We start from the raw sequence: 72,089 nt of genomic DNA on the forward strand, positions 1-72,089 counted from the left end.
GCAAAGAAAAAGATTTACCCAGACAACCCAGGTACTTAAAATTGCTTTGAGCCCTTCCTGAAATTGGAGCTGATCTGCCATCGCTGCTTCCGGACCACTCAACTGCGAAGGTCCTGCGCGTGTTTGTTCTCTATCTGCTCACACCCCTTCTAGCTCCCCAAATGGCACTTTAACAGGGAAAATTATGTGTGTAATATATTTGTTCTCTTGTGACCAAAAACATCTGCTCAGTGGGGAGAATAAGAGACACCTAGACTCATAGGCAAAAGGCAGACACTAACTCCTGTTTCTATTATGAATGATGAGCTTTCCTAAACCCTTCTCCCTTTCCCCCTGCCCTCCTACTATAACTATATTGGAACATTTGGTCAAAATCATTTTTTACTGTTTTCAGTATTATTCCAAAACTTTGCATAATTTCCCATTCTTTATCAGCTTATTTTTGAAAATGTAATTTTATCTTCCAATACCTTCTGAGTGTTGTACACATTGCCCGTCAACCCTCTTTTTCCCATTGCTAACCCTGGAGAATGAGGTAGCACATATTTTTCCTGGATCACCTGTCTGCCCTTGTTCCAGTCTGAACTGGTTGCCTCTAAGCATGCCACACTGTTGTTGTAGGACTTCCCATTACCCTGTCTTATATTGGATTCTCTATTTCCCTGATCCCATTTTTTTCTCTTGCTTCGTGTACTCTTGCACATTGGAAATGTTAACCAGAAAAATAAAATGGCCAGTTATTTTCCCAGCAAAATGAGTTCATTCACTAATAGCAGAAGAATCGTAATTTGGGACAAGCAAAGTATGGCAAACTGTAGGTGAGTCCGAAAAACAAGGGGAGGTCAGCTTTTACTAGGTTTTAGAAGGAAACTGGGAAGGGTTGTTTTGAACAAAAGTTCATCGGAGAAGAACAAAGATTTGAGGTTGTGGCGATTTTTCACTGGCTGCAAGCTGTGGTTAGTGCGTTGTTGCTGGGGCTGGGAGAGATCTTTATTCTTTTTCTTAAAAGCAGGAGATAAAATTCTTACGTGAAAATATCCTCCCTTGCTAAACTAATCATCTTCCTTCTTCCCGCGGGCAATGCAGGCAGCGGGGAACGGTATGTGTGCAAGAGCGCCCCCTTCCGGGCTCCCTAGCTCCATTTCTATTTTCTCGTGGTCCCAGTAGAACACAATCTCCAGTTACATGCTGAGAAAGGGTATCTGGGAGATAAGAGTTTTTGAGGTTTTGCTGGCCTGAACATTTCCTTGTTTACAACCCCGTACTTGATTGAAGTCTAGAGAAGTATAGCGTTTGAAATGGAAAATATTCTTTCACTCAGACTCATTCCCTCCATTTTCTTCTAGCATCTAGAGTTCATTTTGGCAATTCCAATGTAATTTTACAATTATTTACAAAATTACAAATATTTGTATGTGTCATGCAGTTTTTCTCTGGAAAGTTTTATAATTTCTCTTAATCCATAAAGGGAAAAATACATGATTTTTAGATTTAATGTAAATTTTATGCATTAATTCTACTGGGTTGTCAGTAGCATTTTCAAACTAGAGACCCACCCATGTACTCTGTTCCAAAAAAATGCTACCATTCAAAGTTTCTTTCAGCTGGCCCAAGAATTAAATTGACATGAGACAGATTAACAGGAGAAAATCAAATTTAATTTCATATGTACGAGAGTTCCACATATATGAGAGGTACAAAGACAAAAAGGTAAAACGAGGTGTATAAGCCATCCTGAGCTAAGGAATGGGATAGGGATCTGGGGCTTCAAAGAGGGGGAAGGAAAATTACAGGGCAATAAGAAGGGTAGATGTTTGGTAATTAGATGTTTGCCCTGCCATACAGATGGGTCACTCACATAAAATTTATCTTCGGTGGAGTGCCTGGGTGGCTCAGTCAGTTGAACGTCTGACTCTTGATTTCAGCTCCGGTCATGATCTCAGGGTCATGAGATAGAGCCCTGTGTTGGGCTTCACACTCAGTGGGGAGTCGGCTTGAGATTCTCTCTCTAGGGGCGCCTGGGTGGCTCAGACGGTTAAGCGGCTGCCTTCGGCTCAGGTCATGATCCCAGAGTCCTGGGATCGAGCCCCATGTTGGGCTCCTTCCTCAGCGGGGAGCCTGCTTCTCCCTCTCCCTCTGCTTGCCACTCCACCTGCTTGTGCTCTCCCTCTCTCTATCTCTATCAAATAAATAAATAAAATCTTTTAAAAAAAAGATATTCTCTCTCTCCATCTCTTTCTGCCCCTCCCCCTGCTCGTGCATGCTCTCTCTCTTTCAAATAAATAGATAAATCTTTAAAAAATAATTTTATCTCTGGCAATAACTCTTATTCTGGGAAAGATCTCCAATTTAGATCCCTCTAGGTAGTTAAGGGAGAGACAAAAGTTTCTCTTGAGCCCACAGGGTCTTGATTGCCTTCAACTCAAAACAGTCTACAAGCTAAAGAGGCACATCTTGGGGAGACTTTGTTCTGAACCCCTTCACAGACACCACCTTAACTCAGTAATCATGGTTAATTACACTAATGATGCCATGTTGATATGAATATACTGGGTGTCCTTACATGATGTGATGAGAAGCGTACTTCAACTGTATGAAAGTCTTCCCCCAAAACCATAAATCTAGTCAAATCAGGGCATAATATCAGACTGACCCACACTGAGAAGACGTTCTACAAAATACCAGAATGGTGCTTTCCAAAATATCAAAGTCATGAAAAACAAGGGTAGTCTGAGAAAGTGTCTCAGATGAGAAGAGACTAAGGATATATATTGATCTTTAAAAAAGAAAGAAATCTGCCCCATTTGTAGGTGTAAATATAATAAAAGATGAGCAAGATCCTAAAAGGAAAAATCCCATAATTAAAGAGAATAACTGAAAACCGTAAGATATTAATGTAAGAAATTGAAGATGACACAAATAAATAGAAATATATTCCATGCTCATGGATTGGAAAAATTGATACTGTTAAATGTCCATACTACCAAAAAATAATTATGTTGTACAACTAAAACAATGTGGTATTTTCACAACAACAAAGTCTCTGAAATAGGAGGCTCTGGGCAGATGCATGCATGTATGTCAACTTCAGTATGGCAAATAAGGAGATATTCAACCGAAAATTTCTAGAATTATTAGCTTTCCAAAAGGAGGATGATGGTGATGATGATGATGATGTTACTCTCTATAGAAAAAGTAAATTACAGATATATTAAAGATCATAATATAAAAAGAAAATCTCCATGGACTTGAGGTAAGGAAGGGTTTCTTGCACAAAACACAAAATGCATAAATCATGATGAAAAGTGGGTAAATATAACTACAACAACAATTTGGGGTGGAAGCAAAACAAGAGGTAACAAAAAACACCAAAATAAAACAAAACACAATCAGAATGGGAGAATATTTTTGCAACAAATGTTTAACAATAAAAACAAAATGTGTTCATGAAACTTCTAATTCCAGATATAGGTTAAATTTCAGGTGTGGTTAGGTTAGGGTTTGATTTCTATTTTCTGAAATTCTCTTACATTGCCTTCAGGTTAGTTTTTGCCATGGCCACTAATAGCTACTAGTTCTAGCTGAAGCTTAATTCACAAATATGATGAAAGGGATGTATTTTACATTGTAAAAAAGCCTCCAACTTAATGTTGATGGTTCCACAACTGAATCAAGCCCTGGTCCAGGGACATTTCATGGGCTGATACAATCAAGAAGAATGGAAGTGTTCTGATGGGTTCAGATTTACCGTGGTGAGCCCTGCAGCCCAGGGTGAGGTTAACCCTACCAAAATCTCGAGGTTACCATCAAGCTGGGGATAGCTAGAATGGCTGCCAGATAGACAATCACAGTGTCCACTACAGGATGTCAATATGTTTTGATCAAAATTTGTTAGCAGATTATCTTTGGGAAAATACAAAGAAATTATTTAATTATAACATATTAGAGGAGAAAGTAGAAATCATTAAAAATGATAATACAAATGTTAGTCTAAATAACTTTTTTCTTCTGCTGAAGTCTATATGCACCCATCATTTGCTTTGTGTACTCTGACTCCTAATCAACCTCTTCTCCACTAACTCCTTCCCTTACACTCTACATTGCAACTAAAAGGCTATCTCTAAATTTCAAATAAGTGCATGCCCTGTCCATATTTATCCAGTGGTGTGCTGTAAATATTCAACAACTGGCCTTCCAGATTTGGAGGATGGGGGTGGGAATGTGACTTGTGGCTTACCAATCTCTGAGGTATAAATCCTACCACTACAGCCAATTTCAAGTCACCAAAAATATATGAACTTGTGATCCCTGAAAATTTAAAATCAGCTCTCACAAGTCTACATAAGCCAGCTCAACACCACTACAGACAATTTTCAATTGCTTCTAAAGACTCAAAGAGTTGCTCTGTCTTATGGTATCCTGTGATGTGTATACTTTTTCCCTCTCCCAAGTTTTATCTTGCCATCTGCCCCTCACACAGCATAGATACACTAAACTCTCTTGTTAGTTCCCTGAATATCCCCAATTCTCCCCAGCTTAAAGACTTTTGCGTGCATCCCCCTTCATCATGCCAATTCTAGTCATTTTTAAGACCTCAGTTTAGAAGAAAAGTTTTCTAAAAAAAAAGTGTAATCTCCTCGAACCTGAGATAGAAACTCTTCCTACATCTTCCCAGATTCCTATACTCTTCCTATCATAGCCCTTATTACTCCATGTTGTAATTACATATTTCCATGGGTCTATATATCCCACTATGAGCAACTTGAGAGCAGAAACTATCCATCATTCTCTATTGTATCCTAAACTTTTAGCACAGAACATGCACATAGTAGACACTCCTTAGATATTGTTGAATAGATTAAAAAGCAGATAAAAAAAATATATATATATATATAATGAGTGTGTATGTGTGTGTGTGTGCTCTGGAGAGGCAACAATTAGTTGAGAAGAGGGTGAAAGAATTTTTGCACATATGGTAAACAAGGAGCTAAGTGTAGCCCACAGGTATGAACTTATGGACATTATGAATGACTCAGTTTAGTATCAAGAGAAAGGAATTCATTTATAAATGTGAAACATAAGCACTTCAGCAGTAGATAAATCAGGAACCAGATATATCAGAAGGAGCTTTAACATCAAACTGCCACCTTGAAAAGATAGCCATTAATATCACTGGGGGATAGGAGGAGCCACAACGGAAGTGAGGGTTTCTGCCATCTTCCCTATACATCTGACCACCATCCCGCCTCAGCCTTAATAGCAGCAGCGGGAGCACCAATAACACCATTATTTAGTACTTGTAGGTCTATTTCACCTTTGCTATATTTTGTTCAACCCTCATAACAACTGATAAGGTCGTTGATATTTTTTTAAGATTTTATGTATGTATGTATGTATGTATGTATGTATGTATGTATGTATGTATGTATTTAGAGGGAAAGCACAAGAGGTGGGAGGGGCAAAGGGAGAGGGAGAGAGAGAATCTCAAGCAGACTCTGAGCTGAGCATGGAGCCCGATGTGGGGCTCAATCTCAGGACCCTGAGATCCTGACCTGAGCTGAAATCAAGAGTAGGTTACTTAACCGAGTGAGCCACCCAGGTGCCTGGAAGTCATTGATATTATCACACCTATTTTATAGATGGGGAAAAACAGGTCAGGGAGGTTAAGTAACTTGCTCAAGTTCACATGGGTACTAAGTAACAGTATCAAAATTGAAAGCCAGATCTGTGAGATTCCAAAGCCTTATTTTTTACTTCTCTGTTTTAGAGTTTCTCACCATCCTTTGAAGAACCAGTGTTGATATTGCTCTCAAAGTCCCCAGTCTACACCATCATTTCTGTATCAGGGCATGTTGGAATCTCAGAAGCTGACTGAAATAAAATCTCTGAGGCTTGACCCTCCTACCTCAAATGTAGTAAAAATGTATCTTGATGATAATGATGGATTTTTATTTGAGTTTTTACAATACTGATGTCAGCTAAAGTCAGGAAGTATTTTTCTGCAGTGAAAAAAATCTGACTCATTTTCTTTTTCAGTGGATGGTTGGGAGTTGGGTTTAGAGAGAATACATAAAACAGGAATTCTTCTACTTGGCTTCTTTAAACCTTATAAATCAGTGGAGTAGGTGGGTAAGAAGAAAGAGCACTGATTCTGGGAACAACTTTGCAGTGGTGATCACAGAAGTTATGAAACCAAGAATGTCTAAAGAAGTGTATTTTTCCTTCCATATCCAAACATACTAATGGAGTTTATAATTAGAACAGAAAAAACTGAGTCAAATATTCAAGTTTCTCAAGATTGGTGTCCTAAGAGAGTAGGATTACATTTTGCAGTCTCCCATCCTCCTGAGTTCTTGGATGAAGCTCTGACTCACTGGAGATTTAAGCTTGAATTTCCTTGCTCTCAGACTTATTTTCATCAGGAGGCATTCCTGCTTACACAGAATTGGAAGGAAAGGAAATCACCTGGAAAATAAAACATCAATGTCCAAGAATAGGATCATCCCCTCCCTCTCCTTCCATCCCTTCCTTAATCATCATGATCATCGCCAATAACATGTGATTGCTGATTATTACTGTGCTGAAGTTTTATGTACATGGTCCTCACAACAAACGTCAGAAGAGAATGAAAATGTTTTCATCTTATAGTTGAGTTACCTAAAATCTGGAAAGAATTAATAATTTTTTCCTGGCTAGACAACTAGAAACTGACAAGTTACAAGGAAATAATTGAACTTAATTATATCTGTATAAAAACATACTAAATGTTATTACAATATTCATTATATTGTAGTTGTATTATTATTGATATTTTAATTTATTGATTATGATACTAATTATATTACTATAACATTATACTATGATGTTATACATGTATTGAATATTACATTAAATACACTGTTTCCTCATTTTCCAGCCTTCATTCCATCCCTCCTGTTCATACCATCTCCAACTCCAGGAACCCCACAAATCATTACTGCATAAATGTGTCTTTCGAATTCTGGGACTCAGAGAGAACCTCAAACCTTAGCAGACTATGTGAATTATTACTCATGGAAACGAACCCACCTTAATCGAATTACGTGAGTTTTCTATGCACCACATGGCTGAGACAGAGATGCTTATGCATAATTCCAGCAAGGTAAGGATCAGCATTAGGGACATCAGGCCCTAGGGGATATGATGCCTCATATCAAACCCAGTACAAACATTCAGAGGGAAAAAAATGTCATCAGGACACCAAATATAACATCTCCCGCCCTTAAAACAGAACAAAGTGAACCACAGATTAGGTTTAAGACACAGACACACATCAACACTATTAGAGACACTCTGTCACCCTAAGAACATGGAAGTATTTTCCCTGGAGAGACACATTGCATTTCTTTATCAACCCACGTGAAGTAGTCATGGGTGAAGAAACCATAAAGGTAAAATGTAAATAGAGGTAAAATGCTGATATTCTCGCTAACATTTACTAATTTGAGTCATAGCAAACTAGGGAGACGAGTAGGAAGTTCAGGAAAATAGACAAAAATGACCCCTCCACCATTTCATTAACAGAACTTCATTAGAGGGTTTGTGCATTTACATCATTGCTAGAAACTAAACACTAAACTGAAATATTAAACACAAAATTACTAGATTAGCAATTCTTCTGTTATCACTGGGGCACCTTGAAGAAGCAAATACAAAATTGCTCCAGAGGGAAAATACTATGAAATCCACAGGAAAAACAAATCAGATCCATATAAATATAAACTTAGATAATTAAAAATACAATTTTAGAAAAAAATGAGGCACAAACTTCTATGCCAGCACACAGGAGGACTGGGAGTCAGTCAGTAAAAATAGGTCATCATGGAGAAAATAGGCAAATTTGAAGGAAAATCTTAATTCTAAGTGGACCTCAGAAGAGAGAGATTATCTCACACAAACAACAAAATCATTTGAAAAGGTTATTCTTAAGGAACTTCCCTTTAAAAATAAAATACCCCCCAAAATTCAAAAGTGAGTCATGATTTGAAAATCCCAGACCACAGAGAACACTGCAAATCTCCCAAGTCAGTTTTATTAAGGAAGATGTGAAAGAAATTTTTTTTTTCAATTTAATCTCTCTGGAGAGTGTAATAGTAGTAGTAATAAATATTAATAATATAACACAAGGTGCACTGTTTTAACTGTTCATCAAATATTAACTTGTTTAATCCTTACACCAACTCTGTGAGACTGATACTATTACCATCCTCATTTGAAAGGTGAGCAAATTGAAGCACAGAAAGATTGTCTAACTTGACCTTCATTACAGAGCTAATGAGTGGCAAAGCCCAGCTTCAAATCAAGGTCGCAGGACACCTGATATATTATTCTTCTGTACATTTTAGATTGTTTGAAATATTTTCTAATTAAACACAAATTTTGAAAACATACGTTTGAAAAGATGCCCACGAAAATGCATAAGTCCTGTGACTGTGAAGACTCACAACTCCTGAAAGACTGCTTATTAACTGCTAAATTTATGCAGAGAAAAACAAGTCCAACTAGAGCCACAGCAGTGCTGGCAAAACTCATTCCAAAATTGTTTTGCACCTAAAAATAGAATAGAAATTTTCATTTAATATAGGAAGCACATCCTTCCTTCCTTTGGTGGTGATTCATTTAAATAAGTATCGATTTAAGGTCGTCCACACAGCCAGCATCATCCTAGATGCTGGGCACACATCAATGAACAAACAAAGATCCGTACCCTCATGGAGCTTACATTCTAGTGGCAAGGACAAAGAAAACAATTAAGCATACAAATAGGTAAATTACATAGTATTTTTTAAAGGGGTTAAGTATTGCAGGCTAATGGAGTGGAGTGAGGAGGACCTGGACATCCAGCAAGGAGTGGAGATGGTGGTATTAATAGGAATGTTGCCCAGGAAGAGGCAGTGAGGAGCCGAGTGGGATACGCAAGAGGATAACTGGAGGAGAGTCCTTGCGGGCAAGGAAACAGCTCAGAGTCCTCCAGCCAGAGTGTTGCAGGCATGTTTGGGGGAAGCCAGAGGACAAGGTGGATGGTTAGAGGGGAGTGGCCAAAGTCAACAATATGAGGAACTGAAGATGGAGAGAAAGAGGAGAGCTGGATCACACCCGGCCCTGCAGGTCTCGAAAAGAACTTTGGTTCTTCCTCTGAGGAAAACATAGAGCCACTGGATGACTTTGAGCAAAGGAGCAACACAATTAGATGAATGTATCAAAGGGAACACTGGTGTCTCAAGTGGCACTGGTTTAGAGACGGCCGAGGGTAGAAGCAAGGAGCCCAATTAAGGAAGATGGTGGTGGACTGGAGGAGAAACAGTCAAACTTGGACTGAGCTTGAACATAGGGCCAATAGGATTTGTTGACAAACTGGATTCAAGATTGTCAAAGAATGAAAAATTGGGGTAATTCTCAGGTTTTTGGCCTGGGAATCTGGAAGGAGGGAGTTCTCATCAGTGGACATGGAGAGGACAGTGGAGGGGGAAGATTTGAGGAAGATTAGGAGTAGAGTTTTGGGGCTTTTAGAACCCTAAGTGGAAGCAATGAGATCCGCCAGCCTGTTGCCCAGGAGGGAGATCGAGGCTGGAAGTATTTATTCACAGTTGTAGGCATACAGATGTCACTTGAAGGCATGAGCATGGATGAGGTCACAAAAGGAATGAGTAGGACAGGTGACAAAGGATTGAGCTCTGGGGCACCCCAGCCTTCAAAGGTCAGAGAGAAGCAAAGGAACTAGGAAAGGACATTGAGAAGGAGACACTGAAAAGACAGGAGGAAAACCAGCTAATCAAATTTTCGAGAGGCCAAGTGAAGAAATTAGTGGAAGGAGGAGTGACCAACTATGTGCTAAATGCTGCTCATGAGTCAAGTTAGATAAGGACTGGGAATTGATCTTTGTGTTGTCAGCATAGAAGTCTGCAGTAATCTTAAGGAGAATGATTATGGAGATGGGATAGGGAAGAAAATAAACCCTTACTGGAATGGGTTTAGTTGAAACTGTGCAGATCTGAATTGGAGACCGTACAGATAATCCATTTAAAGAGTGTAGCTACAGAAGGAAAAACAAATTGTGCACATAGCTATCAGGAGACAATAAGGTCAAATATTTTTTTTCTGTTTAGAGCAGTAACTGGATGTTTATAGGCTGATTAAAAAGATCTAGCAGAAAGACATTTGGAGTGGTACATGTGGGTGGGAAAAAAAAAAAACCAGAATGGACTCTAGTATTCAAGTTAGGGATACTGGCTTTGAAGAAAATCATAGAGAGGTCACCTGCCGTAAGAGGTTAGAATGAAAAGAGAAATGGTACAGATCTGGTCCACGAAGTGGATATTAGAGTGAGGGTCTGAACGTTCTTCTCTAATGATTTGAGTTTCTCAGAATAGGAAGCAAGGTCACCAATAGAGAATAAAGGTGAGAGAAAAGGGATTGGTATTTGAGGTGGCCATCCAGGGAGGGGGCAGAGTGAATGAGCTAGGGAAGTTGTGTAGCTGGGCAGATGATTCAGATAGAACACATAACAAGGGCGTAGTAAAGTGTTTAATGAATCACTAAAGGAATAGAACCTTTGGCTTTCAGTTATAGAATTAGTGGTGGAAAGTGTATGCTCAAAGTAATCAGAATTGGTCAAGTTTCACTACACAAAAAAATCAAGAAGCCTTTTTCTGAGCTTCAGATTCATCAAATATTCAAGGTAACCATTCCAATAATCATTCAAATCTCTATGATTTTCTGATAATTTAACATCTGAACGCCTTAAGAAAAGAGAATTTTCTTGTGCATTACATGAGACTCAGTGTCTCCGTTGGATTCCCAACCTCTACGCTCCTGCTATTAACGAATAACTTATTTCTAGTCCTATGATCAAAAGAAGACAAGAAGAACTGCCACTTACCAACACTCTTGTGGGTTTTCTCCCAGCTGCAACAGATAAGGATCCTGAAACAATGAACTGTTTGAGCACAGGAAATGAAACAGATAAGAAAATACTAAGTCTCAACTATTTTTTCTTTGTACTCCTTCAATTAGTAGCTATCTAACAATGGTTGCACAAAGTTCCTTTTTTAAATTCACATTCTACCACATGGAATTATACTTGATGTCGTTCATCATGTTATAGCAATAAAATTTTAAATTAGTTAAAATTTTGAGCAAATATATAATATTTTCATTATGTTTTATGTCTGGCTTTTTATAGGTTATATGAGTGTACATACCTTAAAAATATAATAAATACATATATTTAATGTAACATAATTATCTTTATGCTTCTATTTATAGTAAATGTAAATAATATTTTTTTAAAAGATTTTATTTATTTATTTGACAGAGAGAGACACAGCGAGAGAGGGAACACAAGCAGGGGGAGTGGGAGAGGGAGAAGCGGGCTTCCCGCGGAGCAGGGAGCCAGATGCGGGGCTCGATCCCAGGACCATGGGATCGTGACCTGAGCTGAAGGCAGACGCTTAACGACTGAGCCACCCAGGTGCCCCAATAATATTTATTTATATACACATGCATATGTAACATTATTCTCATGTTCTTACTCAGGCTTCATATAAGGGTTTGATTTATTGGATTAGATGTTCTAAAAGAACTTCTGCAAATCTGTCTATATTGATATATCCACTAATTTTTAAATGATTATTTTTGATAAGCTATTGTTTTCATGACTCTAATTTGATAAATTGAATTCTCTACAAGTTCATGGTTTTCTTAAAACTTCACTCTGTTTTATACCCCATATATCTTACAACCATTTACCAAGCCACTCCTAGGGTTTGAAGACAAAGTTGCCAAAATCGTGGAGAGCAAAAGCTTGCTACATAAATTCAATTCTTGAATTCTGATTGAACAGGAAGGAACAGGTTTTGAATTCCACTTCAAATAACAAAGTGGTTATCACAAGAAACTCCAGGCTCGCTAGAGCTTCGTGGCCTAGGTGATCTTAAAATTTATTTATTTAGCTTTGTTATTTGATTATCACCTACCTGATGGTTTCTCAGAGTCCATCGTCTCTCATGGTTCGTCTCCTCTCCGATTCCCCCCCTTCATTCTTCCCCTCCTACTATCTTCTTCTATTTACTTTTTTTTTAACATATATTGTATTACTTGTTTCAGAGGTACAGATCTGTGATTCAACAGTCTTGCACTATTCACAGGCACTTGGTTTTTAAAATATGTGTAAAAAATTACAAATCAAACCCATAGCAGGCAATCTTCAAATCACCTAATAATGACACTATAGTAATCAAACACACTTCTAGCAGTGGTATTTAAGCAGTGAACTCTGGTCAGGGGAATATGAATACTTACAAATATAGGACCCCACACTGGATAAGCTGTGTAGAAGATAAAGAAAAACTGACTGAAGAGATGGAATATGTTTTGTAAAGAACCTAGAAAAACACCCAGGACCAGAATCGTTGCTCCATTCAGGATCTGGATGGCCTGTAAGAAGGTGGGGGGGGGGGGGTTGCAAATAATGGTCATATACTAGTGTACGTGGAGAAGAGACAATTTTAATTTTTTTCAGAAAGGAGATATCAGTGCTTGAAATGATTATAAAGTCAAGCCTGACTTACCCTGGGAGGTTTTCATCCCATGCTATCCCCACCGATCCCAGTGGCAGCCCTTCATCTCCCCCTCTCCCCCTGCTCCTGTTCATTCTCACAAACACCTTCCAGAAAGTGGCAGAAGAGTAGAGGCAACATGGCTGGTAATATACATGGGGTCAAATATCTTCCTAGTATACTTTAGGGCCGTAATATGATGAAGGCACTCAGACATTAAATAGCAGTTCATTCCGCCTTTCCTCAATGCAATTTTTAAATTTAAAATACGGAATGTGAGTTCATAAGAACTCAGCCTCCTGATGTGGTGGTCAGATTGCAGTCCATTCTCCAATGTTGATAGGATGTTTCCTACTCCCCAGGTCTAAAATAGGCCCCAGTCTTTTCTTAAAGAAGTACATTATTGACTCAGTGATGAATAACTCAGATTCTTCCTGATGGGAATAAACAAGGTTTTCCACATGATATTTAATTTCTTCCAATTATTAGAAAAATTCCAAAATTTTTCTAATTTTTACACTAAGGTTGACATACCCCAAGGGCTTGTAGTTTCTCCTTCCAGTGATTTTGCAATTCATCAATGGGCTGGTAGACAGAGTTATTTATCGACACTGATTCCGCCTGGCTTGCTGGGGGACTACCTGCTGAGGCTTTCCCAGGTCCTGCATTACCAACTTCTTGGGAGGCCATCTGGGGTTATTGATGTCTGTCACAGAAAAGAAGTCCAGAGGTTTGACGTTTTCCCCTTTGCCACTAGCTAATATTTTTTGAGTGCAACAGAAGGGTTCAATTCTGTCTATACATCAAAATGACTTCACAAATGGAGCAACAATTTACATGGTTGAATTTCATTTCGTCTTGGAGTAGTAATCATCAGACTATTGTAGTAAGTCTGGGTGCCTCATTTAACTTTGAAACAGTGAAGAGTGATCCCCTTCTCATTTTTATATGCACATATACATTATTACATAGCCCCCCTGTCTCTTCAAATCAATCCTAGACAATGAGACAGATGGTTTCACTGAGCGCTGAACTCTTAGGTGAGGAAGATGACTTTGGTCATATTCCTATAATAATAATAAGTATAATTTATTGAGTACTTACTTCTACATGCCAAACGCTGTCTGGTTGCTGCAAATGTGTGAACATATTTAATGCACCCGACAGTCTATGTTGCAATATTATTCCCACTTTAAAGATGAGAATATTGAGGCATAGAGAGGTTAAACAACTTACCCAAACTTACACAAACTTACACAGCTCATAAGGGAATTCAGCTCTACTAGCTCTACTTTAAGGTCCAACGTTTTCTCTAAATCATTATGCTGTATAGTACTATATGGAAGACAACCTTCTGGGCAGCTATATAGCAGTGGATAGAGTTTACTCACCATGGAAGAGCCAAGTTGAAGTCTGAATTTGGCCACTTACTAGTTGAGTGATCTAGTAATGGGAACCTCAGTGTTCACATATGTAAATGGAAATAATTTTAATTTCATATTAACATTGCAAGGGGCAACTCTGATAAGGTATGAAGTCCCTAACCTAACAAACAGTTGGTAAATGTTGACTTTAACTTATACTCTGCCTTGTGTCAAAAAGTACTTAAAGTATCACATATAAGGGTCACCAAACAACCACCTCAATCATTACACCTAAAAAATAAGTATTACTAGGGCGCCTGGGTGGCTCAGTTGGTTAAGCGACTGCCTTTGGCTCAGGTCATGATCCCGGAGTCCTGGGATGGAGTCCTTCATCGGGCTCCCTGCTCAGCAGGGAGTCTGCTTCTCCCTCTGACCCTCCCCCCTCTCATGCTCTCACTCTCTTTCTTTCTCTCTCTCAAATAAATAAATAAAATCTTTTAAAAAAATATGTATCACTAAAATATACACAGTATGTTCAATCTTGGACAATATAACTTCACAGTATAAAAATTGATAAAGGGAAACCTTATTTCGAATGGAGTCAGGAGGCCAAAATGGGGGGCTCTCATGCCCTACCACTCCTCCTGGTTGTAGACCCAACAGGAAGAAAAGCTCCTGGTATCTTCCAAGTCAACCCTACTTTACTATCCCAGCAAGGATCAGTCCAGCCAATGAGAGACTGTTACAACTCACCCATGAAAAACTACCCTACTTCAAACTCCCAGTTCGCTGCAATGGACTTTTTGTTTATAACAGTAACTCCCAATTCCCCTCTTTCCCTCTATATAAAAAGCAGTTCCTCCTTTTTGTTCTCTGGACTTGCCTATGATTTAGTTGTAGCTTGCCTGTCCCAAATTGCAATTCTCTGCTCTTCCTGAAAAACCCATTTTTGCTAGTGAAATAACTGAGTTTGATTTTCAAGGTTAACAACGGTGTCCTCCAACACGAAGTGATTGCAAAATGCTTATCTGCTTTTACAACTGATGAGGTAGAAAGTAGGGGATTAACTACAAATCTATCACATACTGCTGAATTCTGCCAAAACTACTGGCTTTGAGTTTAGAATAGTATCTTAATTTCTACTTTTTGTTGGAAATTGTATAGCAGATCTATTTTTCTAATAATTCACTCATGTTTGTCAAAGTAAATCCATACTGCATCCTTTCAGGATAACGTTTACATTTCTAGTTCTCTATCATAGGGGGTAGATGACACGCTTATTTAATCACTAAGGCACAAAGAAGGTGAAAGTCAGAATACATTCTAACCTTCACTTTATCACATTGGTAATTGCTATTTTACCTCTCATCAGTTTCCTGCCAAGACTGATTTTCATGCTAACATTTAGGTACATGCTCTATTTAAACACTGATAAATGCGAAATGACAAGGTGCCCTTACTTCTATGTTCAATACTATGCATGGAATCCAAGAATGAGAAAAGATCAAAAAGTTTACAGCAAACTCCATTTTAATGAATGCCTAACGTAATCCTCATCAGGATGTACAATAAGAATGTTTAAATGTAGAATAATCTTCTTTACATCCCTCTTAACTATTTGGAACATCACCTTGCAAAGCTCAAACTTAAAATTTATTGGGGGGTGCCTGGGTGGCTCCGTCGGTTAAGTGTTGCCTTTGGCTCAGGTCATGATCTCAGGGTCCTGGGATCAAGCCCCGCGAGGGGCTCCCTGCTCAGCAGGGAGCATGCTTCTCCCTCTCCCCTCTACCTGCTGCTCCCCCTGCTTGTGCTCTCTCTCTGTCAAATAAATAAAAATCTTTTAAAAATAAAATAAAATGAAATAAAATAAAATTTATCCATTGGGAAATGTGTGTGTGTATATGTGTGTGTATATATATATTTAAAGATTTTATTTTTTTAAGTAATCTCCATACCCAACGTGGGGCTTGAACTCACAACCCAAAGATCAAGAGTCACATGCTCCACTGAGTGAGGCAACCAAGCACCCTGGGAAATAAGTACATATTTTAGATAAGATATCTTCTGCACTAAAATGTACGTAATGTGGGGAGCGGTGCTCCTTCATGATCAGATAGCTGCTTGCCTGTTACTTCAGCTTCATGCCTCCCCCTCCCTATCTCATAGCTCCATCCAGCCATAGTTTATTTCTTTTAATCTCCCAAGCATCAAGCTCTCAAAAGTCTCAAACCCTCCTTCTCAGTATTAATCCTGCCTTCCTGAACATGTTGCCCCTCAAGCTCCACCTAGATAATTTCTGCTCTTCTTCCAGACTGACTCTCTGCCCACATCCACACTTCTCATGAAGCCCTCTTCAGTCCTGGCCAAGTCTGGAGGAAGCTCCCTGTTATTAAGAATGTCCTCTGCTTCCCTTTTCCTACTATTTACCCTTCTGAGCCTCAACTGACTGGATGCTCAGCTGTATCTGCTATCTTCCCAATGTGGTAACTCCAGTGCCTGGGTCCGTGTCTGTCACACACTGGACACTCAGTGAATACGTGTTTAATAAATAAATAAATTTTTGGTCCAGCCTGATGGAGACATGCCTTATTGAAAATATGTTTGCAAGGATTGGAGCCTCTCATACAGAGAAACTTCTGGAGTGAGGAAATCTATTCTAACCACATCATTTAATTTGACTTTTTAAAATAACTATAAATATCAGGGAGAATTTTCAGCCTTCAGGCAAAATAAATTATGTTCACTAATTTGTTCAATTTAGCTATTAATTTTCTAAATGGGAGAAGTGTAGATTTCCTGAGAACCCCAGTTAAGTTCACCCATCTGGTTTTTACTGTGTGTCAAGCATTGTTTAAGTGTTTTACTCATTTAACCAATTTATCTCTTACACATCCATATGAATAGGTACTACTCTTACGATCCTTTCCATTTTACAGATAGGGAAGTGGAGCATCAGCAGGTTAAGTCACTTCCCAAAAAGCACACAGCCAACAAGTGAGGAGATAGGGATCAGAATCTAGTGATCTGGCTCTAGGGTATCAGTACTATCCCTCTGAGCTTATGCAGAAACTCACTCACTGGATCCCACACCTCAGTTGTGTCCAGACCATCCCATTCCCACAGCTGGCAGCCAAATTTGGAGGCAGCCCCTTGGATTTAATATATCTCCGGGGTGTGTGTGCGTGTGCATGTCCATGTCTTCCCAAAGAAATGACTGTATTATAGAATTACGTCTAACATTTTGGCACCAGGGGAACAAATTCTAAAGGGAAGCCATGCTCTTAGCTAAAGTTCCAAATCTCTACATAGCAACCATACAGAAAACTCTGCAGACATCCTCATGGCCCACTGGGTGGCACGGCTAACAGATAATAAAAAAGGAGGCTTTCTCTGAAAAGGGAATCTAGAGAGCTTACCGTGGAGACTTCAGGCCTTGGAAGACGTCTTACCTCTGAAGCTGAGCAGGAAACACTCAATAATGATTGCTATAATGTCTTTTCTGGAAAACTGCAGCCTCTTCTGACTTGGGCTTAACGTACCTTTGCCTTGTACCACACTTTAGAGGAGTTGGTGAAAATGTGCTGGCTGGAGAGTGCGCTAACCACATTTGCCTCTGAGATCGCTCTGATTTCACCACGCTTCCTGAAGGCTTACCGTAGATTAGGAAACCGGCAGCAGGAGTAACTGTCTTTTGGCTTTGAGACATTGCCCAGCGCATTGTTGGAACAAGAAATACAAGCAGGAAATATAGGCAGATGGGTGAGAAAGCATTGCAGGTTGGGGATCGAACAGTTATTTCGGAGAACAAAGAACGAAGTCAGTAAGAGCAGTGTCTGGATGAGGGAGAGTGGTCACATGCATCATCACATTCAATTCTTACAGGCTTAGAAAAGCTAGTTAAGTTGCCAACATTATAGATACAAAAATTATGCAAATTGTTGTTTAAAGGGGCACCTGGGTGGCTCAGTCGTTAAGCGTCCGCCTTCGGTTCAGGTCATGATCCCAGGGTCCTGGGATCAAGCCCCATATCAGGCTCCCTGCTCAGCAGGAAGCCTGCTTCTCCCTCTCCCACTCCCACTCCCCCTGCTTGTGTTCCCTCTCTCACTGTGTCTCTCTCTCTGTAAAATAAATAAATAAAAATCTTAAAAAAAAAAGAAAGAAAAAAATTGTTGTTTAAATACATTGAATGATTACCATGTAGCGGTCATTGCTCTAAATGCTTTACATGCCTTGACCCACTTCCTTCTCACGCTAACTCCAGACCTAGGTGCAACTGTTAGCCCAATTTCATAGAAAAGAAGACTATGGCATGGAAATGTTAATAATGTTAATAATGTTAATAACCAGCTTTCCTAACATTAGCCAGTACCTGGCCAAGGTGTGTGCAAACCTCAGGCTCTGGGTAGGGTGAGGTCAGAGGCCTGTTACCCCCAGTGGGATTTTAATAACACCTCCCTCCACTTTCAGAGGTGTCCCAGCTTAGGAGATGAATCATTGTGAAAATGAATAAAAAGAAACCTTGTTTAAAATGGTGTTGGAAAAGGGTGCCTGGGTGGCTCAGTTGGTTAACCATCTGCCTTTGGCTCAGGTCATGATCTCAGGGTCCTGAGATCCAGACCCAAGTCAGGCTCCCTGCTCAGCAGGGATCCTGCTTCTCCCTGTCCCTCTGCCCTTCATCCCTACTTGTGCTCACTCTCTCTCATGCTCTCTCTCTCTTAAATAAATAAACAAACAATTAATCTTTAAAATAAAATGGTGTTGGGAGGGCAAAGCAGGGAGCTCTCACACCCTACCACTTCTCAGGGATTGCAGACCCCATAGGAAGAGACCTACCTTCTCAAGCTACTTTACCTATGTTGCTACCCAGTACGAGGAAGAAAGGTGCTTCTCTAGCAACAGCCCAGTCAATGAGAGACAGTCACAACTCAGCCGCTGAGGAGCCCGTATACTTGGAACTCCCTGTTTAGTCCAATGGACTTTGTGTTTATAACAGCCCTCCCCAGCGCCTCCCACCTTCCTCTGTAAAAGAGCAATCCTCACTCTGTTCTCCTGACTTGGCTGTGGTTTGCTTTAGTTTGCTTTTCTCAAATTGTAGTTCTCTACTATTCCCAAATAAACCCATTTCTGCAGTTTCATTCTTAAGCTTAACATGACATAATCATCCTAAATAAGTGTCCTTAAGTAAGTGATGGAATGATCAGAGACAAGAGACAGTAAGGAAATAAATAACATATGAAGATTCAAACTGCAATTTTTAGGAAGTTCACAGGGCAGGGCTGGTGAGGAAGGCCTGGAAAGGGAAGTCTATGAGAAAGAGGAGAATGTTCCCAACAAACTGTGTGAGGTTCTAGTTCTAGAAACTGGAGCAGAGGTGGGAACTTGGTCACAGAAAAGAAAAAAAGAGGGCCGGGTATGATGAGGAGAGCTCTGGGAGACTGTGAACTTGGGCACTGGATATAAAGTGAGCTGAGGTCCAGCAGTCAGGAAAACTTAACAATATGCAGGAGCTCTGTGACCAGGGCAGGCACCGGAGACTGGAGCAGATGCTGCGGAGCTAGGGATGACAGAGGAACTCTAACTGTAAATCATGAGGAAATAGCTAACAAGATGGCAGCAAAAATATGTTCCTCCTGCTTCACTTTAGCCAGGGAGCCATTGCAAATGGAATACTGAAGAAGAAGCAGGAAGAGGAGGGGGAGCCGGGGAAGGGAAGGGGAGGAGGAGGAGAGAGGAGGACAACGAGAGAGGAGGAGGAAAAGGAGTGGGGTAGGGAAGGGGAGGAGGAGGAGAAGAGGAGGAGGGGAGGAAGAAAAAGAAGATGAGAAAGAAGAGGAAGAGGAGGAGAGGGGGAGGTGGACAGGAGAGAAGGGGGGGAGGAGGAGAAGAGGAAAAGGATGGGGAGGGAAGGGAGAAGGAAGAGGAGGAGGAGAGGAAGAAGAAGAAGAGAAGGAAGAGAAGGAGGGGGAGCAAGGGGAGGGAAGGGGAGGAGGAGGAGTAGAAGGGGAGGGAATGGGAGGAGGAGGAGGAAGACGGGAAGGACAAGAAAGTGCCTTCAGGGAAGGAGAGGAAGAAACATGAGTAAATGGAAAAAAAAAAAAAAGTAGTTCCTTTTAACAAACTTGTTTTTTTTTTGTTTTTTTTTTTTTTAAGATTTTATTTATTTGCGAGAGAGACAATGAGAGACAGAGAGCATGAGAGGGAGGAGGGTCAGAGGGAGAAGCAGACTCCCCGCTGAGCAGGGAGCCTGATGTGGGACTCGATCCCGGGACTCCAGGATCATGTCCTGAGCCGAAGGCAGTCGCTTAACCAACTGAGCCACCCAGGCGCCCCAACAAACTTGTTTTAAATGTAGAGCTGTGAAGGGGAGGAAGAGCTCTGAAAGGAAGTTACTTAAACTCTAAGACTTCAGTTGTTTCATTTGTAAATATAAGACCATAGTGTCCACCTTAGAGAACAGTACATATAAAGATTAAATGACAGAATACATGTAGACATCTTAGCAACTAAAGTCTTTACAATGCATTCAAAATAAATGAATGAAAATGGGGAGCCTCTCCACTTATTTAGAGAGAGAATGATTATGAGAAACTGCTCTCGAGAGAAGATTCCCAGAGAGGTCTCCCACTGGCGTGCCGTATCCTCGGATTCCAGTGGATGTAGAGTGCTGGTTTCCAGTGCGCCTGGTTTCTGTGCAGGGACTGATGCTCACTTGGCTTTTGCAGCAGACCTTCCTGTCCTTGCCTTTTTTCCTGGGATAAAGCCACTGTACAAAGTGCTTCATCTTCTACCCACAGTATTCTTCAGAGGAGGCTATCCCTTCTGTTACAGGACTAGGGGTTTTTGCTCACACGATTTTCTGCTAACCCCCTGGTCTGGGCAAGGACTGCTCTTCCCTCTGGCTTAGGAGGCTCGTAAACCTGCATCTTCTCCTCAATGCCCCCCCTCATTTGTGTCTCCTGGGGTCCCCTCTCTTATCAACTGGCATGGAAATCAGACCTTTACTCTTCCTTGGAGCCTGAAATACAGAGATCTGGGCTCCTTCTGACCAGGCTGCTCCCTCTCGTGTCCACATGGGGGTACAACACTTGAGAAGCTGCTAAGTTTTCGCCAGGCACCTGCCAAGGCTAATTCAGTGGGACCACTTTGATCCCTCAGTTAGCAGTTCTTTAAGGCTGCCCTGGACATTGACCAAGCCAACCCTTTGGCCCTTGAACAAGTTTTTAAATTCATCTCCAGTGTTCTTTTTCTACAGTGAAAATGACCTAGAGTAGATAGAGCCTTGGTGAGCATCTTCCTTCCAGAACTTCTCTCCCCTCTATTCTCTACTGCTTGAATACTGCTTTGCTCTGGCTGGATTCCTTGGGACTAAGGTTTCCAGACAAAATTCAGAAGTCCCAGTTAAACTTGAATTTCAGGAAAACAACAATTTAAAAAATATATAAGTATGCACCATATGATATTTGATCATTTAAATAAGTCCCAAATATTGCATGGAATACAATTGTACTAAAAATAATGCTATGAGAAATCCAAGTTTAACTGAGCATCTTGTATTTTGATCTGCCAAATCTCACAAACCATACTTAGGGCACAAATTCCACTCTACTCCCTTGGATCATTCCTGACCATTGCCAGATAATTGTCAGCCCCTCAGCCCACCATGGTGTTAGACTTCCGGTTTCTAAGTGGCCATGGGGCTTGTCAGGAAAGAGTGGCAGAGTTTGCAGCAAGCCCCAGGTGAAGTGCAACTACAGGGATCCCACCCTGATGGATCTGCCCCAACTTAGCGGCCAAGTGAACCTTCCGAGCATCTTCTAGTGACTTCTTGGTAAGTCATTCTCTGAGTGAACCACCAAGTCACTCTTGCTTCCTTTTCAGAGTCAGCCTACAGGTTTTTACCAGGTATTTGGGGGACCTTTTAATGGGCTATTTGGGAGGGAGGGACTCACTACTAGCTGGGCTGTGGTTGAAGTAGAAGATGCGTGGGTGGCTCAGTCCAAACATCTTTAGATCCTTACTGCCCCCCCCCGCCCCCACCGCTTCATGATTCCATCTCCTTTCTATCTCTCCACCAAAATTCCTATTGGTCTCACAATACTTTTTTTTTCTTTTAAAAGCATATATTTCATAGAAGAACTTTCATTTTCTAATAGAACAAATTCCAGTTGAAAAGTCTAACTGATCTACTATTAAATGTATCTCCATGCAGTTAGGTTAATATGGGATAAGCTATTGTGCCTTATAGCCAGACTAGCATATTTTTTATGTCAGGTTCATTGAAATAATTTATATACAATAAGTTTCCTTTTTCAGGTGTATAGTCCTATACATTTAGCTAACATACATAGAAGTGTAAACACTATCATAATCAAGCTCTAACAGCTACGCATCTAATTCTCAGCATGTTGAACTTTTTTTCTTTTTATCTATAATTGATCTGGAACTCCATCATGTCACTAAAACCTACTTCTCAAGGAAAAGATTCCTACAGTCACTTGCATCCTTCTGCACTTTCCAGGGAAAGCAGTAATGTATTTTCAAAAAGAAAATGGGCAGCGTTTAAGCATATGAACTAATCAATACTAATTACTTGATGAGCTGTAATTATACCAAGTCCAGCTTTGTCTCTGGCAAAACTGAAAAACAAAGCATCTATCATTATATTGGCTTTGTAAATGTTCTGGATGAATCCACCCCTCAGTCACTTACATAGAATGAAACAGAATGAACATACACACAAAAGCTTACAATGCTCTGCAGGGTCAGGGCAGGCCACCTGCTACAAACTTACAAGAGGAACATTTAACAACAGAGACATTCTTGTGATTTCCATTTTTTGATTTCCAAAAAGGACTGGCAATTATTTAAGGGACACCTTAACCAAAATAATTCAATATCTTTTCATGATAAAAAACTGTCAGCCGATTAGGTCCAGATGGAATGCACCTTCACATAGGAAAGCCTGCATAAAGCAAGCCCATAGTGAACACCATACCCAATGGTGAAAGGCCGAAAGCTTTTCCTCTAAGAAAAGGAGATCACCAATTTTAAGAACAGCTGGCCAATGATTTAACCTATGTTTGTTTTATCTGTAAAATTGGTGTACTCTTCATACATAACTTTGGGGTTATTAGAATTAAGTAAGTTGTCGTTACATGCTGGTAACTTCACCCGATACATGTGAAGCCTCATAGAAGTGTTACCTCTTAGCTTTATATTAACTGTCAGAGGTAGATGCCCACTGTGACAATGTTTAAATTCTTTGACAAGTAAATAACTATAAGCAGCATTTTATTGAAAATGATAATAGCAGCACTAATTTTTAAAAAATTTAATGAAAATAGCTTAATGAAAAATACCTTGGCAAAATTAGATTCCAGGCTCATGTGACACCCAAAATATACATTTACAAAGCGATTGAATAACAAATGGCACAGCTCCATTCTCATAATTGATATAAGAAATATCCCAAAAGTCAGGAGTGACTTTTTTGTCTATTACATGGGAAGACTCCCTCTTCAGGGAAAAGATGTCCAGGTAGCTGGTGATAAATGATCATATGAAGATGATACTACGATGGGAGGATAATACCCTTGACCACCTCAATCCACCAATTATTTCAAGTGTGGAAAAATCCCATCAGGGAGAGAACAGAAAACCTGACATCAAATTTCAGTTAAGAAAGTGATTATTTAAATTCTAGAATATGAATCTAATTTCCTTCTGCAATAATTAATCATATATGATACACATTGAATTATTTTTAGGAATCAACTTTACCGATTAATTAGGAAAGCCACACGAGTTAAAGTGTCTTCACACAAAAGGACTTTGTCCTGAGAGTATGTTAAATTTTAGACTCTGCACAAATTTAGTCTCTGGCACATTTAGATACTTCTCTCTATTCTTTACTTTTACTAAAAAATATTTAGAACATACTTCTCGAAGGTTCATATCAATTGGATCAAATTATTGTCATTGAGGACATTTTGTTCTACCGTATAAAACAGAAAATAAAATTTAAATGGATAGCATAAATTACCTAATAGTTAACATTAAATTAATAAGCTGTACCCCTAATGAATAAAAAAATGAAAAATATACCTTCCCTGAATCAGGACCTTCACTGAATTAGGGATTTTTAGGGATAAGATATCTAAGAAAAGATTTATACCAACTTTTTTTAACACAAAAAAAACAGTTTTTCCAACAAAATTCATGACACCAGTTCCAAGTCTCCATTCCTCCTTGAGGAGGAAACCCGTCTGACTTGAACTTAGTAAGCCTAGTTCTTCCGGTGTTGTCTCAAAGTCAGCAATAAAGGGACTGGGGTCCAATTTTATTTCATTTTCTGTAGAAACTGGTGTAAGCCACACTGATTTCCTAAAAAACAAAAACAAAAACAAAAAAACAAAAAAACCCCACAGGAGCAGATATTGTTGGTGTACTTGGTGCCTGGTCTCTTGGAGCTTATACTTGGGTCCAAGTTATTTTTTTACCACTATACCACCGTGGTTCTTTTGAGTACAGTGATTTAGGGATGTGGCACAGTGCCCATACCCTCTGGAGAGCAGGTGATTTGAAATGCTTGCTTTAGTAAAGTACCAAAGTGCCCAGTAAAATGGATTCAGACAAGTGGGTCCTAAGAACAGTAAGTAAAAGCTGTCAAAAGCTTAATCTGACCCAATGTAGTGGAGGCAAAGGGTGTGTGTGTGTGTCTAGTAGTAAAACGTATGCACCAGTAACCTCATTGTATATATTTGTTGGCCGGCTTTTCATTTTTCTCTAAGGAAGATGAGCTGCAAACAACATAGAAATCACTATCAAAGCAGAAATGCCAGAGTTATCATTACTGATCAGGTAGCCTATGGAGAGGCAATAGTTCCAGAGCATGATTTCAGAACATTTTATGTTACTCTAAGCATTAGCTAGTACGTAGGAACGAAAATGTGTGTGTGCACGTGTAAGTCTCTACAGAATCGAGTGTTCATGCCAGCTACTTTCCAGAGTATCACTAAATTCCTCAGTCTTAGATGTGCCTTATGAAAATAAGTTAAAAGAATATCAAGAGTATTTAACAATATGAGTGTACGTAATGTCACTGAACTTTACACCTAAAAATGGTTAAAATGATAAATTTCATCTTACGTATATTTTACCACAATAAAAAAAAAAAAAATACCAGGGGTGCCTGGGTGGCTCAGTCTTTTGAGCATCTGACTCTTGACTTCAGCTCAGGTCTTGATCTCAGGGTCATGAGTTCAAGCCCGGCACTGGGCTCCACACTGGACATGGAGTCTACTTAAAAAAAAAAAAAAAAATTCTCCCCTGCAAAAATACTGCACATTTACTCTGAGCTGTACCTTCTTTTTTTTTATGTCAACTATTTCCATATATTAAACAAGGATAACATTTTTTCCAAGATTTGTAACTAATAACACTCAATGTAAATATTACAGTGACAAGATTTGTAACTCATAACATTGAATGTAAATATTAAAGTGTTTCAGGATACATCATTCTACTTGGTCTCAAAGTTCATGTGGAGTCCCTTTGAGATTCAATGTCTCAGTTCCACAAAACTGCAAGCAAAGTGCATTTAATGCTTAGGTTGATAACCCTTTCCTTTCATGCATTTCCATGAGTTAGTATTAAAATGAAGAACTCATGTTCTCTTTTTAATCATTTACTCTATTAACATGGAATTAAACTGTGAGATGTATTAAAGCATTATGAAGGAGGAGATATTGAAAAATAGTCTCAGGCTTGATTCTTCCACTTATTAAGGTGATTCAGTATCTAATGATTCTGCTTTGTAGTTCAGTTGCTGCAAAATAACCTAGTTACACTAGATTGTATGTTTTGATTCTAAAATGAATATTACATTTAAAAATAAAAGTATTCAGTATTTTTAGAAATGCTAATTTTGTGTTTGGATGTATGCTTATGGGTGAATCAAGTCTAAAGTTCATGTTTCCCCAGAAGCATCTTTAAGTAAAGGTGAGGCAGATACATTCCAAAGAAGTCTGGTCTATTGGACTCACCTAGAAGCAGAACATTCCAAAGGGATCTTCTGATGGTCACAATGTAGATTCCTAGGGTTAAAGTACATCTCTGTTTGAAAAAGGAGAGTATCCTCTGAAACAACCTAGGGGAGCACAAAGTTTAAATAGAAGGTACTTCTAGTAATAGGGGAGGCATACACACATTTGAGTAGGAAGTAGAAAACATTTAAGATCTCAAAGTTGACTAATGTCACTTTTATGTATATACAAAGTTCTGACAATCCACTGGGACAGAAGAGGAGTATTACCTGTAAGAGCGTATAAATACCCCTTGTGCCTGGAAAAAAATCTCAGTAGTACATAGGAGCAAACCTAAACTGCCAATGAGAGCCATGTTTATGATTCATTAATGGAAGATTTTTTTTATTATGTTATGTTAGTCACCATACAGTACATCATTAGTTTTTGATGTAGTGATCCACGATTCATTGTTTGCGTATAACACCCAGTGCTCCATGCAGTACGTGCCCTCCTTAATACCCATCACCGGGCTAACCCATCCCTCCACCCCCTTCCCCTCCAGAAACCTCAGTTTGTTTCCCCGGAGTCCACAGTCTCTCATGGTTCATCTCTCCCTCCGATTTCCCCTCCCTTCATTTTTCCCTTTCTTCTCCTAATGTCCTCCATGCTATTCCTTATGTTCCACAAATAAGTGAAACCACATGATAATTGACTTTCTCTGCTTGACTTATTTCACTCAGCATAATGGAAGATTTCCAACAGTTCTTTTGAAAGGGAGGATCTGGAGTTCAAATAACAGAGTGGCTTAAAGCACAAGCTTTGGAGGGTAATCATCCTGGTTTGGCATCTACACAACATCACCCAGCTGTGTACCTTGGACAAATTGTAAAAGCGCCTTCTAGAGCTTCGTTCCGTTTCCTCATTTCTAATAAAGCCAACACCTTATTTGTGGGTGACTATTACAATTAGTCAGTGGCCCAAAATATCTCTGTTGTATGAATATAACTTGTTTAAATATGGGACTCCATGAAAAGAGAATATTACAGGATAATAATACAGTTGAAGATTTATGCCTAGAAGAATAAGTAACAGATTTTATCCCAGTGAAAATCTACTTGCTTATATGGACACACATCCCTAGAGCACAGGCAGCTCAAATGATCCAATGAATAGGACATATACCTTTCCAGGAACTGTGACCTTTCCCATTAGGAGTATCAAATGGAATTTAAAATTGTCTGCTAAGCTTTGGTGAAATACAAGCATAGCCTAAGGACAACTTAAAATCGGTTTCCTAACCAGTCTGGAAATGTGGATTCTCAGGTCCTGTGCACACAGATGGCCCAATGTCCACTGAATGATAAGTAAAGGAACTGTGTCGTCGTCTACCCATAAATTACGATAACCAGAAGCAAAATTTGTTCTTTAAAACAAAACAAAAAAGACAATAATTTTATTGCCAGGTATAAAGGTCTAAAAAAACTATTTAGAAGTTATTTTTATAAATAATCACTATTCTCACCTTTATCCTGATCCCACAGTCATGCACAGGGTATATAAAATCATATGCATATGTTTGTATCCGAGTCACAGGGCAACCCGATCCCAGATATAATTCATCAGCAAATATATACACACTGCCGCTGTACCCACATGGGCTAACCGAGATCATCACCCAGTCCATAGAACATCTTACTTCCACTGCAGAAAGAATCATAGGAGAAAGCGTCAGATACGTATTTATCTCAGGGAAGGATTCAAAGAATATTCAGCTATGCCCTTTGTGATTAAATAAAAAGTATTTCTTTCTCCGACAAAGATAATCAAGCCTTAAAAAACAGCATATAAAAGGTTTTCACATCACCATTAGTTTCCAAAATATCTTCATCATTATATCCTCAAATAACTAGACTTCAATTATTTCACAGGGAAGAAAATCGACACACAAGAATAAGAAAATCACAATCTTCTAGCCCCCTGCCTCTTCTTAAAGAAATTAGATCCCAAAGAGGGTGATGTATCTAGGGCTACACATAAGGGACAGAAGTAAGTTGCAATGCATTGGAATAGGAGCGATATATTCCCAGGAATGCTTTTTGGAGAGAAGGAAAAAGAGTGGGAGAGTACGATCCGTATCTGGAGCAACCAGAACCTGAGACGATCAGAGCCATAGAGGGAAGAATCTGAAGAGAAAAAATCCACTCAAGTTCTGTGAAAGTTTTTATGTAAAACCTATTCTTACCCTCTACATTGAAATCTTCAGTCAGTTAGGAATAATTACTATTTCTAATGGATTAATGTATCCTGTGGAAGTAAAAATGTGCTGGATTCTGACCAAGTGTGCCAGACAGATATTAACCAGAGTTTCTTAGGGGATGATCAAAGTTAAATTGCATGGGTCTTACTATTGTTCAGAAAGAAAATACAGATTTATTAGCTTTAGTGTTTAAAGAGGCATGATTAGGAGTTGGGGAAAAAAACTAGTAAGATTACAAAACTTCCAAATCAGAGAACAAAACAGAATGAAGGAGAAAAACAAATTTCAAACAATTTAGGAGAAGGTGAAAAAGCAGGAGGGGAAAGAGACAAAACACCAAAGCAAACAAGAAGGACAAAAAGCAACAAGATGGTTGCAATAAATGAATTGCAAGTATAGGTCAACAAGAAAAATAAATGTAAATGAACAAAAATACTTCAGGCCTAATGACCGACAGCCGAAAGAAGGAATAAATTATAAGGTATTTATATAATCAACTTCTATATAACACGGAAAATATATTATACATATAAAGTGATCTGAAAACAATTGTGAGAAAGAAGCAAGTCAAAGACAAGACAAACCTTATATGTCTATGGATACAAAGTTCCAGTGAGAGAGAAGCATTTTTTAAAAAGATTTTTTCCAAACAGAGACTATTCATAGATAGCTAGGACCTGCCCTACACTTATTAAGGCGTGAGAATCAAAACCCAATATGGACTCTACATCTCAACCGATACAGCTTCCTCATGTTCTGCAAAAGTGAAAGTCACTGGGTTTAAATCTTATCCTCCTATTTTGACATTAATAGAAATAACTCAAACACAACCTGTCATCAAAGCTAGGATAAATATATTAAACATGGATTTCATTTCTTAATTGTCTTTATTTCACAGCTGCAGGGGCACCTGGGTGACTCAGTTGGTTAAGCGTCTGCCTTCAGCTCAGGTCATGATCCCAGGGTCCTGGGATCGAGTCCCATGTCGGGCTCTTTGCTCCGTGGGGAGTCTGCTTCTCCCTCTGCCCCTCCTCCCACTTGTTCTCTCAATCTCTCTCTAAGAAATAAATAAAACCTTTAAAAAATTATATATATGTTCACAGATGCACAGAACCCAGTAAGTGTTGAATATATATAATTTGAATTGTAGTCCTCGTTGATAGTACCACCCGCATGCAGCAGTTCCCCTTTACCAAGTGAAAGTCTGACTGGCCATCCAACCTTTAGGAAGGCAGCCTTCTTACAGCTGGCTGGACAGGGCTTGAATCCTGTAGATACCCAATTATTAGATTTTTTAAAAACTCGTTAAAACTGCAATGCAATTTATTCATGAATCAGTGAAGGCCACCAAAACTGGAGACTCACAGTCGGGTTGAACATTAAGTTCTGGCAATTTGACTGAGTGTGCTCAGAGCCTCAGATCACTATGTGGAAGTGGGCCAAACTGGTTCCAGTGAACGTGCACCCAAGGTGGCAATTCTAGCCAGTTACTGGAAAGTTAAGCTGCAATGGTTTGAGATGACATTTAAGACGAATTTCCTATACTCTCAAAGGTCTCCTAGTTACTATATGTGTTCCAGAGATAGCCACAACCAAAGCACTTATGTGTCAATTCTCTCCTTGGAGTCTAATAAAACCTGGAAGTAGATAAAGCAGTATCCTCTTATTCCATAAATAAGTAATTCAGTCACTGCTGAAGTCTGATCAATGCCTCCTATCCCCCACCAGCACATCTTTAAAGACAGAAGGAAAAAAAAGGGGGGCAAAGCAACAGTAGAAGTACATTCAGTAATACTCAGGTCTGATGATGATTAGCCATTGTCTTCTGCAGAAAGGGCATAAAGTGATGAGTGAATTGGTAAGGGGCTCCGAGTCGAAAGCCTTGCTTAAAGGCTGCCTTTGGAAGACATATGTAAACAGACCTGTGGTCAGAAAAATTATTAGGAAGCAAGATTTCCTTCCTAAAGCAATTAGGATAATACGTCATGGATGTTTTCCATTATTCATGCCAATCTCAATAATATACCATATGCCAAACATTATAACTGGCGTTTGCATATCATCGAAAAATTAAATTTCCTGTGCCATTAAGCACAAACCATACACGTGATTGACTTTGACCATCTTCTCTTCACGGATTTACTTAGTAAACTGCCCCTCTATGGTAGCTGTAGAAATACTAGGAGCTGGAGGAGGATTTTCGCACAGCAAAGCTCATTAAATTATCTCCCAGTAGATGAATCTTGCATCAGTTTAGGAATTGACAGCAGGTAGTTGTTGAAGAAATAGTCAAACAAGTGTCTTTAAAAATGACCATCTGCCATCAATATTTTGTATCTCCTACTTCTCACAAATCAGTCTAACATGACTCTGAGCAAAGCCAGAGGGACTAATTGTCTATTATCCTCTTTCCTGTAGGACTGGCACTCACTTATACGTCCATTACAAATTAATAATAGAAAGTCAGGAACACACAATGAAAAGAGTAGAGTTTCAAGCCTTGACTGGCAAAGCTCCCAAAACGGTAACAGAACCAGGAGACCTTGGAATACATTCAGGATATTCTTAAATGCTTTGGAGGATCAAAATCTTCCTACCGTGAAAAAATATTCATATGTCACGAGTAAGAGATTCCAACTATTTAAGCCTGTAGGTTTTTGGTTCTTTACAAATAAATCATCAAGAAAGTAAGAAAATTCAGGGAGAGGTTTTGGGGGGAAAGTGGCATTGGAGAAGGCAGGTGTTCTACATCAGTGACAGCAAGCTCCAAATTGCTCCATGTGTTTGAAATATTATCCTAGCGTCACCTAGATAAGATTCTCAGGAAGATCCTTCCCAAAGGAAAAAAAGAGTTCTGACAGTTTAAAGATATTCAAAAGGTAAGTGGACATGGACCTACAGCAAGTCTGGGTTTCTGGTTTCATTTTTTTTCATGCTACATTAGAGTCATTTCAGTCTGACATTATGAGGTCATGTCTCAAGTGGCTGAGAAATTATTTGAGGGAAAGCCTGAGGAGCACCTGTAGTTGCTACACAAATTGGCTGAAGTAGAATCTTCCTTGGACCCCAGCATCATGGATCACAGCCAGGCATCAATGCCCTCCTACCCTGACCCCAGATGGCCCTGACACCCTGTGCCCCCCAACCCCAAATGGTCCCAACACATTTGAGCTCCCCACCACAGATGGTCCCGGTGCCCTGGGCCCCCCACCCCAGATAACCTCAGTATGTTGACTCAAGTCTTCTTGGCCCAAAAGTATTTCTCTTCTACCTAATTGTAAGATCCAATCTCTTCCAGAGGAGAGTCCCTGCATGGAAAGTGATCATAACCCTTCCAAGGAAGTGTTCTCCAGAACTGGCTATTTACCATAGATGCTCTCGGTGCAAGGCCAAATCAAGACAGCAAGGAGCGTCCAGACCCCTAAAGCCACAGAGACCTTCATCTGAGCAGACCCCCAGCCAGCACTTCTCAGGAAACAGGAAGTGGGGCCGGCCGTAAGTGAATTTATACGGCATCCCACTCTCAGCTGCCTTCATTTTCCTACTGATTTAGAGAGCCCATGGGGTGCTCGTGCAGTGTCAACCACCTAAAATCTGCGACTCTCCAGATTCCCCAAATGCTGAATCTCCAAGAAACATATCAGGCAAAGAGTGCTGTTTGATGAGGGTGCTTGCATGAGGCCTGTTGAGATGGCCTAGGAGGCTGGGATGGCCCACAACACTGCCAATAAATGCTCAATTGTAGGAACCTGTTTCCACTAGGTGATTTTTTTTTTTTTTCAGGTGTCCTTCTAATAAGCAGAACAGCCTAAATCATATATATATGAAATCCAAAGACGTTTACTTATTCTTTTCTTTGGGTTTGGCTGGAAGAATCAGCAGCAGAGATACTAAAGTGACTTGCCCAGAAACAAAAAACCCCAGGAGGAGACAGGGACCTAAAGAAAACCATCTTTCTGGCATTAAGTAAATCCACAAATCCATCTTTGCTGATTCTTCCATAAATTAATGTTTTAGTTACGTTAGTGAGGTCAAGCCTTAAAAGTATTTGCTTATAACACAAGAGAACAATAATTTTTTCATGCTGGGAAGATTTCTCAGAAGAGAAACATATATATATATATATCATCATATATTTTGTCCCCTTGTGTTTATATGTATATGCATATGTATATATAATTATTTATGCATAATAGATATATTCAATCCAGTACTCAGAATAAAAGTTCCAGCTAAGCATTTTTATTGCATTTTCTAAAAATGTCAGTTGTGACAAGAATGTGACAGTGTAATTTTAAAGTGAACTTGGAAATCAAGGTTCACAGTAAATAAAATTCCAAGCATCTGAATTGAAGGCCTATTACTGGTTTTCATGACAACTAAATTATATTCTCAATGTTACAATCTGCTGTCAAATAAGTACATGAACAGGGCTTCCTTATGTGTCGTGAAAAGGACTTTTGTTCCCAACATCCCATTCTCTCGGGGACAAGGAGATCCCTCAAGTCGTGACCTGCATGGTGTTCTGTCTGCATCCGGAAAGCTGGAGAACTCAGCCACCAGCTACAAAAAGGAAGAGAGTTGAAGAAAGACAAAGACAAGTCCACGTTATTATTTTCTTTTTGTCTCATTTTCTTTTTTAACTTTCTCCTGATGTTGACATTTCTATGATCTAAAATCCATAAGCGGGGCACCTGGGTGGCTCAGTCATTCAGCGTCTGCCTTCGGCTCAGGTCATGGTCCCAGGGTCCTGGGATCGAGCCCCGCATCGGGCTCCCTGCTCAGCGGGAAGCCTGCTTCTCCCTCTCCCACTCCCCCTGCTTGTGTTCCCTCTCTCGCTGTGTCTCTCTCTGTCAAATAAATAAATAAAATCTTTAAAAAATAAATAAACTTAAACTCATAATCTTTACATTTATCTTTTAAATCATTCCAGGGCTGCCTGGGTGGTTCATTCTGTTAAGTGTCTGCCTTCTGCTCAGGTCATGATCTCCGGGTCCTGGGATCGAGCCCTGCATTGGGCTCCCTGCCCAGCAGGGGGTCTGCTTCTCCCTCTGCCCCTCCCCTTGCTTATGCTTTCTCTCTCTCTCCCTCTCTCTCTCAAATAAATAAATGAAATCTTTAAGAAATATAATTTTAAATCATTCCAATATAAACATCTAGTATTGTTCCAGAAGGCACCAGAGTCCACTGGTGAAGAGCTTAACCTCTGGAATCATAGACCAGTTTCTCCACTCTCAGTTTATGCAAATTTGGGAAAGTTAAACAAGCTAAGGCTCACATTCATACTCTGTAAAAAGGAGGTAATAATACTATTTCCCTTGTAAGTTTATTGTGAATATTAAAAGAGAAAACAAACGTAAGCAGTCTAGCCAGAGTTAATAGTGTGCAAGAAATACATATAAAAACAAAGTAGGGGTGCCTGGGTGGCTCAGTCTGTTGAGCATCCTACTCTCAATTTCAGCTCAAGTCGTGGGATTGAACCCAGCTTAGTTCTTGAGAACGAAGATTCTCTTTCTCCCTCCCTCTGCCCCTCCCCTCCCCAGCTCATGCACTCTCTCTCAAAACACACACACACACACTAATGTAAATAGTGTACAAAAGTACATATGGTCTCCTCAAACTTAAGCACAGTGAGTTCAGGTTTCATACAGTTTCCCAAGGAAACGTTATAGACCAGAACAGAGTGGGATGATATATTCAAAGTGCTGAAAGACAAAAACTGAAGGTTTGCTGCATTTGTTACTCCCAAAGGACTTCTCGAATTATTATGCTGAATTATAATTTTCAAAGATGCTGGATTCAATACCACAGTGTTTCAATACTATACATTTCTGAATCTGTTCCATAAGCAATATTTTTCTATACATATATATTCATACATGGGACAACAGTTTTGGAATCTGCTATTGTGGCCAGTGACTACAAATTGAAAAGGTTATCTGCCACCTTTTTATTTTTTTTAAGACTTTAGGATTGCTTATGAAATGTGAGAATTTTCATTTGTTTACACTTAGAAAAACTTGCTTGAATATATCCTATTCCAACACCATTTTACTAGTAAAAATGTGATGACTTCTAAGTTCTCTGTCTCTTTAGACTTTGTCTCATGACTACACCTGCCAACATTTTACTTAAAAAGTATTCATCGAAACCTCAAAAAAAAAGAATTTTTAATTTCCTCTATATTAATTTGTTATTATTTATCTGGTTTCTTTTTCTTTTTAACCTGAGTTCCATTTAATTGATTTATTTCCTTTTATCTATGCAGTTAATTCTCTAGCAAGGTGGAAGCTCCTATATATTTAATTCTTTGGAAGTTTTATTTTATTTTTATTTTTTTTAAAGTTTACAAGACTACCTCTGCGTCAGGGTCTCCAAAACCATCCCCAGTTTTGATGATTTGCTAGGAGGACTCAGCATATAGTCATATCATAGCATAGTCATATCACACTATGATTTAATATAGCAAAAGGATCCAGAGCAAAGGAAAGGTGCATGGGGCAGAGTCCAAAGGACACCAGGTGCAAGCTTCCAAGGGTTGTCTCTCAGTGGAGGCCCACAAGATGTGCTTAATTCTTCCTGCAGTGAGTTGTGGCGACATGCAAAATGTTGTCTACCAAGGAAGGTCATTATAGATTCAGCATTCAGGGTGTTCATCGGGGGCCAATCACATAAGCATCCTCTGCCTAGCACATACCAAAATTTCATATTCTCTGAAGGAAAACAAGTGTCGAACATATAGTTTGCACAAATAGTTTAGGCACAAGGAGCCTCTGTCATCAGAGTGGCGGGAACTCTCCCCAAATCAAAATCCCAGACGCCAGCCTTGCAAGCAGGCCTTTCTTAGTATAGCGGTCTCAAGCCTGCTATTTTTAAATCTATTCTGGGCATCTGTGAATTGTCAAGATGGGGAGTCCTATGTTCTTCTATCATCGAGTTAATTCGTATCTGCATAGGCAGAATTCTAAAGATCTTTCTATAATTGATTCAATCAAACATTAACCGACATACTGCTGTCAGGGATTTACAGAGATAATTAAGATGAAGGACTTTAAAATAGGGAGATTAACCTGGATTTTCTGAGTGACCCAATCTAACTACATAAATCCCTTAAGCAGAGAACTTTCTCTGGCTGGAAGCAAAAGAGATATCACCTCAGAAGGGGATGTCAGTAAGATCTGGGGACTGTGAGGAATTCAACCCGCCATCATTGTCTTTGAAAGGGTCCACGAGGGAAGGAATATGCAAGGTCTCTAGTGACCTCCAGCCAGCAGCCAGCAAAGGAAACAGACTTTAGTCCCACAACTACATGAAATCAAATGCTGCCGACATCCTAGATTAGCCTGCAGACAGGGCCTCTCCAAGAGCCTCCAGAAGAAACAGCCCCGCTGACAACTTGATTTGAACTTGGTGAGACTCCAAGCAGAGCACCCAGGTGAACCATGTGGTGCCTACACTCCAACCATAAAAAGTGTGGGATAATAGATGGGTGTCATCTTCAGGTGCTAAGTTTGTGGTAATTAGTTACAACTGCAGCAAAAAACTAATACACAATCTGTATTCTCTTACAGGGAATTTACTACATTTTTCCAATGTTTTGTGATAATTTGGGATTTTATTTCTAGATTTTATATTCCAGTATGAAATTTAGGCCAAAGAATAAATTTTGCTGATATTCTTGACCTTTAACACTTATTTGCATTTACCTTTTTTGAGCATATATTTTAATAATTCTTTAGAGGGGACCTATACGTTATTTATTGTAATCCTTATTTTGTTTTCTTGTTGATCTTTCTCACATGTTTAGAGGATGTCTAAGGTTAAAAATGTTTAAGATTATATATTTTTCTTAATCTCCTTTTTTGCCTTTCATAGATGAATTCTAGTTAGCCTGAATATAGGAGGGAAATGATTAAAGTAAAATTTTATCAGAATTTTAATATTGTTATTCCATACAGCTCTAGCACCCAAGTTTGCAGATAATTCTTATACAACTTAATAACTTTTGTAATGTGTGTTTGCTGCAAATTTGAGAATATTCGGTTTATCTATAAATGCAAGAAAACCAGAAAGTGGTCAAAATTCATAAGACATGAGCAAGCAAGAAGTTTGTGAAACATAGTGGGAATTAATAGGCTGAGTTACCTAACCAGAGGTTGTATGGTATAGTACATGCTGGAAGGCTGGTTTGTACAAGCACATCCTGAATGCCCCTGTTAATCACTATCTTGAGAATGTAGAGATCCTGTCTTCCCTCTATATTCCATCAAGCAGAATGTGCAAAAGAACATGTTCAGCGTTCAAGGTCAGGGACTCCCAGGGTGGCCAACGCAGAGTGTCTGCCTTGTAAGGAAGTGTCCAGATGGCAGGACTTGACCTCCTTGGAATAGAGGCCATGCAGGGAGGGGAAAGCCTACAAAGAGTTGCTAGGCTAAGTTGCTACGTAGATCCCAACAGCAGATGCTTTATCCAATTCACTCTCCTGGAACCTTGTATGTAAGTTCTCCCAATAAACCTTTGTCTTCTTAGTCTCTGTCTCCAGATCTTTTCTTCACCCTCACCAGGCCATCACCCACCTTTGGCTTAAAGTCTGCCTGGGGGAGCAGCACAGAGGCATGACAAGGATGGATGGAATAAACAGAAAATGCAGTGGAATAAAGAAGAATGAACCTGACATTCATTGTATTAGCAGGTTATTGATCACCAGTGTTAACCTTAAAAATAAAACTGCCAGTTATTTTACCAGCAAAAGATGGGTTTATTCAGGAATAGCAGAGAACTGCAATCCAGGACAAGAAAGAATGCAAAACTGTAGGCAAGTCTGGAGAACAAAGGAGAGGAACACTCTTTTATAGAGGAAGAGGGGCAGTTGGGAAGGCTGCTATACACAAGTCCATTGGAGTAACCTGGGAGTTCCAAGCACAGTGAGTTTTTATTGGCTGAGTTGTGACTGTCTCCTTGGCAGGACTATTGCTGGGGCAGGAGAAGTATCTTTCTGCCCCCTGCTGGGATAGTAACACTCATAGTAGCTAAAGTGATTAATGCAATGTTGCAAGGTCTCTCTCTTCCTGTTGGATTTGCAATTGACAAGGAGTGGCAGGGCATGAGACTTTCCCCTGGTGAAGCTCCCAGCTCCATTTTAGTGAGATTTCCCTGCATGGATTTTCATACCAGGTTATTAAAAGACAAACCCCCAAAGTCAACAGCTATATTAGTATGTTAAAAAAAAAAAGCAGCCCCACTGCTTGAAATTATCACCTTCCAAAATTCCCTGTTTCTCTTACAATCATTAAGACTATTAATCAACACAAAAAGCATGAGGAGCCCTCCTAATATGTCAGAAATCTTCCTTGCTTCAGATCTCAAACCAAGGTACCACAGGAAAAAGAAATCAAGGGGGTGAGCCTCTTCAAGTGTTTTGTAAATCTCTTGCCTCTTCAGCTGTGGGTGGTGATCTAGCATTCTAGAAAATACCCTCAGCACAGTTTTGGCTTTTCCTTCTTATAGCTAAAGTTTTTATAATTCTAAGCAAGAAAGAAAATCAGAGGGGCGAATGTGAGAAGTGGTTCTAGACTATACCCCCACACACCAGTTGTGTCTTCCCCAAACACATGGATGTGTCTGAAATTGTGTATCACCTAATAGTTGATACGTGTCGATTGGACTGTTAAAGCAGGACTTTGCAAGATGCTTTGAGGGATCCTAGTGGGTGATACAGAAAAATCCCTTATGAATTTATTGAAAATATTGCATTTTATATTTACTCTGGATTCTCATGAAAAGAAGGCAGTTTCCCTGATTCAGACCCAGTAAAACTGGGACAAGAAGTGCTCATCTGTACTTGTAACCAGCTCGAGGAGATTCTGACAAACTCACACAATCATGGTCTAAGTTTGGAAAAACATTGCTTTCTAATTTTGCCCTACAAAAGGCATCTTATTATGAATGTACATCCTTAGGGTGCTGAAGAAAGGTGCTCAGAGAGCATTTTTGTCCAACTAAACCCAGTGCAAAATCTTGAGACAAAGGGGTTGTGGATACGGATAACAATGTGACCTGGTTCCATATTTTGGCAAAAGCCAACCTTTAAAAAGCTCCATTTCAAAAGTAAATGCTTAATAAATTACCATTAGAAATTATATAGTATGTCACATGGATTGCCTCAGCTTCTAAAGGCAGGATAATTGCTGGTGAGCATTGTCAAATTTAGCTATAGGAATCTCCAGGATTATGAATCAATATAACAAAGGACAAGCAAAAGAGTACACCTGTCATCATCAAAAACCTCAAGACTAAGTCCTTTCTACAAAATATTTTTACTGAATTTTAAGTACCTCAAAATCAACAGGAATTTATTTTAGGGTGTCTATTGCTTAAATTATATTTGGGCATGAGAGCCTCACAGCAGATTAAATATGCAATTCCTATTTGTGAATTATACTTCAATGTAGCTGAAAAAATCCTTCTCTTTTAAAACTTGGGGAAAAAAGAACCTGAATTTTAACAATATCCCCAAGTGATGTGCATGCATTTTAAAGTTTGAGAAGCAACTGCACAATGAATGGATAAGAGCATCAAATTGGGTTTAAATGCTGAGTGCGCCCCTTACTAGCTCTATAATCTTAGACTGGTTACTTAACTCCAAACTCTGAGTTCTTCATCCGTAACATGGTGACAATAACAGCTCTGAGGGTGGTGTGAGGATTATGTAAGATTATACTCAATATCTGGCACATTGTATGCACTCAAAAAATGGTGCTAAATGTGTACAACTCTTGTCATTGTCCTAGTTGGAAGCATTTTTTTCCCATGTGGACCACTGTGGTAACTTCCTGCCTGCTTTTCTAGTCTTAGCCTATCCCCATTCATCCCATCATATACTCCAGTGCCAGTTCTTTCCACTAGCAAAGATCTGATTGTGATACTCTCCTCAAAAAGCTTCAGGACATCTCATTGCATTTATACGCCCCTCACTGTAATCGTAAGCCAAACTTCTTTGCATGAAATCCACAGCCTCATACTCAATGAGCCCAGTCCAGACAGAATGATATGGTGGACAGAAGGAACACCTGAGTCAGGAGCTTCAAAATTTTGTCCTTGTTTTAACAATATTGAGCTGTTTGACTGTTTACTCTCTTCAGGCTCCAATTTCCTAATCCATACAATTAAGTAATTTGGTTAACAGTTTTACCAAGGTCTTTTACACCTAGCAATGGATGAGGCTGGCACTTAAACCTACTCTATGGACACACCAGGAATAATTTAATAAAATGGCATAATACAAAACCAACATACAAAAATCAGTGGCATTTCTATACACTAACAAACCATCTGGAAAGGAAATCAAGAAAACAATCTCATTTCCAATACCAATTAACAGACTAAAATAGAAAGTCATTGTCATATCCAAGGTTATGAAAATTTACCACTATGTTTTAAGAATTTTATATTTTTAGCTCTCACATTTAGGTCTTTGCTACCTTTTGAATTAACTTTTGTATATGGTGAGCAGTAGGATTCTAGCTTCATTCTTATGCATATAGATATCCAGCTGCCCAGCACCATTTGTCAAGAGATTATTCTTTGTCCATTTAGTGATCTTGGCATCCTTGCTGCAAATCAATTGATCATAGATGTAATGATTTTATTTTTGGATTCTCAATTTTATTCCATTAGTCTATATTTATCCTTATGCCAGTAACATAGTTTTGATCACTATACCTTTGTAGTATGTTTTGAAACTGGGACATGTGAATCATCCAATTTTATCCTTTTTCAGGATCATTTTGGCTATTTTGGATTTCCATATGAGTTTTAGGATCAGTTTTTCCATTTCTGTTAAAAAAAAAATGCCGCTGAGATCTTAATAGGGATTGTATTCAATCTGTAGATTGCTTTGTGGGGGAGTACTGTATCTTAATAATATAAATTTTCCAATCCATGAACACAGGATGTCTTTACATTTATTTGGTCTTTAATTTCTCTCAGCAGTGTTCTATAGTTTTGAGTTGGATTCCTTGCCTATTCCTACACCAATATCACACTATCTTAATGATAATCAATTTATGGTTTATCTTGATATTTGGTATTGTAAGTCCTTTTACATATACTCTGAGAGTGCTTTGACTGTATTTGATCAATTGCCAGCCCGTAATTTCTTGAAGTTTGCACTTCTTTATTTTTTCCATCTTTTATTTTATTTTCACTTTTTTTTATTTATTTAAATTCAATTAGCCAAGGTATGGTATATTATTGCTTTTTGATATAGTGGTCAATGATTCATCAGTTCAGGTGCTCATCACCTTTCTAACAAGTTTTTAAATGTACAGTACAGGATGGTTAACTATAAGCACAATGTTTTACAGTAAATCTCTAGAACTTTTTTTTTTTAAAGATTTTATTTATTTATTTGACAGAGAGAGACACAGCGAGAGAGGGAACACAAGCAGGGGGAGTGGGAGAGGGAGAAGCAGGCTTCCCGCTGAGCAGGGAGCCCGATGCGGGGCTCGATCCCAGGAGCCTGGGACCATGACCTGAGCCGAAGGCAGACACTGAATGACTGAGCCACCCAGGCGTCCCTCTAGAACTTTTTCATCTGCCATTCCCTAATTTAAAAAAACTGCTTTCCAAGTTTAAGTTTAAAAAAGAAAATCTGATTTGGGGGTGCCAGGGCAGCTCAGTCGGTTAGGTGTCTGACTCTTGATCTCAACTCAGGTCTTGATCTTGGGGTTGTGAGTTCAAGCCCCGGGTTGGGCTCCATGCTGGGTGTGGAGCCTACTTAAAAAAAAAATCTGATTGGATTAGTATTGGAATGAATCTATAATCCATGAGTCTTCAGTTCATGAACATAATATTTATTTTTTTAGGTCTTTTTAGGTCTAAGCAGAAAGTTTTATGATTTTCTCTTTGGAGTCCTTGCATACTTTTTTCAGGTTTATTCACGGGTATTTGATATTTTCATGCTATTGTAATTATATTATTTTTCTTACTGGTGCTGGCATATTAAATTTTAGTTGCTCTTAATATATTAACTGTAATAATTTGTCTACAGTCTTGGTATTTTCTACATAAGCAACTCTTCACCTGTGAACAATGACAGTTTTCTTTTTTCTTGATAGCTGTTTTATCTTTGACTCCTTAATGCTGCCATGTACTCTACCCAGAATCTCCAACACAGAGCTGACAAATGTGGTCGTAGCAGGTACCTTCACCTGATTCTTGATCTCAGAGGACAAGTTATCACATTTCATTACAAAATGTGATATTTGATGTAGGATATTTGAGTTAAATTTTATCAAATTAAAGGTCTTAAATTTATTAATTAAAGGTCTTGAATTTGATAAACTTAATCAAATTTAATCAAATTAATAAATTTAATCAGTTTCTTTATATCAATATTTTGCTCCTTCATCACCTATAGTTGATTAATTTTACCAAATGTTTTTACTACATCTATTGAGATGACTATATCATCCATTAATCTGGTATTGTGGTAAAATACATGGATAATTTTCTCTACTATCAAGTCTAGATTTCATTATTGATGCAAACCCAATTAGCCATCATGTATTATCTTTATTTGTGTGTTTCTGGACTTGGTTTTTCTAACTTTTTTTAGAATTGTTATACCTATGTAATATCAGCAAGAGTGATGACCTATTATTTTCTCTTTTTATTATCTTTGTCAGGTTTTGTTATCAAGATTATTTTAGTTTCATAAAATGAGGTAGAAATTATTACCAGTTTATCAATTCTCTCAAATAATTTATTTAAGATTGAATTATTTTCTTCTTAAATGTTTAGTAGAAATATATTAGCCTGTATTAGGGTCTTGGTAGACACCGAGCACATGACCCATGGCTGTAAAATAGTCTTAGGACCAGAAATCCCAATCATGTTGTGGATCTGAACAGAGGCCCCAAGTTACCAGGCTGGTGTGGCTCAGAAATCCTCTATAGTGAAACAGAAATGATACATACAGGAGAAGGTGAAATACGGCCAACATAGGGTCTTGCAACTCCATGAAAATATCTCAGGAGTGCCTATCTCCCAGACATATCACCCTTGGGGCCATTGACTCTACTGGCCTAATGAGGACCCAGATAGAGGACCTCCTAGATGATGCACAGGCCTGGTTCACTGATGGCTCCTCCCAGTTACCTTGCACAAGGATGGACTGGGGAGAGGCTACGTTCCAACCTGAAAGGGACCTCTCCCTTACCTACTATGGTAAAGAACACGTGGCACAATGGGCAGAAATTCCTGCAATATGGATGGCTATCAGAGCCACCCTAGCCAATGAGCCATGCTGTATTTTCACTGACTATTGGGTTGTGGCTAAAGGCTTGGTTGTTTGGTCAGGCCAGTAGCAAGACTCGGACTGCATATAAAAGAAGCCCTCCCGTGGGGATAAGGTAGTCGGATAAAAATGGACACTGTTGCTAATAAGTTTTTTGTTTCCCATGTGGATGCTCACCAAAAGGCCTCTACATTAACAAAGGGGAACACGACCAATAAGTAGTCTGTGCTTGTCAGCTAAATGCAGAGACTGAATTATCCTCTATCACAGAGTAAGCAGATGTGCAACCAAGTGCCTCCTGGATCCACAAGAGGATGGCTAATGAAAATTCAGTCACCATCTTGGACTGGAACTACATGCATGGACGGCCACTGTCATGAAAGATGCCAAATGGGCATGGAAAAGCAGTCTGCCTGCCAGACTCCAACCAAAGCTAAAAATACTGTGTAGGCGTTCTGCATGGTGCACTGGGTGTTATGCACAAACAATGAATCATGGAACACTGTATCTAAAACTAATGATGTAATGTATGGGGATTAACATAACAATAAAAAAATTTTTAAAAAAAAGAAGAAGATAGTAGAAAAGGAAAAATGAAGGTGGGGGGAATCGGAGAGGGAGACAAACCATGAGAGACTATGGACTCTGGGAGAAACAAACTGAGGGTTCTAGAGGGATGGGTTAGCAGTGATGGGTATTAAAGAGGGCATGTATTGAATGGAGCACTGGGTGTTATATGCAAACAATGAATCATGGAACCTACATCAAAAACTAATGATGTAACGTATGGTGATTAACATAACATAATAAAATTAAATTAAAAAAAAAAAGTACTGTGCAGGGACAAATGCCTCCAGCCAAAGGCCAGGATGTTCATAACAAATAGATCCTGCTGGGCCTCTAGTCCTGCCCAGAGCATTCGGCTGGATCCTGACTACACTGACATTTTCTCCAGGTTTGGCCTAACCATCCCCATGCATTCCACTGAGTTGGGCCACACTATCCAGGCCCTGTGAGGCCACATTTGTTTGCTATTTATGTTACCTAAGCATATTGCATCTGATAATGGCCCCAAATTTGCAGTCCAAGCTATACATCAATGGGCCCAGTAATGGAGCATCTGATGGACTCTCCAGGTTCCATATGACTCCTAGGGCGCAGGGATGGTTGAGCATTTTAAGTGACAGTATAAAAATAGGCTTAAGTGGCTGATGAGGAAGAGACAAGATAACCCAGCCTATACTACACATCTCAGGGGAGTAGTGTGGGGTCTTGACACAGCAATTCCCAAAAAGGGTAGTATTCATTTGCACTACATGTTTGACCAGGGTATTCATCTCCTTCCTTTGATTATAAACCACTCTTGACAATTATTTACACATCAGTCTCCAAGGGTGGGAGTTGCCCACAAGGCATCTCTTTTCATCCTTTCCTGAAAAATCAAATAAGTGGCAGATCAGGATGCCTATTAAACAGCAGTGGGCAGGGAGACACTACCCTCCTTCTCCATTTACCTCCCTGGTACAGATCATGGGTTTTTGCCTACAAGGACCTCAAAAATAATGGCCATCAGTTGAAGGTCTGAAGTTCAACATTTTCTTAATGTAGCCCTGCCACTTTGTCTTTGTATTCCCATAATCTGGATATCAGTATATTAAATAGAAATTTTTATTAAACCACAAGAGTATCCAAGCCGGAAAACTCACCACTCTGGGTGTGGGATCAAGGGCACTATCCTTGCCTGTGGTGCAGGATAAACTACCTGTCTCAGTCAGTGGGGAGGAATTCCCTCAACTGATAGGACATGACCTCCTTTGGGCCTGAGAGCATGGCTACAGGAATGAGAGGGGGAAGGGATCCAACCTGTCTTCTCTCTCTCCTGAAGGGTAGCCCATGTGACTCTTGCCTTGCTGAAGTCACTAATATGCCAGTCTTGGGAAGTTGCCACTGCCCCAAATTTGACAAACTATTAGATATATCACCTACTGTTCAGTCCCACAAGTATACATCCAATTGCTACGCCACTAAATACCACAGACATTTCTCTAACCATGTATGTTTCTGGTACCAAAAGTATTCCAACCTTACTAATCTGGACCCATCTCTGTAGCTGGACTCTAACAATCCCAGGAGCAAAATGCCTTCCCAAAAGTCAACTCACTCATGTCAAAGATGGGACACCTTGAGAAAGGAATACACCTCAGAACGCTTGGAGAAAGGAATGCAGGATCCACTATAAGGGCTGTTTTGACCTCGACCCTTGCTTTTTGCTGTAAATATTAAGTTGATTATATACACTGTGTGATTTGAACATTGTTCTTTGGGTTTTTTCCGTACCTGTAGGAGAGACTGAGCAATAGGTATTGCATTCCAATATTGCCCCACACAACAGCTTTCTTTGTAGAAAATCTATTTTATTTCTAAAGCTATTTTGTAAGATTTCTCTTTATTCTTGGTTTTCTAAAATTTTACTAATATAAGTCTAAAAAAGACCTGGGTTGAAATAATTGAGATAGAGGACACACACCTCACATGTATCAGAGAATCCTTGACCTGAGGAAGTATAAGAATTCAAACAGCTAAAACAAATTATCCTGAAATTTAGACAAAATAGCTGATGTTTTCCTTCACTCTCCAGAGAAGATACATAAAAATTATTTATTGAGATAAAAATCATGTTCTTACATTCAAGTATAAGGTTATTCCATATTGTGTCAGTAAAGTGCCCCAGTGTTTTACTTGGAAGGTAAGACAAGTAGAAAGGAAAGGGAAATGGGGACAGGGTGATAGAGCAGGGTAGTATTGGGGGAGCATATTTACTTACTGCACCACCCAAGAAGCAGCGGCATTTGAGACATGTTTAGGGACTTCATCTTCCTCTTGATTTTTCTTATGAGAAAGAGGAGCCACTACACATTTATCTAAATTTTTGTTGGTCTCTTAGCCAAGTCTCTTGCATCATGGAAACTCTATGAAGTGGGAATCTCCTTTCTGAGATGGATTGGTTCTTTGGACTGAATTGTGTCCCTCACCCCACCCAAATTCATATGTTGATGCCCTAACCTTCAATGAGATAGCATTTGGAGATGGGGCCTTTGGGAGTCAATTAGGTTTAAATGAGGTCAGAGTGGGATCCTCGTGATGGGAGTAGTGGGATCCTCGTGATGGGAGTAGTAGGATCCTTGTGATGGGAGTATGGCCTCATAAGAAAAGACACCAGAGCAGCCCTGGGTGGCTCAGTCAGTTAAGCATCTGCCTTAGGCTCAGGTCATGATCCCAGTGTCCTGGGATAGAGTCCCACGTCGAGTTCTTGCTCAGCAGGGAGCCTGCTTCTCCCTCTCCTTCTCCCTGCCTCTCTCCCTGCTTGTGCTGTCAAATAAATAAAACCTTAAAAAAAATAAAAAATAAATAAAAAGACATCAGCACACCACTGCTCTGACACCCCCCCCCCCCAATTTCATCTTATTTCTTACCTACCACTAGAAGCAGTGGTATGGGGATGAGAACTAGATTAGTTGCATAGTGGTCTGTGATTCCTTGTGACTCTGAACTTTTTTTTTTTTTTTTGAAAAAAAGCATAATAATTGTAAGACTTTTTCTTTTTAAAATGCCTTTATTACAGGGGCTCAGTCGGTTAAGCATCTGCCTTCGGCTCAGGTCATGATACCAGAGTCCTGGGATGGAGCCCCACATCGGGCTCCCTGCTCAGCGGGGAGCCTGCTTCTCCCTCTGCCCTTCCCTCTGCTCATGCTCTCTCTCTCCCTTTCTTTCTCTCTCTCAAATAAATAAAATCTTTTAAAAAATAAAATAGAATGCCTTTATTACAAATTTAAAATCTAGAGAAGCTCCTTTTCCCCCTACCCAAAGAATCCATTAATATAGACATTGGAGCAAGTTCTTCATTTAAAAATATCATTTATGAATTGGTAAAAGATATCCACAGGCACCAGTCCAGCTTCCACTAGGCAGTGCACTCCTCAGACAGTCATCATGCCAAGGTCAGCAAGGTTGCCTCACCATCCAGAATTTATAGGTTAATTCCTGCCCTTAAGAGGGAACGATAAAATTCATGTTGTCAAAAGGGGGAAAACTATACCTGCAATGAAGGGGGAGGGGAAGGAAGAAAGCATAGTAGTATAGTTGCACTGAAGGGAAACTATTCATAGCTAAAAAGTCACTGAGGCTCAGCAAGGCAGGAACATGAGGGGGAAAGGCATCAATTTTAAATCACAGAACCCACTACAATATTTTAATGATTAAGTAGAGCAGACATATGACATTATATATATAATTAATAAGTGTTTATAAACTTTACAATCTCTCAAGTTTTGATAAATAGGTCCGCTGATATGTAGAAAAAAATAAAAGAGCTTTCCCTTCTACAATGCAGAAGCCCAAAGGCCATATATAGGCCACTTTTGTGGCTTAATTAAGAAGTGTTTCCTCTTGTAGGCATTTAGTTCTTCTAGAACAAAAAGCTGATGTGAGAGCATACATATGAATTACCACCTTCATGGAAATTTCCAGTCCCATCCATATGTAGGTTATAGTCGAAGATTTTTCTCTGGCTGAATTGAGATCAATAAAATTGATGGGAAAAAATTATAAAATAGCTCTTGAGGTTACAATTCCAAAAACACTGCTTTACCTGAAAGAATAATGAGAAATGCTCAGGCCAGGTATAACTCCTAATCACCATAAGAGTTCATGGCTATGATGATCCTGAACTCAAATTATGTGGCCACATAGGGCACTATGTGTGGTATATGTCAACACTTCACTAAACACTTGCCTTTTTTCATGAGTGTATGGGAAAACGTGTGTAGTACAAAGTCAAAATACTTGCCCAAAAGATACTTGTGGATGAGTCCCCACATTTTCCATTTGAGGTGATGTTGACTTTTCCTGTCCCACTGGCCCTTGGGCTGTTGCCCTATGTTTACTACTGTTATTCTTTTTCTCTTTTTGCACAAAAGTGAATACAGTCTTTCTAAAAAGAGAAAAGAGAAATACATAGATTTCAGGCTGGCATATATCCGTTTTGGGGGAGTGAAGAAGAGATTGTGGTGTAGGGAAAAAAAACTACATTAGACAAATCTGGGTTGTAAAGGACAGAATGCCAAATCAAGTACCTTAGACAAAAATGGAAATTTGTACTTCACAGAAGAAAAACATTCTTAAAAGGAAGATTCAATAAAACTCATTAGCCCAGAATTTGCTCTTGGGGCCCTAAGGTGATTTCATAGAAGTGTCAAATACCAGAAACTCTTAGTAAGTGGCTGAGGCTCTGTTCTCTCCAGTCCTGCCAACCACACATCTACAGAGGATGACTAGAGACATGCCATTTTGAGTTGTTGGCTTATGATAGAAGGATGAAGTGGGCATGAACATTCTCCTGCCCTTTATGAAGCCAAGTAAGAGTGTTTTAAACCAGCTCTTCAAATGCTGAGGGCGCCTACAGTAGACTGACCTCTTACTCCCAAATGGTTTTGTGCTTATGCGGGACTAGCACAGGAGAGATGCACAAAAGTAGAAAATAGACAAGTGGGATAGGGTGGAAGAGCACCCCACTTGACCATGCTAGGTGGTTTTCCCACAAGTAGGCTTCTAAATATTTATCCAGGATACCACCCTAGAATACTTACCAACTGGAGAAGGACCCTCCCCAAAACAAAGATACTAGAATGAACAATCAAGATGGAGAATAGAAAGGGCAGGGAGCAGGGCTGGGTGACAGTTGTGTGTAATAAGTAAAGCCTCATATAGAGTCTTCCATCTGGAATTCTGCAGTTGGGATGACCTTCCCTTACAGGGTCCACCCAAAGAATCATTCATTCATAATTTTAAACGTACTTGGATTTCAGAGTATAGGGCATAATCACCTAGCCTGTTACTAAAAATGGACCACAATTATACCATGTAACTCAGACGCATGTGCCCCTCACCCTCCTTCAACCCCCATTGTAACTGAACACAGCATGTCAGTAGGAGAATCAGGGGAGAAATCTAGATCTATAGATCCTACTGAGCCCTCTCCTACTCCAGATCCTTTGTGCACAGGGTTAGAAGTACAGAAACACTGACTTTCATATAAAATTTAAAATGCCCACTGGACTTAATTATGTTTTCACATAGGAGAAGGACCAAAGAGGTTGTTAAGGAATGGAGAAAGGAGATTGTTCATAGCACAGCAGAAAGCAGTGATCAGGAAATAAATACAGCTATTTAATCCCTGTGTCTCTGTAGAGCTCAGAAAGCTCCTCTGCTCCATTCTCTCTCTGCAGAGGGGAATTCTCACAAATAAGAAGAGAATACGGGCCTCCAGCAAGTCCTGTTTTTTATATCAGAGTACATCACCAGAGACTGACACAGTCCTAGTTTGAAAATTTGGGAGAAATACTCTGATTTTTAATCTCTTGGGTCATCCCCAGCTCTGACCCCATAGTCTGCAGACAAATAGTATGGTTCATATAAGGACCTCATAGCACCTTTAATAGTGTTATGACAGGGCCGGCTGGGGATGGTAGGTACAGAAAAGGAACACCTAAGTCAAAGAAGGGAAATTTACCAACAAAAATCCTCCTGCATATTCTCTTTCATAACTCTGTTCTTCAACTCTTACAGAGTCTTGGCTAAAGGGATAAGCAGCAGACAACACTGAACTGTGTGGCATATAAAACTCAGAACCATTTGTTTTCCTGTCAGCTGACTTTGATGAGCAATTATGAATCATGATCCATTCACATTTATATTAGTGGACCGATTCATCTAACAATTACCAACATCTCTTGATATTTATAGAGGGAACTTCCAACAGGGTTGAGAACACAGGATCTGGAACAAGAAAACTGACTTCTGGCTCAAAAATACCTTCAGCTACCAACTAAACCTTAACCAAGTGAGCCTTGTCTACTCATTGAGAAAATAATGGAAAGAAAGGACTGCATTTTTTTTTTTTGATAGACCTACTCACATGGCTAAACAGAACACTATTGATCAAAGTGGACCCAAAGCTCAACCTCAGCATACTGTCCAATAGCAGAACACCTGGCAGCCAGAGATGTTAGGTAACCTTAATCCTAGGGGTCTATTTCACTTATGTTTGAATATAGCAGGATATCGGGAGGTAACCAGTCATATTTAAATTTGCCAGCACATAAGTGATTGAACTTTCGAGGAGTGTACCCCATGGGCGCTCCTAATGAGATAAAGAGTATAAAACTTGTTATTTTTACTATGTCTGAGGGCTACAAACAATTTAGGAATCCAAAAACATAGGAATCACCATTTTTACAATATATAAAGTAGATATAAGTGGAATATATAAAGCAGAACAACAGAGCTAAGTGACAAAATGTCTGTTTTTAGAAAAGACCCCATGAATGGCTCTTGACATTCTATTGGCTTGGCAGCTGACTCTGCACAATTTTGAGTCACCACACCTGTTTACAAGTAAGGGTCTGATTTAGGCAGACCTAGATTGTAGGACAATCTATGCAAGTTACTCTGGGTGGGACCTTTAAATATTTGGCACATTCAGAGCAGGGGACAACATCAAACAGGAGGTGGCAACCTTTATCTGAAATGGGCTAAAGAATAAATATTTGAATCGTTGAAAACCATAGGGTCTGTTATATAGACTCTCATTCTGCCACTGGAGCAGGAAAGCAGTCAGAGATGATACCCAAAGGAATGCGCTTATTCTATTAACACCATTTACAAGCATAGGGAAGATGGCTGGATTTGGCCCTAGGGCCATATGTGCTGAGCCAAAGTTGGCTATTATTTTAAAACAAGATATATGACAGCAGCAATTCTATGAACAGAAAAGCAACCATTTTCTGGAAGCTGGGACATGCAGAGAAGTGAATCAGAGGTGATATTTGGGAAGATAGACCACAAGGGGAGGGAGCCTCCATCATCCAGCTACTGGCAAGTGATAGAGGAGCACAGCACAAAATCGGAACTTTTACAAGTCTGCTCCACTGAGGGACGTCACTCCAGTGGCTAGGCGGGGGGTGGAACACTCGCTGGGACAGTGTGGTCTCAGGACCCTCAGGGTCACAGAAAGACCAGGGATGCCTGAGTGCGGCAGAGCTCCCAGGTATCAGAGCAGGGAAGCCGGCTGCAGAGACGGAGCCGAGGAGTGGGCCCTCAGCTCGGGGTTGCCATAAACCATGATCTGAGGGACAGTCTGGCCACTGCTCTTTCAGCAGGGACCCAACAAGTGGCAGATCCAAGGAGACTCCCCTTCCTCCCCCGGGAGGAGCAGAGTGCACCGCAGGAATCTTCTGGGTTTGGAGAATCTAGTGTGTGGCTCTGTTCTATTCACCAGCCTGCTCATATTCTTTTTTTGTTTTTTTCCCTTTCTTTCCCCCGTGGTTTTGGGTCTCCTCTGATTTGTTTAGTGTATATTTTTCTGGGGTCGTTGTTACCCTGTTAGCATTTTGTTCTCTCACTCATCTATTCTCCTCTGGACAAAATGACAAGACAGAAAAACTCACCTTAAAGAAAAAAAAAAAAAAAGAACAAGAGGCAGTACCGACTGCCAGGGACCTAATCAATACAGACATTAGTAAGATGTTGGAACTAGAGTTCAGAATGATGATTTTAAAGATACTAGCTGGGCTTGAAAAAAGCATAGGAGATACTAGGGAATCCCTTTCTGGAGAAATAAAAGAACTAAAATCTAACCAAGTCAAAATCAAAAAGGCTATTAATGAGGTACAATCAAAAATGGAGGCTCTAACTGCTAGGATAAATGAGGAAGAAGAGAGAATTAGCGATATAGAAGACCAAATGATGGAGAATAAAAAAGCTGAGAAAAAGAGAGATAAACAACTACTGGATCACAAGTGGAGAATTCGAGAGATAAGTGATACCATAAAGCAAAACAACATTAGAATAATTGGGATCCCAGAAGAAGAAAGAGAGGGGCAGAAGAGAGATCACAACCAACACCAAAGAAATACAAACAATGACAAGAACATATTATGAGCAACTCTATGCCAGCAAATTAGATAACCTGGAAGAAATGGATGCATTCCTAGAGATGTATCAACTACCAAAACTGAACCAGGAAGAAATAGAAAACCTGAATAGACCCATAACCACTAAGGAAATTGAAGCAGTCATCAAAAATCTCCCAACAAACAAGAGCCCAGGACCAGATGGCTTCCCAGGGCAATTCTACCAAACATTTCAAGAAGAATTAATACCTATTCTTCTGAAACTCTTCCAAAAAGTAGAAATGGAAGGAAAACTTCCAAACTCATTTTATAAGGCCAGCATTACCTTGATCCAAAAACCAGACAAAGACCCCATCAAAAAGAAGAACTACAGACCAATATCCCTGATGAACATGGATGCAAAAATTCTCACCAAAATAGTAGTACATTAAAAGGATTATTCACCACGACCAAGTGGGATTTATTCCTGGGCTGCAAGGTTGGTTCAACATCCATAAAATCAATGTGATACAATACAGTAATAAAAGAAAGAACAAGAACCATATGATACTCTCAATAGATGCAGAAAAAGCATTTGACAAAGTACAGCATTCTTTCTTGATTAAAACTCTTCAGTGTAGGGATAGAGGGTACATATCTCAATATCATAAAAGTCATCAATGAAAAACCCACAGAGAATATCATACTCAATGGGGAAAAACTGAGAGCTTTTCCCCTAAAGTCAGGAACACGGCAGGGATGTCCGCTATCACCACTGCTATTCAACATAATATTAGAAGTCCTAGCCTCAGCAATCAGACAACAAAAAGAAATAAAAAGCATCTGAATCAGCAAAGAAGAAGTGACACCCTCACTCTTTGCAGATGATATGATACTTTATGTGGAAAACCCAAAAGACTCCATCCCAAAACTGCTAGAACTCATATAGGAATTCAGTAAAGTGGCAGAATATAAAATCAATGCACAGAAATCAGTGGCATTTCTATACACCACCACCAAGACAGAAGAAAGGAATTAAGGAGTTGATCCCATTTACAATTGCCCCCCCCCCAAACCATAAGATACCTAGGAATAAATCTAACCAAAGAGGCAAAGAATCCGTACTCAGAAAACTATAAAATACTCATGAAAGAAATTGAGGAAGACACAAAGAAATGGAAAAACGTTGCATGTTCATGGATTGGAAGAACAAATATTGTGAAGATGTCAATGCTACCTAGAGCAATCTACACATTTAATGCAATCCCTATCAAAATACCATCCACTACTTTCAAAGAAATGGAACAAATAATCCTAAAATTTGTATGGAACCAGAAAAGACCCCAAATAGCCAGAGGAATGTTGAAAAAGAAAAGCAAAGCTGGCGGCATCACAATTCCAGACTTCAAGCTCTATTACAAAGCTGTCATCATCAAGACAGTATGGTACTGGCACAAAAACAGACACATAGGTCAATGGAACAGAATAGAGAGCCCAGAAATGGACCCTCAACTCCATGGTCAAATAATCTTTGACAAAGCAGGAAAGAATGTCCAATGGAAAAAAGACAGTCTCTTCAACAAATGGTGTTGAGAAAACTGGACAGCCACATGCAGAAGAATGAAACTGGACCATTTTCTTATACCACACACAAAAATAGACTCAAAATGGATGAACTACTTCAATGTGAGACAGGAATCCATCAAAATCCTAGAGGAGAACACAGGCAGCAACCTCTTCGACCTCAGCCGCGGCAACTTCTTCTTAGAAACATCACCAAAGGCAAGGGAAGCAAGGGCAAAAATGAACTATTGGGACTTCATCAAGATAAAAAGCTTTTGCACAGCAAAGGCAACAAAACCAAACGTTGCCCTCAAGTTAAATTTTGTCACAGACAAGAGAGATGTATTAGCAGAATTTTTTTTAAATGCACGTTGTGTTCACTACAGCGTTATTCACATTAGCCAAGATATGGAAACAACCTAAGTGCCCCTGGACAGGTGAATGGAGAAAGAAAATGTGGTACATACATACAGTGGAACATTATTCAGCCATAGAACAGGAAAGCACACTATTTGCAATATGGGTGGCCCTTAAAGGCATTATGCCATGTGAAATAAACCAGCAAAAGGCAAATACCGTATGACCTCACTTATATGTGGAATCTAAAAAAGCCAAACAGACAAACTCCTAGAGACAGAGAACAGAATAGTGGTTGCCAGGGGTTAGGGAGTGGGAAAATTCAGAAGGCATTGATCAAAGGGTCCAAATGATACAAACTGCCAGGTAGAAGATGAATACATTCCAAGGCTCTAACATAGAGCATGGTGACTACAGTTAACAATACCGTATTACATACTGAAAGTTGCTGAGAACATAAATCTTAAATATTCTCACCACAAAAAAAGAAATGGTAATTTTGTGAGTTGATGGAGGTGTTAACCAACTCTACCATGGTAATCATTTCACAATATATACACATACCAGATCCTCACAGTGGACACCTCAAACTTACACAATGTTATAGGTCAATGATAGCTCAATAAAACTGGGGAAAAAAAGAGAATGCATGGTGTTTAAAGTCCCCCATTTACCTGATATCTTTTCTACTGTGAAATTATCACAAAACTTAAGATAGAGAGTAGTCAATATTACATGAGCTATAAAATCAATTTACAATTAGTTTTAATAGCACAGTCACAAAGAACGTATTGTTAGTTGAAACAATAACTGCTCTTACTTCAACTCTGAGTCCACAAGAAGAGAGAGGGTAAAGGAACTCAAAGAAATCCCATATCCCTCCAGTTACCGGACAGCCAGTTCCCAAATAGATTTCATAATACTGGGGTTCCTGGTAATACAGATAAGGCTTTTGTTTAATTCTGAACTGAAGCCAGCACTGGTTACAGATTACAGACACTGATGAAAGAAAAAAAATGGAAAATATTAGACCCCATATCTGGCCCCAAATAACAGCCTAGAAAACTTTCAACTTTGTAGTCAACCTGAAGCTCAACTCGAGAGTGAAAATGGCTTGATTCTATTTCTGTATGTTCCACTGTGAGATCTTAGAGAAGTTACTTAAAGTCTATTGCTTCATCTGAATGTGAAGGAAATCCTAAGAGCTACTTCTTGAGGGTCTATAAACGAACTATCAATTCCTTAGAGGTTTCCCAGAGAGAATACAAATTTCATCTATAATTGGATATCAAATACACTTCTGAAATATTTCCAAGCATAACTGATATAGCTCTAAAACAGGGATAGATAAGTTTCAATACTTGGTTGTACAGACCTAGAAAAATTCATCAGCTGCTTTCATTTTGAAAATGCTTGAGCCAGTTGATACTAGCTTGCTATGTGAAACTAAAGACTTCTACTGGAATAAACAAAAGCATAATGCACTCCACAGTAAGTTTTATTTATGGATTGCTAACTTTGTCGTTTGGGGGAGGTGTCTGTTTTTCATTATATCTGCATGAAGTCAATTTTATTATTGATCCACACTTATGGATGAATAAACTTAAGCTCTGATATCTGGTAAATGGCAGAGCAGGACTAAAACATATGCAGAATCCGTTCGGAGCAATCTCCGGATCTCCTAGACACCTGACAGTTCCTCCTGCTTTCTCCTGACTCCAAAAGAAAAATGCCACCCCCCAAAGTCAACAGTATGTAAGAAAGAATACCCACTACCTGAAATGCCACCCTCCAGAATTCCCTTTTCCTTACCATCCTCAAAACCACGAATCAACACAAAAAGCACGAAAAGCCCTCCAAACAAGCCAGACCCTCATCATTTCAGATCTCAACCCAAGATGCCAGAGGAAACAGGAAACCAAGTGAAGTGGTCTCCACAGGTGTTTTATAAGCCTCTTGTCTCCTCAGCTGCAGGTACTGATCCATCATTCTGGAAGCAACGCCAAAACCTTCAACGTGATTGGCTTTTCTGCCTCAAGGCTGAAATTACTATAAATTACTATAATCATAATGATTCAGAAAAGCAAGAGGAAATATATAAAGTGGATTGAGACTGTATCCACCCAAATGGTGTCTTCCCCAAGCATAGGGAGGTGTCTGAAACTGTCGTATATAGGATACATGTCTATTGGACTGTGAAAGCAGGACTTTGCTAGATGATTTGAGGATCTTCAAGTGGGTGAGACAAAAGAATGATTTATACATTGATTGATAATATTATGTAGCATAACCACTTTGGGGTCTTATAAAAAGCACCCAGTCCCTGGCCCCGTGGCCAACAATTCTGATCCAGGGAGGCTGGTTTGACACCTAGTTATCTGGGCTCTCTAACCAGCTCCAGGTGACTCTGATTCAGGGGAAAAAAATTCACAGAACTGTGGGCTAGGCTTTTGAAAAACACTGCAATCTGGTTTAGTTATGCTTTCCCAAAACGCATCTTGTCATGAATGTGTACATCTCCAGGGAACTGAAAAAAATGTTTTCCAAGGGTATTTTTTCCAGTAAAAACTGGCAATGCAAAATCTCAAGAAAAAGGGATTATGGATGAAAATAGAGTTTGAACTGGGTTCCCGTTTTGGCAAAAACCAACCTTACAAAGCACACCATCCCCAAAGCAAGAGTTTAATAAATTATCTTCAGAAATCATGTCATATAGATTGCCCCAGCTTCCATGTATAGGATAATTTTTGGTGATTATCATAAAATAAGTGTAGGAAGTCTCCAGGATTATACATTGATGTAGCAAAAATCAAACAATAATGTACGTCTGTGATCATCACAAACCTCAAGGGAAAGTTCTTCCCATTAAATATTTTTTTAGTGTTTATACTTAATCTATTTATTTATTTATTTTGTCATGTATTTTTAATCAACAAGGTCTTATTTTAAGATATCTAGTCTTTAAATTATAAGTAGAAATTACAGTTTGCAATAGATTTACATTTACAAGAACAATATCAATGCATTTTAATACTTTTCAGAATACTTTTCAGTTTTCTAAATTATTCAAAAAGTGGGGTACCTGGGTGGCTCAGTTGGTTAAGTGACTGCTTTCGGCTTAGGTCATGGTCCCGGAGTCCTGGGATGGAGTCCCACATTGGGCTCCCTGCTCGGCAGGGAGCCTGCTTCTCCCTCTGACCCTCTCCCCTCTCATGCTCTCTCTCCCTCTCTCTCTCTCAAATAAATAAATAAATAAATAAAATCTTTTAAAAAATTATTCAAAAAGTGAACATATTGTTATTTTAGTTCAGGTTTATTAAGATAAAATTGACACATAACACTGTGTAAGTTTAAGGTATAGAACATGTGGGTTTTATACACTTACATATTGCAAAATGATTACAATAGGGTTAGTTAGTATTTCCATCAGCTCACAAAATCACCATTTCTTTTTTGTGGGGAGAATATTTAAGATTTACTCTCTTAGCAAATTTCAAATATTTAATACTGTATTGTTAACTATGGTCATCATGCTGTACATTAGATCCCCAGAACTTACTCCTCTTATAACTGGAGGTTTATATCCTTTAACCAGCACCTCCCCATTTCCCGCATCTCTCAGCCCCTGCCAACCACCATTCCACTGTTTCTATGAGTTCTGATTTTTTTAGATTCCACATATAAGTGAAATCATACAGTATTTGTCTTTTTCTGTCTGACTTATTTCACTTGACGTAATGCCTCTATGGTCCATCCATGTTGTCACAAATGGCAGAATTTCCTTCTTTTTTATAGCTGAATAATACGCACTGTGTGCACGTGCATGCAAGTATGTGCATGCATATGCATACCACATCTTCTTTATCCATTTATCCATTGATGGGCACTTAGTTTGTTTCCGTATCTTGACAACTGTGAATAATGCTGAACATGGGAGTACACACATCTCTTAAAGGTCCCTATTTCATTTCCTCTGGATATACACCCAGAAGTGGGATTGCTGGATCCTATAGTTGCTCTAGTTCTAACTTTTTGAGGAACCTCCATAGTTTTCCATAGTGACTGTACCAATGTACATTCCCACCAATAGTGCACAAGAGTTCCCCTTCTCCTCATCCTTGTCAACACTTGTTATCTCTTGTCTTCTTGATGATGACCATCCTAACAGGTGTGAGGTGATACTTCATTTTGGTTTTGATGTGCATTTTCCTGATGATGAGAGATGTTGAGCATCTTTTCATGTACCTGTTGGACAATTATATGTCTTCTTTGGATAAATGTCTCTTCAGTTCCTCTGCCCATTTTTTAAACCAGATTGTTTGTTGTTTTTCATTATTGTATGCATTATTTACATATTTTAGATATTGTATGTATGCATTATGCATTGTTGTATGCATTATTTACATACTTTAGATATTGACCCCCTATCAGACACTTATTTTGCAAATATTTTCTACCACTCCACGGGTCACCTTTTTCATTTTGTTGCTTGTTTCTTGTGTAGAAGCTTTTTAGTTTGGTATAGTCCCACTTGTTGATTTTTGCTTTTGTTGCCTGTCCTTTTTAGTGTCACATGCAAAAAATTTTTTACCAAGCTTTTTCCTGATTTTTTCTTCTAGGAGTTTTACTATTTCACATCTTATGTTTAATTATATTTTGAGTTTCATCCATACCTCTCACCAAAACTGTTCTTGCCAAAGTCATGAGTGTTCTCCACATTGCCAGAGGTAATGGTCAAATTGTGGTTCTCATCCCATTTAACATTTTAATGCAACAGTTGATGTGGTTGATGGCTCCACCTACTTGGCTCCCAGAACCCCATTCTATCCTGCTTTTACTTCCAGTCACCTTACTGACTTTTCTTTGCTTCATTTGAAGGTTCTGCCTCCTCTCGACTACCTCTTAGCATTGGAATCCCAAGACTTAAGCCTTAGACCAATTATATTCTCTTTCCTTACTTATTTGCCTTGAACTCATCGAGTCTTATCAGCTTTAAAAATTACTTTTTGCTGATAAATACAAATTTTCTACACTAGCATGTACCTACTCCTCTCAACTCCAGACCTATATATTCAACTACCTATTTGCTACCTTCTCTTGAAGATCTAATGGGTAACTTAAACTTGACAATATCAAAATAGTTACTGAGCCAGGATCTCCCACATTGTTTTATGAGTTAGTGGTATCTCCCATTTTATAGTAGAGTGAAAATCATATAAAGTCTCCTGGATTCCTCTCTTTCTTATGCCCCATATCCAACTGTATGTGAGTACTCCTCAGATATATTACATATATAATATATATACCACATTATGTATGTAATATATGCTACTACTCTACAGTGCATGCATGCATGCATATATATGCAAAATCTAACCACTTCCTATTGATTGCACTGTTACACCTAATTCAGGGTTCTCAACCTCAGCACTATTGACATTTGGGGCCAGATAATTCTTTGTGGTGGGGGGCTGTCTTATGCACTTTAGTATGTTTAGCAACATCCTGGCCTATACCCACTAGCTCTCAGCACCAACACCACCCCCTATTAGAGGAAAAAACCAACTATCTCCAGATATGTCCCCTGAAGGGAAAGATGACCCCTGGATGAGAACCACTGGTCTAATATGCCTTCATTGCCCCTCACTTGGGGTACTGATATAGTGAGTCTCCCTACTTCAGCCCTTGTTCCCTCTTGTGTCTATTCTCCACACAACAGCCAGGGTGATCCTGTTTTTGAAAGCAAACAAATAAAATAGAGAAATATCACACGAGGCTAAAGATCTATTCAGACTCTGGTGCTTATAAGGCTGAACTTGGGGCCAAATTCCTGTTACTAGTAGATACATTGATTTCTACTTATTGTTTCAGAACATCACAGGCAGTGTTTGTGGTGCTAAGTAGCATGGGTTTTGAAGTCAAACTCTGGGTTTACTTCCTGGTTCTACCATCTACCAGCAAATTATCTTGAGCAAATAACTTATTTTCCCTGTGCATCAGTTTCCTTAACCATAAATTGTTATAACAGTGTTTACTTCATTCAATTGTCATGAAGAACAAACACATTCATACAGGTAAAGTGCTTACAACAGTGCAGAAACATGGTATGCAATTAATAAATGTTAGCTGCTATTTATTATTGTTGTTATCTGTGAGAACACTATGCAGTGCGGCTCTTTAATCATTGGAAGAAAAAAAATCTCAGTTCAAGATTTTAACCAGAAAAATGTAATAAAAAGAAAGTCCTGCCAAGTATCATAAATTTACTAAGACCTGATCAAAGTTGTTATGATCTGAAGCTTGATAACCGTAGACTTTCTCAAAAAGGTCAGACAATAAGATACAAAAAGAAATATAATCTCAACCCATGGATCCTGTCCTGCTATGTTTTGTCTCTCTCCCGCATCTTCAGCTCAGGATAGTACATGTGGTCTTGACTCCTTGGTGAGTTCCTGTATCATTTTAGCCTTCTTTTCATTTTAGACTTTGTTTCATTTAGACTTTGTATCTCCTTTCGGAATCTTGAATGTGGGATCAAACTTAAAATGAAAAGAACCTGATTTGGCTAGTTAAGATCTATCTGGTTTTCAGTAACCCTGACACATTAGCAAAAAGCAAATTATTCCATTTTTCAGGATTCCTAGTACTGTTGTATTCTGGGCAACAATTATAATAACTTTGGAAGAATGCATGGCCAGGGATCAACAGATTAATGTTCCCATTAGGGTTTTATGCCCCTTCCTCTGGTGATGCCATTTAAACTTTGGGGTTCAGTTTCTTATCTAGGAAGTAAAGATGAAGCCAGGGGCCAGGACAGGAGTCTGGCAAACCATATTCACTTTCAGACAGCACACAGCAGTGGCATTTCCGCCCTGTCATTGGGAGTTTCTTGAGATAATTTGTTTTAAGTAGAAGAGTCTCCTGGAGAGTCTAAGGGGACAAGGAAAGATTTTAAACAGATATTTATCTCAAGTGTCTCAGGAAACTTAATGGCATTTGAATAGGGAGTTATGGATCCTTCGAACTCTCTAAAAATGGCAATGCTCTCCCTGAAGTGACTAGAGATAGCATCTACTCATAGGAAAGGAGGCCATTTTCTAAATGGACAAGTAGGTTAAAATCTGCCACAGTGCTTGTATGGAAAAGGCAACCAATTGAAAGAGAAAGGATCTTTGTGATTCATATTTGAGAAAGTGTTTGTTTACGCCCCTTGAGAAACACCATTATAGCTAGAGAACCGATCAGTGGTAAAAAGCATGAGTTTTGAGACCACATGAATCCAGGATGGAATCTGGGAGCTGCCTCTACTCACCAGGAATCCCTGGGAACTTCATTTAGACAATTAGTCTGTTTCCTTATCTCTGAAAAAGCAGTGATCAAGGTGATGAGGAACAGTAGTGATGGAGTTCTGGGCATATGGTAAATGCCCAACAGGAAGATAGCTGGAGGGAAGGAGTTAAGACACTTAATAGCAAAATGCTTTCCTAAGAGCCTTTCATATGTGATTCTCAATATAGGACTCAGCTCTTTACTCCATAGGAAGATAAGATGAATCAGAAGTACTTATACACATTATATGCTTTTTTCCCTAGATTTTATTTTATTTATTTGAGAGAGAGAGGAAGGGGTGGAGGGAGAGGGAGAGAGAGAGAGAATCTCCAGCAGACTCCCCACTGAGCGCAGAGCTAGATGCAGGGGCTCGATCTCACGACCCTGAGATCATGACCTGAGCTGGTCTCAGGAGTTGGATACTCAACCAACTGAGCCCCCCCAGGTGCCCCTACCTGCTTTTAGGTATAATGTTTCTATTTCCTTCGGACATATCATGCTATTAGATAACTTGAAAATATAAGCACAGATAAAATGGAATTCACCTACTATCACTACCCACAGATGCTTCAGTTAATAAACAGGTATTTCCTGCTGCTTTCTCCAACCCCCCAAATCTATATCAAAGTTGATGATGCTCCCCTAATTCTTATTATGGTGAATCTGTAATGTGCTTCCCAAATCCCTCTTTGTAAGGGTCCTGTCACCCCAGCTGCTGGAATGCTGTCACCAGATAGCCTTCAGCTCTCAGCCCCTTTAGGAATTGTCACAGCTGTAGAGACCTGTCTCACCAAGGCCACACCCCTCTCCTGGGGTGGCCCATTTCCAGTGACTTATCTAGGAGGAACAGGAATCTCCCTGCAGGCTCAGCCAGAGTTGTCTTTGGACCCATATCACAGCTCAGTTTCTCCCTTTGCTCACTCTTCTTTTTCCTTTTATAGGTGTTGATCCCAAAGACACTTTTTTTTTAATTGAGTCCAGATAATTCTTTGTGTAAATCAATGTGTAACACTGTATAAGTTTAAGGTACAAAATGCATTAATTTGATACACTTATATTGCAATATGATTATCACCATAGCATAAGCTAACATCTCCACCACATTCCATAATTATCATTTCTTTTTTGTGGTGAGAACGTTCAAGATCTACTCTCTCAGCAACTTTCAAGTGTATAACACAGTATTAAACTATAATCACAATGCTGTGCATTAGATTCCTGAAGCATAATCATTCCTAACCGCAAGCTTGTGCCCTTTGACCCATGTCTCCCCAATTCCCCCACCTCTCAGCCTCTGCTAACCACCATTCTACTCTCTGCTTCAATGAGTTTGGCTTTTTTTAGATGTGATATGTGATATGATATAAGTGATATAAGTGATATGATACAGTATTTGTCTCTGTCTGACTTATCTCACTTAGCATAATGCCTTCAGGATCCATCCATGTTATCACAAACGGCAGGATTTCCTTCTTTCTGAGTAATGTGTATACGTGCCCCACACACACACACACACACACACACGTACACATGCAACTTCTTTATCCATTCATCTGTTAATAGATATTTGGGTTGTTTCCCTATCTTGGATATTGTGAATAATGCTGCAATGAATATGGGAGTGCAGCTATCTTTTTCAATATCCTGTTTTCATTTCCTTTGGATATATACCCAGAAGTGGAATTGCTGATCATATGGATAGAAAATTGTAAAGACTCAACCAAAAAGCTTTGGAACTAATCAATGAATTCAATAAAGTTGCAGCATATAAAATCAATATAAAGAAATCAGTTGCATTTCTACACAATGAACAACAAAATATCTGAAAAAGGAATAAAGAAAACAATCCCATTTACAATAGCATCAAAAACAGTAAAATACTTAGTAATAAATGTAACCAAGGAAGTAAAAGATCTGTAGCTTGAATACCATAATACTTTGATGCAAGATATTGAAGAAACAAAGAATGGAAAGCTATCCCGTATTCATGTATCAGAAAAATTAATATTGTTAAAATGTCTATACTACTCAAAGCCATCCATAGGTTCAATACAATCCCTATCAAAAACTCAATGGCACTTTTCACAAAAATAGAAAAAAAAAGCTATCCTAAAATTTGTATTGAATCACAGAAGACTTCAAATAACCAAAGCAATCCTGAGAAAAACAAAGCTGGAGGCATCACGTGTCCTGATTTCAAAACATTCTTCATCCAGTTCCAGATGGTAACGTAGGAAGATCCTGAACTCACCTCCTCCCATAGATACAATGAATCTACAGCTACTTATGGAATAAATTCTTCTGAGAAAACCCAAACTCTACTACAAAAATATAGCAATCAAAACAGTATGGTACTGGCATAAAAATGGACACTTCTTGGGGCATCTGGGTGGCTCAGTCGGTTAAGCATCTGCCTTTGGCTCAGGTCATGATCTCGGGGTCCTGGGATCAAGGCCGCTTCAGGCTCCCTGCCTTATATGCCAAAACAGCTGGAGTACACTCAACTGTGAGAAATTAACTACCAACTTTGAACAGCCCACACATACCATAATTACACCACTGTCTAAGACTTAATGCTTTTTATTCAAATATCAAAGAACATGAGCAACAGTAAAGCAACACGTGCTATTTGAGTCTTCCCCTGGAACAGTGAATTTTGTGAGCCTACAAAAGTGCCCATGAAACTCACACACAAAGTATAATGTAACTAACTATTGGAGTATATCATACACTGGAGGAGGCAGGCCTTTTAAATATGATTCAAAGGTCAATAGAAGGCTCTAGTTCACTTGCTTTGGAGTCTCAATTTTATGTGTAGTTATTTTTATGCACTAAGGTTTATTTTAGAATCTGCATTTCTTTTTTTTAAGGTTTTATTTATTTATTTGAGAGAAAGAGCACAAGCAGTGGGAGAGGCAGAGGAAGAGGGAGAAGCAGACTACCCGCCGAGCAGGGTGCCCGCCGTGGAGGGGCTCAATCCCAGAACTGGGATCATGACCTGAGCCAAAGGCAGATGCTTAACAGATTGAGCCACCCAGGTGCCCCTAGAATCCGCATTTCTAACAAGCTCCCAAGTGATGCTAATACTAACTGTCCACAGACCACCCTTTGAGAATCAAGGCCCTAAACTGTTTGCCTTCAGAGCACGTGCAGAGCTTCCCAAACTTTAAGGAGCATACACATCACCTGGGGATCTTGATACGGTGTGTATTCTGATTCAGGAGGGCTGGGGTGGGGGCTGAAATTCTGCATTTCTAACCAGCTCTCATGTAATACCAGTGATGCTGGTCTGTAAATAATTTTTAGCAAGGCCTAAAAATACTTTAAACAGAATTTAGATTCCTTTCTTTAAAACAAAAGATGCAATGAAAAAAAATAGAAATTCAGAATCTCACTAGGAAAAGGAGCCTGAATGAATATTTGGTTCCAAAGCATTTTGCTTTTTTGTCTCTAGATTGCCAGCTCTAGAGTTCAGAGGGTTTGTGCTGTTTTAACAGTACGGGCAGAGCAGAAGCTTACAGAAATTAGAAATGACTGGATAAATGCATTTAGCTTACATCTAATACCATTCCTTGATATTTCCTGGATTTTATTGTTACATTCACAGTCTTTTCTAAAAGTAAAGGCCACTAAATGATGAGATCTTCAAGGGCAGGGACCATTTCCATGTATTTGTGCATCTCCAGAACTTGGCAACCTGGTACCTAAGGTTGGCACCAGGTACCATCGATTGTGGGGGTGGGGGTGGAGAGCAAGCAGTAAAAAAGAAAGAAATATAACTAATTAACACTTTTTCTGCTTAAGAGTTTACCAAATATTTATGTTCCACTTGAATATAGACACAAATATATCTCAGTTTTAATATTGTGCTTTTAAATGTTTATGTGTGTTAGAAAAAAACATCAAAACATCATTTCAAAAATATTGCCATCTAAGGGGGCAATATTAATGGAGAGTCCAAATGAAGGTCAAGGCTTGTGCACAGATAGGCACATCAGTGTCTCCAATTAAATAATCTCTATGCCCAATATGGGGCTCAAACTCACAACCCTGAGATCAGGAGTTGCATGCTCTTCCAGCTGAGTCAGCCAGGCACCCCTCAGTAACAAAATCTTAGCCCCCATATCTGCCAATGTACAAAACTACAACCTTTAGCAACTTGTTAGCAAACTGATAAAGAAATAAGTGGTTTAAATCTTTAAATGACCTGGTTAAATCTCTAGAAGAGCAGTACTTTCAGGGTGAGGATGAAGGCATTGAAAAAAAGATGGCCCTTATCTCTGGATTATTTGTCTTACTTCTACTCATGAGCATCTATCTTCAGGCTTTTATGATCTTTTTTTTTTTTTTTTTTTTTGCAATAAACCCCCAACTGCTGAAAAATCTCCTTTCTCTATTTTAAGTACTTTTTAAAAAAAACATTGTAAACTGTATTTTAAGTACTTACAAAAAGTAAGTGCATTAATAATATATGTCTTAATGAAAATGCATTTCAATTTTTGGCAGTATGGGAAATATTAGGAAGGCAAGATAGGACCTTCTCCTCTTTACCTGCTGCATTTGAGGTTCTAGAAACTTCCAGACAAATTGAGAGTGATCATCTAACATACAGGCCAAATTTGAGGTTTCCAATTGTCCTCAATATGTCTTCTTATGACCATTTATTGCTATTTACTTTTTTCTGAATACAGTAAAAGATTGATGCATTGGCTTTGGTTATTTTATCTCTTTAATCTTCTTTCATATACTAAAACCTCACCCTCAACTTTCTTTTTCAGTTTAAATTTTATTACTTTTTTTCTTTTTAAAAATTAAGGCAAACTTTACACACAATGAAATCCACTCTTTTTAAGTTAGAGTTCCGTAAGTCTTGATAAATGTGTGCACTCAGGTAACTACCACAACAATCAAGATACAGAATTATTTCCATCACCCCAAAATGTTCCATATACCTCTGTGCAGTCAGCTGATCTCCCAGGCCCAGGCCCAGGCAACCACCTATCTGTTTTCACTCCCTAGAATTTTGTCCTCTCCAGAAAGTCATTTAAATGGACTCATTCAGTATACGGCCTTTGCGCCCATTTTATTTCACTTAGCTTAAGGCCTTGAGATTCATTCAAGTTGTTAATAGTAACAGTACTTTGTTCCTCATTATGGCTGACAACGTGTGGCTGTTCTGCTAGCTAATCATTTATGAACTCATAGACATTGAAGCTATTTCCAGTTTGGTGTTATTATGAATAAAGCTACCATAGATATTTGTGTATAGGTCCTTGTATAGACATAAATAATAATTTTTCTCGGATAAATACTCAGAATTGGAATTGCTGGGTTGTATGGAAAGCGTATGTTTCATTTTTTAAGAAATGGAGAATCTATTTTCCAAAATGATTGTGTCATTTTGAAATCTCACCAGATATTTAGAGTTTAATTGCTCACCAGTACTTGGCGTTAACGGGTCATTTAAATTTTTGCCCTTCTAGTAGATGCGTCCCTCGCTGTCCTTAAAATTTGCATTTTCCTAGTAATTAATGATGTTGCACAACTTTCCGTGTGCTGATTTGCTCTCAGTATGTCTCTGTTGAAGAAGTGTCTGTTCAAACATTCTGCTCATTCTTACTGAGTTTTCGTCTTACTGAGTTAAGCTTCCTGAATTTTTCCTGGTTTTTAGGAAGGTATCTTTTTAGAAGAGTCATGGCTACCTGCCTTAATACTTCAGAATATTCATTTAGACTATATCTGATTATTTCCTCATAATTAGACTCAAGATAAACTTTTTTTTTTTTAAGATTTTATTTATTTATTTGACAGAGAGAGAGAGAGACAGCAAGAAAGGGAACACAAGCAGGGGTAGTGGGAGAGGGAGAAGCAGGCTTCCCGCCCAGCAGGGACCCTGACGTGGAGCTCGATCCCAGGACCCTGGGATCATGACCTGAGCCGAAGGCAGACGCTTAATGACTGAGCCACCCAGGTGCCCCAAGATAAAACTTTTTGGCAAGAATAAATCATAGGTGATGTTGTATCCTTGTAGTAGAGATCTTATAAGTTTAGTAACATTTATAAATCTTTTTCATTGCTCATTTTTCTAATTTTTTTCTTTATTGTGTTACAGAGTTCTTTATACATGAGGGAGATTATGGCTTTATCTGTGAGTAAGATGAAAATATTTTCCTCCCAGGCAGTCATTTGTCTTTTGACTTTATTTTTGCCATCAAAATTTGTTTAATTTTTTTTTCAAATTTTATTTAGTTGGATTTTACTTCTTGCTTCTGGGATAGGAGTCATAATTAGGACAGATTCTGCCACACTGTTAAGAAAATAATTAACACAGGGGTGCGTGGGTGGCTCAGTCGTTAAGAGTCTGCCTTCGGCTGAGGTCATGATCCCAGGGTCCTGGGATCAAAAGAGCCCCACATCAGGCTCCCTGCTCAGCGGGAAGCCTGCTTCTCCCTCTCCCACTCCCCCTGCTTGTGTTCCCTCTCTCGCTGTGTCTCTGTCAAATAAATAAATAAAATCTTAAAAAAAAAAAGAAAACAATTAACACAAGCAGGCTAAGTACACTGTGGGCTTTTTACAAGGACCAGGGTAAAGTCAATCCAGGGCCAATAAATCACTTTCATTTGTCATTTGAAATTCATGGCCATTTTTGTTTTTGTATCCAATGTGATCCCCAGACACTTAACTGATTCACATTTGCTCTCAGCTAAGGAGCTAGTAACGCTAAAACATTTCAGCTATGTCCTATTAAGACTTGCATGCCCAGAAGGAAGGAAGGGAGGGAGGGAGGGAGGAAGGAACGAGAGAGAGAAAGAAGAAAAGAACTCTCGCCAGCTAAGCTTAGTGTCCAGGGGTCCCACCTACAGGTCTGGTTTCCGAATAAGGGAAACAGGACACCTCAGCCTCACTCTCAGTAAGCCCTGGACCAGCACAGCCAGCCTTTCTTTCAGAGCCTCTGAGAGGGATACTCCCATATGTGTCTCCTATTCATACATGTCAAGGTATTCCTTTATGTGCCTATAGCTTTTCCTTCTTACTGCTTTGGGCTTAGAGTTCCATTTATATTTCCCAGATTTTTTCTTTCACAAAAAGAATTACTTCCCTTGTAAAATTTATAGGATAGGGACTAGTCACAGCAGAGAGTCCCCAGTGGTCACATAGTTCTCTTAATGGCTCAGTAATTTTTTTTATAGCATCTGTAGGTCTAAAGAAATACCTCATGGCTTCATTTATTAAGTGGTTATAGCAAAAATAATTTAGTGTCGGGGCGCCTGGGTGGCTCAGTCAGTTAAGCATCTGCCTTTGGCTCGGGTCATGATCCCAGGGTCGTGGGATCAAGTCCCACATCAGGCTCCTTGCTCAGCAGGGTGCCTGCTTTTCACTCTGCCTCTTCACCCAGGTAGTGCCCACACTCGCTCTCTCTCTCTGACTAATAAATAAAAAATAATAATTTAGTGTCTATTTATGCCCTAACAACTTCATAGCCATTTGAAAACATGAGAACACATGCATTGAAAGAAAACTTAATGTTTACCTTATTGATTAACCACAATTACTTACTAACAGAATGTGTATGCCTGTTTGACAACACACAGTTTCTCAATTTTGGAATCAGATTGGACATCAACATTCTTGTTTTCTGTTCCACACTGATTTTCCCGTGGTAACTGCTTTTGCATTTTATCGCAGCAAACGCAACACCCCAGCTTTTCCAAGGTACGGCCTCACTGAGAGGAATGTAGCGCCATCAAACATCGGAATGGTGGGTTACCTTGAGCTAGTCATTTGCCCAGGGCCTGCCAGCTTTCAAGTATCACTGTGTCCCCTGAAATTGTAAAGTATTCTCTAGTACCCCTGGGACTTCACTGCAGAGCCTCTGGGCTCCTCGGGACACCATATAAAAACCACAGAGTTAAGGACAAGATTTGTCTGTCTGTAGAGAAGTCTATTAACGACCCCTTTAATGGTCACTTTCTTGTGTATAGCATGATAGATCGGGTAAAATAAGATCCCCAGGTAAAGGACAGAGTTTTTCCAAAGTCCAAAGTGGCCATTCAGCTTCTGTCTTGGACCTGGATGAGTTCTTAACTGCCTAGTCACCCCCAGGAATCCCCACATATTTTCTGTTCGGGCATTGCTAATAATATTTTCAATGTGCACGTCCATTTAGCCTGAATTCAAGCAAGGGAAAGCCACTCTCTGAAGCTATCATGCTCCCAGTCCTTTCCACAGTTATTTTCACAAGGAACAGCTACATTTCTCAGCAAAGGTAAGGGACACCTTGATCCCAGTCTGCAAGGGCAAGACTGAGACTGCAAACTTCCCTAGGTAGTGCTCAGGTATTAAGAAGTTGTCCCTTTCAGCCTGCATCCTCTTATTATTTCTTGTCACCACCTTTTTGCCTCAAGTAAAGAAAGCTACTTGCATTTCAAAGGTTTTGTTTCGCTTTGCTTTGTTTTCACTGCCTCTGACCCATCGCTATGATTGTCTCTCTCAGGCTACGCATGTATAGGATTGCATGTATAGGATTGGGGACCACAATGTCCTGGGCTTTCCTGGGCTCTGCAACACCAGCAACCCATATAAAGAGAGGCCCCTGCATAGCCCTCCCTATGTTCCCAGTGCTAGAGTGCCTGATACTTGACCAGCTAATGTGAAACTCCACTTTCTAAAATTATTTACCTACTATCTACCCCCCCCTTACCACCTTCTCTTAGAATGATCCTTTATTTGTACAGCTTCCCAATGTGTGCAAACAAGAGCCTTTCAAAGAGCAATCCAAAATCTGAACAAATCAGCCACACAAACCAAGATTCTAAAATAAACCTCCTCCCGCCAAAATACATGTGTGTGGAGGAAGAGGTAGACAAATACAAAAATGTATATTTTCTAGGAGTTGTACATTTAAAGAGGCCCAGGCCAGGTGCACTACAAGACTATCCCCCCAAAAAATTCTGTCTTCAAAATTCCAGAGCTTCTCTGGTGAAACACATTTAAACTGTATACTACCCCCCACATCAACCTCACCCAGAGAACCCACCCCTCCTGTCTGATGGCTTATCATCTAAAGACTTCAGGAAAAACATTTAGGACCTTTTAATTCTGTTTGCATACTGTCAGTTGACTTCAGTCCAGAAAATGGGTAGTTTTCTATACAAAATTACATTTAAAATAGAAACATCAGTGATTTGGCACTCTAGTTACAGTGCTGCAATACCATTCATTCAGTTAACAAGTATATATTGAGAGATTACTAGGGGCAAAATATTATTTTATGCCTAAGGATACATTAATGAAAAAGAAAAACAAATATCTTCCCTTCTTGACCTTACATCCTAATACATAAGAAAAACAAAATAAGTAAAATATATAGTCTGTATTAGTGATGAGAAGGAAAAATAGGGAAGGGGGATATAAAAATGTTGATGTGTATGAGATTTTAGGTAGGGTGGGGAGAAAAGGACTCAAAGAATAGATAGTTTTGAATAAAGAGACAAAGTAAGCAAACAGCCATATGGATATCTAGACAGAGAGAACAGAAAGGATAAAGCCTTCCTAAAATAATGCCATTTAAAATAATCAAGGGTGTTACATGCAACTAATGAATCACTGAACACTACATCAAAAATAAAAATAAAAAAATTAAAGTGACAAATAAATTAAGTAAGTAATTAAGGATTCATGCATACAAAACAATAGCACACATTTCACATTGGACTCAAAAGATATTCATCAAATACATTAGAACAGTTAGCTTGATGGAGAAAGGATAGATTGATTAAATCAATGAAATCAAGAGATAGGTCCTGCATTGGCCAATGATAATGTGTGATTAACTCAACCCTTGAAATCACTGTAAAAAGTGTAACCACCAAGTTTGATTTTGTTTAAAATTAGAAATAGATGAAGCTAGTCTTGTTCATTTTCCCAGGTGGATAGAAATTACAGTGGATGGAGCTAGAGTGTATTATGCTAAGAAAAATAAATCAGTCAGAGAAAGATAAATACCATATGATTTCACTCATATGAATTTAAGAAACAAAACAGATGAACATAGGGGAAGGGAAAAGAAAATGAGAGGGAAGCAAACCATAAGAGACTGTTAACTGTAGAGAACAAACTGAGGGTTGCTGGAGGTGAGGTGGGTGGGGGATAGGCTAACTGGGTGATGGGTATTAAGGACCCACTTAGGATGAGCACTGGGTGTTATATGTAAGTGATGAATCACTAAATTCTGCAACTGAAAACAATATTACCATATATGTTAACTAGTTAGAATTAAAAAAAAAAATACTGTCTTCAAAATTCCAGAGCTTCTCTGGTGAAACACACTCAAACTGTATACTACCCCCCACATCAACCTCACCCAGAGAACCCACCCCTCCTGTCTGATGGCTTATCATCTAAAGACTTCAGGAAAAACATTTAGGACCTTTTAATTCTGTTTGCATAAACTGTCTCCAGTACCTTATGCAGATCATACAGGTTCTAGAGAAAAGGTACCTGACTCAGAAGGACCTTCAGGATCATATCATAACAGTGGTACCTTCAGAGAAGGTACCATGCAGCTGGTGGTGGTTATTTCTATCTTGACTGGGCCATAGAATATGACGATATTTGGTTTAACATTATTCTGGGTGTGTCTGTGAGGGTGTTTCTGGATGAGATTAACATCTGACTATAGACTGAGTAGAGCAGATCGCCCTGCCAAGTGTGGGTAAGCCTCATCCAAGTCCAGTTGAAGCCTGAATAGAACAAAGAGGCTGAGTAAGAGGGAACGCCTCCTGCCCCATTGTGTTCAAGCTGGGATATTGGCTTTTTCCTGCCTTCAGACTCAAGCCGAAACTGGCTCTTCTAGGTCTCAAGCTTTTAGACTAGAACCACACTGTTAGTACTCCTGAGTCTCCAGTTTGCCAACTACACATCTTGGGACTTATTAGCCTCCATAATCACATGAGACAATTCCTTATCATACATACATACATACATACATACATCTATTTGGTTCTGTCTCACTGGAGAACCCTAATACACAGCTACATAAGTTTTGCTCAGTGTTAACATTGAAAGGATACAAGTTACTCTACTCACCTTATGAATCTTTAGTACCTGTAACAATAAAATGCTAAATCTTAGGAGGTTTTGTTTATAATGAATAAAAGCTCTCTTCAAGCTGCCCCAAATGGATTATTGCGGACACCTGACAGGCCTCAGTTATACTAACACAAGGCAGTTGGTCCTCTCACTACTTCCTATTCCCTGAATGGATGTTGCCTTGGGCTCTGGCCAGATGAAGGTCTTTGGCAGTAGGAGGGCTGCACCTCCTTTTTTCTCTGATTTGGATTTGCTCTGG

General features: G+C 39.3%; 2 protein-coding genes across 5 annotated transcripts; both read right to left on the bottom strand.

Annotated features, from left to right (window-relative positions):
- Positions 1 to 1,636: 1,636 nt before the first annotated feature.
- On the bottom strand, positions 1,637 to 17,566 carry LOC118547250 (membrane-spanning 4-domains subfamily A member 3). 4 transcript variants are annotated; one of them, XM_078057950.1, is made up of 7 exons: positions 17,410 to 17,566; positions 13,131 to 13,302; positions 12,340 to 12,474; positions 10,919 to 10,975; positions 8,431 to 8,589; positions 7,069 to 7,170; positions 1,637 to 6,431 (listed from the first exon to the last, which is right to left on the bottom strand). In XM_078057950.1, the coding sequence occupies exons 2-7, from the start codon at positions 13,284 to 13,286 to the stop codon at positions 6,321 to 6,323; spliced, it is 720 nt and encodes a 239-aa protein (XP_077914076.1). In that variant the 5' UTR covers positions 13,287 to 13,302; positions 17,410 to 17,566; the 3' UTR covers positions 1,637 to 6,320. The 4 variants fall into 4 exon arrangements, with proteins under 4 accessions (XP_077914076.1, XP_077914075.1, XP_035966506.1 ...); XM_078057949.1 differs by having other exon boundaries at positions 17,377 to 17,566; XM_036110613.2 differs by having other exon boundaries at positions 1,637 to 6,465; positions 17,377 to 17,566.
- A 6,318-nt stretch (positions 17,567 to 23,884) lies between these two features.
- On the bottom strand, positions 23,885 to 31,686 carry OOSP2 (oocyte secreted protein 2). Its single transcript, XM_036110658.2, has 4 exons — positions 31,611 to 31,686; positions 27,509 to 27,687; positions 26,005 to 26,108; positions 23,885 to 24,343 (listed from the first exon to the last, which is right to left on the bottom strand). Exons 1-4 carry the CDS (start codon positions 31,684 to 31,686, stop codon positions 24,037 to 24,039), a joined length of 666 nt encoding a protein of 221 aa, XP_035966551.2. The 3' UTR covers positions 23,885 to 24,036.
- Positions 31,687 to 72,089: the final 40,403 nt, after the last annotated feature.

The sequence above is a fragment of the Halichoerus grypus genome, chromosome 11, assembly GCF_964656455.1.
Source record: "Halichoerus grypus chromosome 11, mHalGry1.hap1.1, whole genome shotgun sequence".
Taxonomy (NCBI): Eukaryota; Metazoa; Chordata; class Mammalia; order Carnivora; family Phocidae; genus Halichoerus; species Halichoerus grypus.

Excerpts from the sequence above, each read along its gene's own strand:
- LOC118547250 (XM_078057950.1), bottom strand. The coding sequence starts at position 13,286 with ATGGCCTCCCAAGAAGTTGGTAATGCAGGACCTGGGAAAGCCTCAGCA. Across the intron at positions 10,976-12,339 it reads CAGTGTGGGGTCCTATATTT|TTCATTGTTTCAGGATCCTT; the intron begins GTAAGTATTCAT and ends GTGCTCAAACAG. Across the intron at positions 6,432-7,068 it reads ACTCACGTAATTCGATTAAG|GAATGCCTCCTGATGAAAAT; the intron begins GTGGGTTCGTTT and ends CTGTGTAAGCAG.
- OOSP2 (XM_036110658.2), bottom strand. The coding sequence starts at position 31,686 with ATGAAGGTCTCTGTGGCTTTAGGGGTCTGGACGCTCCTTGCTGTCTTG. Across the intron at positions 27,688-31,610 it reads TTGCACCGAGAGCATCTATG|TGGAAGTAAGATGTTCTATG; the intron begins GTAAATAGCCAG and ends TTCTTTCTGCAG. Across the intron at positions 24,344-26,004 it reads TTGGAATGTTCTGCTTCTAG|GAAATCAGTGTGGCTTACAC; the intron begins GTGAGTCCAATA and ends TTTGTTTTTTAG.